Consider the following 58,572-nt stretch of genomic DNA (forward strand, 5'->3'; position numbering starts at 1 on the left):
AGAAAACAACATCTGATTCATGTCTCCACCCCCAGCAGACTGTATACCTGCACTTCTCGCCACAACCCTTGCATTCACCTCCTTTACCACTGATTAAACAAGCATGGTGTCATCACTCACCCCTGTCGCAGACCAACCTTCACCTAGAATCACTCACCTTACTCCCTTGGCAAAATCTATCTCCTTACTTCTAATAGCTTTCCTCCCACACCATACACTCCTTCCACATATTATCTCTATCAACCCTATCTTATGCTTTCTCTAGATCCATAAAATCCACAAACAAATCCTTCTGCTTCTCAAAGTATTTCTCAGTCATTCCTCAAAGCAAACACCTGATCCACACATTCTCTACCACTCTTGAAACCACATCATTCTTCCCCCATCAGATGCTCTGTGCATCCCACCACATTCTCAATCACCACTCTTCCATACCACGTACCAGATACACTCAACAAAACTTATACCTCTGTAATTCGAACACACACCTTTTTCCTGCTTGTCTTTCCACAATGGTACCATACAGGCATTCTACCAATCCTCAGGCACCTTATCATGATCAATACATACACTGAAAATCCTAACCAATCAACAACATGGTCACTCCCTACCTTAAGGAATTCAAATGCAACCCCATCCACTCCAGTGACCTTGATACATTTCATCTCATGCTTTGCCCTCAACACCTCTTCTCTTTTCACTTGCCATAACTAACTTTGCATATCTCCCCAACCCTACATCTTCTGCTCTGTCATCAAATATTCAACTGTTCTTCAAAGAACTCGCTCCATCTCCTCTTTGCCTGTTACCACTTTCTAATTTGCTCTCTTCACTGATGGTCTTATTCTCCCTGAAGTTTGTTGATACACCAACTCTCATTTGCTCTCTTTTTCAGCTCTTCCCTTTGATTTCCTGCCACTTTCTCTTGTACATCTCCCAGTCACACTTCTTCCCTGTAATAAACCCATGCATCTCTCGTTTCTCTTTCAGTAGCAACTTAACTTCATCATTCCACCACTCACTAACCTTTTTCACATGCCCACCTCCCACATACCACACATTCCTGTTGCACATGCTTCCTCAAACACTTCCCATTCCTCACCCACCCCGTTAGCATCATTTACTCTCACCTTTTGCCATTCTACACTCAATCTCCTTAATGATGTCTCATTATCTGTCCTTGTCCACCCCCATACATTTTCAAAAGCAAAACATGACTAATATTTATTGTGGGTACAAGTATATGAAGCTCTCAAAGTGAAATCATTATACATCTGGTCACTGAGGCTAGTGTTTCTAATGGTGTGAGCACCAGCTTCCTGCCTCAGTGTGCCTCAGGCTATCTTAAGCCTCCCCCCCCATATGGTAGCCAATCTAACTTATGAATTTCACTTCTGAGCACAGTGTTTCTTCCACCTGTGCTTTAAGATGGTTGCCTCTTCCCTTTCTGAGGAGGAGAAAACCTAAATTCTTACCTAGAAACAAGAAAATGTGGGTAAATGTGAATTTTCTAGGCACACTGGGAACTCAAAATGCACTATCAGGCGGCTGCTTGCCAGCACCCAGGGCCTCCCTAACAAAGTCATCCCACCTGCAAAACCTATCCTTGGTTGCCCAAGGAAGATTTACAGATCTATCCCCTGAGACGAGAAGTATTAAAGCAGCCCTAAATCATTGCCCCACAGATGGGTTTTGGGATTGCAATGACATTGTTAAGGAGGCCAAGGTGAATAAGGTCTTTTGCAGACACTGTGCATTTTTCATATGCATTTTCCTTAGCTGCCTTGGCAGTGCAGTGCAAAAATTATATACTATCCCCCTTGGCATTTTGATGGTTACTGGTTAGCCAAGTTGAAAATATATAGGCAAAGGATTGGGAAAAAATGTCAGAGTTGCCAGTAATTGTTTCCTGAACCCTCTATTTATTGTGCCTGGGATTTTTTAAAGCCCCATACTGCACATACACAGTCAACTGCCACAGGTATAACATACCATACAAAGAACAACAGCAGTCAACAAGATTGCCTTGTACAGAGTGGTTCCTATCAATATGACTAACCAAACACATGTAAATCTGCCCATGTTCAACTGACCTTCATTGGTGACCGAAGTGGTGATTTTGAAGACTTAAATGCGACTCCTCCAGAAATTGGTACCTGTCTGGGTCTCTTGATACCTGTAGGGTCATCTCCTTCCCACACTCTCTTCTTACTGGAGGCCTGTGGTCCAGGTGTTCTGATTTGTGGTGGTCCAGGTGTTCTGATTTGTGGAGTAGCTGCATTCATTCCACGATTGACATCAACTGCTGCTTTTGCTTGTTGCTAGTTAAAAAAAATAAAGAAAAATTACACCTAAACCCCACACAATTAGGATGGACAAACGCGGGAGACAGCGACAAAGTATAAAAAAAAAAAAAAAAAAAAAAAAAAAAAAAAAACATAACAGGAAACCTGATGGTCCATAATGTTGACAAGAAGAAGATGAGAATATATAATACAGTGATAAAATACTGCAGGGAATTTGTATAAGAAAGTGTGAGCTGGAAAGAGTTCCCTATCAATTTAATGATTTCTGCTCTTGGGCTGGATTCTTTTTTTTTTTTTTTGGGGGGGGGGTATAAAAAAGGACAAGTTAATAGTTATCTTGGTTTCTTACTAATAACAAATGTCAAACCTAGATCTGAAGGTATGTATAGTCTTTGCATTTACCACTTCGGAGGGAATTTATTCCCAAGCTTCACAACTCTATATATGAGACAACTTTTGCCCACATTGCTATTACATCTGTATCCTTTTATCTTTATACCATTATTTCTGGTCACTGAGTCTGTTTAAGGTGAAGAAATTTTTTTATGATAAAATATTCAATTTCTTTGGTAAAGTGTGTGGAAGAAGAAAGTTAAGAGTAAATGTGAATAAGAGCAAGGTTATTAGGTACAGTAGGGTTGAGGGTCAAGTCAATTGGGAGGTGAGTTTGAATGGAGAAAAACTGGAGGAAGTGAAGTGTTTTAGATATCTGGGAGTGGATCTGGCAGCGGATGGAACCATGGAAGCGGAAGTGGATCATAGGGTGGGGGAGGGGGCGAAAATTCTGGGGGCCTTGAAGAATGTGTGGAAGTCGAGAACATTATCTCGGAAAGCAAAAATGGGTATGTTTGAAGGAATAGTGGTTCCAACAATGTTGTATGGTTGCGAGGCGTGGGCTATGGATAGAGTTGTGCGCAGGAGGATGGATGTGCTGGAAATGAGATGTTTGAGGACAATGTGTGGTGTGAGGTGGTTTGATCGAGTGAGTAACGTAAGGGTAAGAGAGATGTGTGGAAATAAAAAGAGCGTGGTTGAGAGAGCAGAAGAGGGTGTTTTGAATTGGTTTGGGCACATGGAGAGAATGAGTGAGGAAAGATTGACCAAGAGGATATATGTGTCGGAGGTGGAGGGAACAAGGAGAAGAGGGAGACCAAATTGGAGGTGGAAAGATGGAGTGAAAAAGATTTTGTGTGATCGGGGCCTGAACATGCAGGAGGGTGAAAGGAGGGCAAGGAATAGAGTGAATTGGAGCGATGTGGTATACCGGGGTTGACGTGCTGTCAGTGGATTGAATCAAGGCATGTGAAGCGTCTGGGGTAAACCATGGAAAGCTGTGTAGGTATGTATATTTGCGTGTGTGGACGTATGTATATACATGTGTATGGGGGGGGTTGGGCCATTTCTTTTGTCTGTTTCCTTGCGCTACCTCGCAAACGCGGGAGACAGCGACAAAGTATTAAAAAAAAAAAAAAAAAAAAAAAAAAAAAAAAAAAAAAAAAATTGAACACTATCAATTTGGGATCTACACAATTTTAGAGAATATAATTCTAAATCTTTGTGTTTTCCTTAAAAGTCTCCTTTCTGAGTGAAGGGATTAGTCTGAATGCTAATTTTTTTAATATGCCAAAGGTTCTCTTCATCTTTATTCAGGTTTGGACCAAAACTGAACAGTGTACTCAATTTGAGGTCTACCCAGGGCATTGTGAAGGGTGAGCATCATATCTCTTGTTTTGCAGTTTACACTTCTAACAATGTAACCTAACATCATTATTGTATGCAGCATTTGCCTATACTTAAATCTGTCCAATTCACCTGTTTATCTAAATCACTCGTACATCTTCAAGCACTCTTCCTTTGAAATGACTGTTTCTTAATTTTGTTTTATTAGCAAATTTTTAGATGTTACGGGTGAAATCTCTCTCTAGGTTAGAGATATAAATGTGTGGATCCTAGGACTGAGCCTTGTGGAAATCCATTAGACACATGAAGCCAATCTGATGCTTTCTAATTTAATACTACTTTTTCCTTCTGTTATAGCAAATCTACTATCCAAGCACCGATTTTGATCTCCTAAGCTGTGAACTTTCATTTTATTTTGCAGTCTTTTATGTGATACTTTATCATAGGTTTTATAAAGTCCAAGTATAGATATTAGAGTTCAACCTGGATTCCCAGTTGCCGCATACATAATGAGAAAGGTTAATCAGATTCTTTAAATGCAATCTTTTATCCTGGAAACCAAAATGTGCAACTGAGGATAACAAGAGAATGAGTGCCATGAATCTTCACTAACAAAACAGACTGCAGAGCAATCACTGAAAGGATTTTAAACACAATTGGGAAAGAAATATTCAGGGAAAATAATACAAAACCATGAGAAATTAAGACAAATAACCTGTGGACTAATATCACACAAAAAGAAAATAGAGCAAAATGGAAAATACTAATAAAAAAGTGGATGAATAAAAGGGCACGGAAATGAAAACGGTTAGCAATGAGAGAAGTAAAATTCAAAGCTTGATGAGAAAACAAAGAATGCAGATTTGGATATCATTAAATTCCACATACGAGAACAGAAAAGGAATGTAGAGATTCAGAACATGGAGAGGAACCTGAAATTACTATTCACACACACAAACAAGGTAAAAAACAAGAAATCAAAGACTGGGCACTATAACATGGGAGAAAAGTGTAAAAATCATCCCAAAGACTATACAGGATGTTAACAGAACAATACACCAATTAATCTAATCACTTTTATAATGAAAAGATAAGCATTCATGTCTACTTCCTTTCAAGAGGCAAGGGGAAATGCTATCACCAATGCAGGAGAATGACCCCAAAGAATATGCAGCATTTTAACTGAACAATACACCATTTAATGTAATCACTTTTGAAGAAAAAAGATAAGCATTCATATGTCTTTTTCCTATCTAAGGGCAATGCCATCATTTACACATTCATTTTCAGAGTAGAATTTTTGTATCACACTAATTTTCATCTATTATGCTACCATTAACCAACTTCTATTTTACAATATGATAGTAGGACTCTTTACATATTTCTATTTTCTAAGAAAAAAGTCAAAAACAGATACCACTGATACTTACCCTCTTATTTTTTTCAGCCTCTTTCTTCATATCACGAGAGTCCCAAAGTTCTTCAATGTACTGAGCAATCTGTAAACCATGAACCATGAAAGGTCGACCCTCTTGTTTCTCCCATGCCAATGCTCTGCTCATCAGATGTTCTTGCACCCTAGGTATTTCCTAAGAAAGGGAATATACTATTAAGAAAATAGTGAAATTATTTTTTATCTAGATTATGATTGGGTTTCTCAAATTCATCAACTTTATCCCTGGGGATAGGGGAGAAAGACTACTTCCCACGTATTCCCTGCATGACGTAGGAGATGACTAAAAGAGGAGGGAGCGGGGGGCTGGAAATCCTACCCTCCAATCTTAAATTTTCCAAAAGAAGGAACACAGAAGGGAGCCAAGTGAGGATTTTCCCTCTAAGGCTCAGTCCTCATTTCTTAACACTACCTCGCTAATGCAGGAAATGGCGAATATGTATGTATGTATGTATGAAGATGAATTTTTTTTCCAAGATATAAGAAATAAGGTGTAATAAAATACATCAATACAGTGCAGAGATACTCCAGCTTGCAGCCGTCCTGTTCTGAATTCATACCTTCTCTTTTCTGCTGCTTGCTATGACTAACATAGGGATATAGTTTTAGAAATACAGATTAACCCCTTAACACTTCCATCTGGACATTTAAGTGAGCTGGGCAATGCCTCTAAATGGATATTATGCTTCAAGATTTGCACCTCAATCTCAAGGCCATGCAATGAACCTAGATGGTGGCTAAGCCATGCTGGTGAGAGCACATCTGCATGAGTTTTCTAAGAAGGGAAATGAGCAGCATTTCAGTACATTTAGAGGAACAGGCAGATCATCCTTAATTCTTTGATGATGATGATGATGTGTCTTCAGATTGTAAGAGAGCACTTTTATGGACAATGACTTTCTGCATCAGAAGTTGACTAAGATGAGGCAAGAAAAGGTTTCCCAGCAAATGGAGGCAATGTTGCCAGCAACCACCTGGCCTAGGCAATGCTGCTTCTGACTGATGTAGCTGGTAATTTTACATACTACAGTATTATAGTTTTGCTGTTTTGAGAAATTATCAATGATGAACACTGATTATAACAAGAGAACATTTATCATATAGGATAAAAAGTAGGCAGTAGTTGGCAGCCACTGACCAGGGAGGTATATTACCACGCCTGGGTATTTGGAGGGTTAGTGACGGCTACAAAGTGAGCCAGCACTTCGCTGGCTGTCAAGCTGCACTCCTTTGACCCAAGTGGCTGTCTTTTCTTTCTCCCTCACCCACATGTAAATTGCTGGTATTCTGTTCACAAACATACAATCTGTCCTTGTCACTCATAACAAATGACAACACTTTACTTACACAACTCATTCTTTTTAACTCTGGATTTTCTGGCACAGAGTACTATGCACAAACCCTGTTTTAGACAAAACGTAAGGAGCAACAGATACAAGTAGGAGGTGGGAACATTAGACAGGAGCATTTCATAGAAACAATAGGTAGAAGAAATGGGTAGGAGCATTAGCTGGGAACTTGAGGTAGAAGTAATGGGTTGGAACATTAGGGAAGAACACTGGGTAGACACATTAGTAATAGTTGGTAGGAACATTAGGTAGGAGCCTCTGCAAACACCGCACAAGAGTTGCTCTGTGCTAGTGGCTTATCAAGGGTCAGACAATAAAGGCTAAGAAGTGGTGCTGGAGTTCACTAGTTACGAAGACTATTGCTGTGGCTACCCCCTTGAGGGAGTTCCAGTTGGAAACAGGTGTCAGATATAAAGATGTATGTGGCATGAGAAAGGTGGGAGGTGGGCAGATTAGAAAGGGTAGTAAGTGGTGGGATGAAGAAGTGAAGTTGTCAATGAAAGAGAAAAGAGAGGCATTTAGACATTACTTACAAGGAAGGAGTGCAAATGACAGGGAGATGTATAATAAAAAAAAAAGCAGCAGGAGTTCAAGAGAAAGGTACAAGGGTTGAAAAGAGAGGACAAATGAGAGCTGGGGAGAACAAAAAGATGTTTTGGAAGGAGGTGACTACATTCCTTTAGACAAGAGAACTAATGGGAATATCAGTGAAGGGGGCAAGGAGGGAAGTAATAACAGGTAGTGATGGAGTGAGAAGGAGATGGAGTAAGTATTTGAAGGTTTGTTGAATGTGTGTGATAATAAGAGTGGCAGATGTAGGGTGTTTTGGTCGGGGTGGTGTGCCAAGTGAGAGGGGTCAGGGAGAATGGTTTGGTTAAGAGAGAAGACGTGGTGAAAACTTTGCCAGTTGATACGAAAGAAGACGTGGTGAAAACTTTACCGGTTGATAAGGTTTGGATAGTACTGCGGTAGAATCTATTAAGAAAGGGAGTGACTGTGTTGTTGATTGGTTGGTAAGGATATTCAATGTATGTATGTATGGATCATGGTGAAGTGCCCAAGGATTGGCGAAATGCATGCATAGTGCCATTGGACAAAGGCAAAGGGGATAAAGATGAGTGTTCAAACTACAGAGGCAGTTTGTTGAGTATTCCTGAGAAATTTTATGGGAGGGTGTTGATTGAGAGGGTGAAGCTATGTACAGAGCATCAGACTAGGGAGGAGCAGTGTGGTTTCAGAAGTGGTAGAGGATGTGTGGATCAGGTGTTTGCTTTAAGAATGTGTGTGAGAAATACTTAGAAAAACAGATGGATTTGTATGTAGCATTTATGGATCTGGAGAAGGCATATGATAAGGTTGATAGAGATGCTTTGTGGAAGGTCTTTGGAGTATATGGTGTGGGAGATAAGCTACTAGAAGAAGTGAAAAGTTTTTACCGAGGGTGTATGGAATGTGTACGAATAAGGAGAGAGGAGAGTGATTGGTTCCCAGTGAAGGATGGTCTAATGCAGGGGTGTGTGATGTCCCCATGGTTGTTTAATTTGTTGATGGATGGGGTGGTTAGAGAGGTGAATGCAAGAGTTTTGGAGAGAGGAGAGAGTATACAGTCTGCTGGAGGTGAGAGGACCTGGAAAGTGAGTCAGTTGTTGTTCGCTGATGATACAGCTCTGGCAGCTGATTCGAATAAGAAACTGTAGAAGCTGGTGACTGAGTTTGGTAAAGTGTGTGAAAGAAGAAAGTTAAGAGTAAATGTGAATAAGAGCAAGGTTATTAGGTACAGTAGGGTTGAGGGTCAAGTCAATTGGGAGGTAAGTTTGAATGGAGAAAAACTGGAGGAAGTAAAGTGTTTTAGATATCTGGGAGTGGATCTGGCAGCGGATGGAACCATGGAAGCGGAAGTGGATCATAGGGTGGGGGAGGGGGCGAAAATCCTGGGAGCCTTGAAGAATGTGTGGAAGTCGAGAACATTATCTCGGAAAGCAAAAATGGGTATGTTTGAAGGAATAGTGGTTCCAACAATGTTGTATGGTTGCGAGGCGTGGGCTATGGATAGAGTTGTGCGCAGGAGGATGGATGTGCTGGAAATGAGATGTTTGAGGACAATGTGTGGTGTGAGGTGGTTTGATCGAGTAAGTAACGTAAGGGTAAGACAGATGTGTGGAAATAAAAAGAGCGTGGTTGAGAGAGCAGAAGAGGGTGTTTTGAAATGGTTTGGGTACATGGAGAGAATGAGTGAGGAAAGATTGACCAAGAGGATATATGTGTCGGAGGTGGAGGGAACAAGGAGAAGTGGGAGACCAAATTGGAGGTGGAAAGATGGAGTGAAAAGATTTTGTGTGATCGGGGCCTGAACATGCAGGAGGGTGAAAGGAGGGCAAGGAATAGAGTGAATTGGATCGATGTGGTATACCGGGGTTGACGTGCTGTCAGTGGATTAAATCAGGGCATGTGAAGCGTCTGGGGTAAACCATGGAAAGCTGTGTAGGTATGTATATTTGCGAGTGTGGACGTATGTATATACATGTGTATGGGGGTGGGTTGGGCCATTTCTTTCGTCTGTTTCCTTGCGCTACCTCGCAAACACGGGAGACAGCGACAAAAAAAAAAAGTTTGAATGGAGAAAAATTGGAGGAAGTGGAGTGTTTCAGATATCTGGGAGTAGACTTAAAAGCAAATGGAACCATGGAAGCAGAAGTGAGTCACAAGGTGGGGGAGGGGGCAAAAGTTTTGGGAGTGATGAAGAACGTGTGGAAGGAGAGAAAAAAATGGATATGTTTGAAGGAATAGTAGTTCCAACAATATTACATGGTTGTGAGGCATGGGCTATAGATAGAGTTGTACGGAGGAGAGTGGATATGTTGGAAATGAAGTGTTTGAGGGCAACATGTGGTGTGAGGTCATTTGATCGAGTAAGTAATGAAAGGGTAAGAGAGATGTGTGGAAATAAAAAGAGTGTGGTCAAGAGAGCAGAAGAGGGTGTGTTGAATGAGGGCAACATGTGGTGTGAGGTAGTTTGATCAAGTAAGTAATGAATGGGTAAGAGAGATGTGTGGAAGTAAAAAGAGCGTGGTTGAGAGACCAGAAGAGGGTGTTGAATAAGGGCAATATGTGGTGTGAGGTTGTTTGATCAAGTAAGTAATGAAAGGGTAAGAGATGTGTGGAAATAAAAAGACAGTGGTTGAGAGAGCAGAAGAGGGTGTGTTGAAATGTTATGGACATATGGAGAGAATGAGTGAGGAAAGGTTGACAAAGAGGATATATGTGTCAGAGGTGGAGGGAACAAGAAGCAGGAGACCAAACTGGAGGTGGAAAGAAGGAGTGGAAAAGATTTTGAGTGATCAGGACTTGAACATACAGGAGGGTGAGAGGCGTGCTAGGAATAGAGTGAATTGGAACGATATGCTATACTGTGATTGACGTGCTATCAATGGACTGAACCAGGGCATGTGAAACATCTGGGGTAAACTATGGAAAGGTCTACGAGGCCTGGATGTGGATAAGCAGTGGTTTCAGTGCATTACACATGACAGCTAGAGACTAAGTGTGAATGAATGTGGCCTTTTTTGTCTGTTTTTTCTGGTGCCACCTCGCTGGTGTGTGTGTGTGTGGGGTGGGGGGAATGCTATTTCATGCGTGGCAGGGTGGCGATGGGAATGGATGAAGGCAGCAAGTATGAATATGTACATGTGTATATATATGTACAAGTTGGAAAGGATCACAATTTTGCACGTGATCAAGATATTCCTATGAGTCCATGGGGAAAATGAAACACGATAAGTTCCTAAGGGCACTTTCGTGTAATAATCACATCATCAGGGGAGACACGAGAGAAATATAAGTCAGTTGATAAACATCAAAAAGACAAAGCTCGGACGCCATCTGGTAAATAGGATTATCCAAAACAAGAATCAAATGCCTTGTTTAAGCATTTTAAAAACTATGATCATTGTACTGACTGGAGTAATGCCATCTCAGTTATTAACTCTAACTCTATTACCAAGAGAAATATCATTGAATCTTCTATCATTAAATACACAAAGAATTATAATGTTAATATTAGTGATGGTCTATGCAAATTAGATAACTTTATTGTTGATAAAATTTGTAAAATGACAAGTTCATGAACGCTCATTGTATGTTTTGGACAATCACGTTTACCAAATGGCGTCCCAGCTTCGTCTCTTTGATGTATATCAACTGACTTGTATTTCTCTCTTGTGTCTCCCCTGATGATGTGATTATTACACGAAAGTACACTTGGGAACTTATCGTGTTTCATTTTCCCCATGGACTCATAGGAATATGTACATGTCTGTGTATGTATATGTAGAAATGTATATGTATGTATATATGGAAGGTATTAAGAATATATGGTGTGGGAGGCAAGTTGTTAGAAGCAGTGAAAAGTTTTTATCGAGGATGTAAGGCATGTGTACGTGTAGGAAGAGAGGAAAGTGATTGGTTCTCAGTGAATGTAGGTTTGCGGCAGGGGTGTGTGATGTCTCCATGGTTGTTTAATTTGTTTATGGATGGGGTTGTTAGGGAGGTGAATGCAAGAGTTTTGGAAAGAGGGGCAAGTATGAAGTCTGTTGGGGATGAGAGAGCTTGGGAAGTGAGTCAGTTGTTGTTCGCTGATGATACAGCGCTGGTGGCTGATTCATGTGAGAAACTGCAGAAGCTGGTGACTGAGTTTGGTAAAGTGTGTGGAAGAAGAAAGTTAAGAGTAAATGTGAATAAGAGCAAGGTTATTAGGTACAGTAGGGTTGAGGGTCAAGTCAATTGGGAGGTGAGTTTGAATGGAGAAAAACTGGAGGAAGTGAAGTGTTTTAGATATCTGGGAGTGGATCTGGCAGCGGATGGAACCATGGAAGCGGAAGTGGATCATAGGGTGGGGGAGGGGGCGAAAATTCTGGGAGCCTTGAAGAATGTGTGGAAGTCGAGAACATTATCTCGGAAAGCAAAAATGGGTATGTTTGAAGGAATAGAGGTTCCAACAATGTTGTATGGTTGCGAGGCGTGGGCTATGGATAGAGTGGTGCGCAGGAGGATGGATGTGCTGGAAATGAGATGTTTGAGGACAATGTGTGTTGTGAGGTGGTTTGATCGAGTAAGTAACGTAAGGGTAAGAGAGATGTGTGGAAATAAAAAGAGCGTGGTTGAGAGAGCAGAAGAGGATGTTTTGAAATGGTTTGGGCACATGGAGAGAATGAGTGAGGAAAGATTGACCAAGAGGATATATGTGTCGGAGGTGGAGGGAACGAGGAGAGGAGGGAGACCAAATTGGAGGTGGAAAGATGGAGTGAAAAAGATTTTGTGTGATCGGGGCCTGAACATGCAGGAGGGTGAAAGGAGGGCAAGGAATAGAGTGAATTGGAGCGATGTGGTATACCGGGGTTGACGTGCTTTCAGTGGATTGAATCAGGGCATGTGAAGCGTCTGGGATAAACCATGGAAAGCTGTGTAGGTATGTATATTTGCGTGTGTGGACGTATGTATATACATGTGTATGGGGGTGGGTTGGGCCATTTCTTTCATCTGTTTCCTTGTGCTACCTCGCAAACGCGGGAGACAGCGAAAAAAAAAAAAAAAAAGATTGTATGGGCATTTATGTAGTACATACATGTGTGAGTGGGTGGGTTGGGCCATTCCTCATCTGTTTCCTTGTCCTACCTCGCTGATGAAGGAGACGGTGATTAAGTATAATAATAATAATTTTTTTCAAACACATTCACCATTGCCCACCTTTGCAAGGTAGCATTAAGGACAGAGGAGTGAGCCTTGGAGGGAATATCCTCACTTGTCCCCCTTCTTTGTTACTTCTTTTGGAAAATTGAAAATGAGAGGGGAGGGTTTCCATCCCCCTGCTCCCTCCCTTTTAAGTCACCTTATATAACACACAGGGAATATGTGGGAAGTATTCTTTCTCCCCCATATGTAGATAGATAGATATACACTTACATTTTTTAATTTTTTCTTGGCCTTCTCTTCTTGTAAAAGTGCTCCTCCTCTTGTGTTGAAAAGTCGGCTTGGGTCCTTGGCCCTCTCTTCTAATTCCAACACTTGATCAAATAAACTGAGAAAATTTGATACCAATCCAAACAGTTCACTGTTTTCCTTGTAATATTTCTTCCATTTCTGTACCTCTCTCTCACAGACTACTAAAACTTCCTCATTAGCTTCACCTGTTAAATTGTAATGCCAAAGAACAAGAATTACAGAATGCATCGCGCAAGAAGCAAGGTGTTAATAAAGTGGAAGGATGCAATTTTATAGCACAGGATCAACTGGGAAAAAGGAAAGCAAGCTCTTGAGAGACATTTATAAGTCTAAAACAATCTGAGAATCTTTGGGCTTATGGCTTTCACACTACACCCACCCTGGCATATCAGGTTGAATACACTCCTGAAAAGTTGGACATCATACAGAATTGTGGAAAGTTATAATATTATTCCTTTAACACTCCCTTTACATACTTGAAAATACATACCTACTGAAAAAAAATATGCCCCAAGAAATAATAAAAACAGACTTAAGAATACAAATGTTTTTGTTACTACAGTCTTTATGAGACATAATTTGATGCTTTAAAAAATATCAATAATAATAATACTAAAGATACTTAGCAATAAAAATGGTATCAATATATTCAGCAGATTAGAATGCTTGTAATGTATTTTAGCACCATATGCTGTATCTGGCCTTCAATCCGAACACTTCAGTCTTTCCAGGTTTTCCATTACATCTTTCATTGCATGAAAAGGTGGAGATGCCTGAGCACAGGCTTTTATTTTGTATTTCATGTTATCTACTGTCCCCACTGTCAATAAAGAAAGTCCCAACACATTTGAAATCTAAGCTTTTCTTCCTTTGTAAACCACCTTATCATATCCAATTCTATGCCTAAAGTAACTGATTTGGGGTTTTCCAGTCATCTTCACACTTATTATCCTGAAAAGCTTGTAAATGCAGTGCTGTGATCTTACTTTTTCCTTAACTTTTATGTTCAAATCTATCTTCTGGTTCACTTCCGCTCATTTGTAGCATCTTTCGATCAACTTCTAATCCTTTCTAATACTTCTAATGCTTTCTTATACTTCACTGCTGAAATACCTCTAGAGAAAACATTCTCCTCTAATCTATCCTCCTATAACACCCTCTGTGTTATGTTTATCTACTTTCTCAGTTAAGATTCTGCGGTAAATATAAAATCAAGGAAAATTGTGTCCATTCTGTTCTTGCATTATACCTTCACATGCCATTGTAATGGGTTAATAATAGGTATTGCATACTTCATAACAGAGAGAGAGAGAGAGAGAGAGAGAGAGAGAGAGAGAGAGAGAGAGAGAGAGAGAGAGAGAGAGAGAGAGAGACAGACAGAGATAGAGAGAGAGAGAGACAGAGAGAGAGAGAGAGAGAGAGAGAGAGAGAGAGAGAGAGAGAGAGACAGACAGACAGAGAGAATGGTATTGCAGCTTAAATTCTTAAAAAGGCATGACAGTACCACTGATTGGTTAGTCAGGATCTTCAATTTATGTCTAGTCCAAGGTGATGTGTTTGAGGAGTGGAAGAATGCCTATATACTACCATCATATAATGGCAAAAATTTAATGCTCAGAGTACAGAAGTATAAATCTCTAGAGTAAACCTGTTAAGACGTGTGGGAGAGTGGTGAACTGAGAGGATTGTTACATACACATAGTATCAGATTAATATGGAGCTATGTGGACTAAGGAGTGGAGGAGGATATGTGGATCATGTGTTTGCTCTGAAAAATTTATGAGAAATAATTGGAGAATGAAAGGAATTCTTATGCAGCATCTATAGATCTGGAGAAATCATTTATAGGCTTTCAAGAGATGCCTAATGAAATCTGCTGTGAATATATGTGGAAGGAAAGCTACTAGATGTAGTAAGCAGTTTTCATCAGGAGCACTGTGTAAGTACAAGCAGTATGGGAGGAGGGCAAGTCGTTCCAAGTGAATGTAGGCCTACATCAGGGTGTATACTGTCACCATGGCTGTTAAATCTCTACATGGATGGGGTGGTGAGAGAGGTAAATTCAAGGGTCTTGGGGAGGGTTGGGTCTACAGTATGCTGGGGGGTGAATCAACTGCTTTTTGCAGATGACAAGGTTCTAGTGGCAGACTCGAATGAGAAAATGAAGAAGCTGGTGCCTGAGTTTGAAAGAGTATAAGAAAGAAGGCAGCTGAGTTCATGTGAAAACAGTAAGATTAAGAGGATCAGCAGGGGTATGAGAAAGGTTGGTCTGAATGAATTTGAAAGGGGGAACCTTGAGGACATGGAGTGCTTTAGATACCTCGATATGGATGGGGCAGTGGATGGAGCAATGGGAGCTGAAATGAAGGAAAAGTCCTGGGTGGGAACAAAGTTAATGATAAATTATTATCAAACAACTCCAGGAATACTTTTATGGGACTCCTATCACTACACCCTATGCAGAAGCAGAAAAATGACAGATTCCTTTGAAGTAATATGGTCCAAAACATGACTGGCTATTGACAGTGATACACCCTCACTGAAAGTGATTTTTCCCTCAAGGCTAAGTTTGGTGACACAAAAGATGATATATATAGAATTCTACATAGACTGACCACTAGCTAGCTAAATATATAGACAGATTAGATCAACAGACACAGATAGATAGGCAGATATAAATATAAATAAACTGACATATAGACATGATTACATAGATACATACAGATTATGGTGGAAATGATTTTGCTGACCTCGTTTCCTTCACCCTAACTCAACAGGCATGTGCCCTAGCCTCTTTTGCCAGCTTACAAGGTCAGGATTACAGACCCTGCAAGCTGACAAAAAGCCTTGAATGTCTACTTGCTGAGTTGAGGTTAGGGATCCTGGTTCATCAAAACGAATTCTTAAAAATGGTCCTTGCACTGTACAAAATCTAAAGCATTCATGGAAATTTTAGTTAACCTAAGGATAAATCAAAGCTGTTATCTACAAGCGGTATGTCAACCATGTTCATGCCTGAAGCATGTTTCAAATTTAAACAAGGAGCATCAACCAACCTGAGCAAATTGCTTTAACTCTATCCCTCTCACTTTTATCAACATAGCACTTGTCCCACCAAACTGTTAGCTCTTCCTGAAGCTTCTCTATGAAAAAGGACATGTTCTGGAGACGCAACAACTTTAGTCTCTCATGCTCTTCTTCCAACTGCAAAATAATTAGGGCTTTACATTAAAAACAAAAATCTGTGATAGCATGGAATTAATGAAAAAATCCCACAAATTCTAACAAAAGGTACCCTACCTAAAGTGAAGAGTATGGGTTACCAAATCTGTATTTCAAAAGATAGGCACTTTTTCAAATCAAGTGAATACTGCATCACCACACATTCATAACCCGTAAGAGATGGTATTCCGGTCAGGTAAAAGAAAAAAAAAAGGATTTCCTTCATGTAAGGTCTGAGGTCTGTGAACAGGGTAACCCTTCTCACCAAGGTGGGTCCTCACATTATAGGCAGAGATGATGTGAGATTTAGCAAAAACAGTTCTGATGGGAAAAAGATTTTTCTTTATCCTAATCAATCAAACAATAAACATACAGCCTTGCAATAAACCAGTAAAGCTTTTTGATAATCATCGTATACTATTAAAACCTTTAAACATTAAAAAGATTACAAATGAATATGAACAAGCAAGCAACTCCACTGTACATGAACTATATGTACCACTGTCTTAACATTCCATTGTTCAGTGAAGACAACAGACAGCTTATGCAAGTTTTCATACCAGGAATTTCTCAGTATGACAAATAGCATAGGATAATGAAGAAAATATTTTTCTAAGTATAAATTTTTTCCTTAGCCTTTAACACCTTTCAGACCAAGACAATATGGCAGGGAGTTTATTTCAAGAATGGGTTGAAACCTCAAAGACAAGCACATGATGTTTTCACCATAAAAGAATAAATGAGGACACTTAGAGAACACTGTATCTATTCTCAACTGCTGCAGCTTAGTACTCATCTAAAACACGAAACAAATGCAAGGATTTTTCCAAATTATACCCTTAAGCCAAAATTAAGACCTAGTAGAATTAACCCTAATATTTTAACATGTGTATATGTCTGTGTATGTATATGTATGTATATGTTGAAATGTATAGGTATGTATGTATATGTGCATGTGAGAGCGTTTATGTATATACATGTGTATGTGGGTGGGTTGGGCCATTCTTTCGTCTGTTTCCTTGCGCTACCTCGCTAATGCGGGAGACAGTAACAAAAAATATCTATTTTGACAAAGATGTGCTGGTAATAAACCAGACTACCTTTTTGCTTATAATTTTATACATAATCTTATTTATAAATGTAACTAGTGTATTATTCAATATGTGATGAATAAACATACCTTTGCTATGTTTGATGGTGTATGCTTAGGAGCAGTAGCAAGAAAAGCTTGTTGTTCTTCATGATGAACCTGCAGTAGCCCCCAAAGAGTGGCAATTTTTTCACGCAATTCTAGTGACTTTGCCTGATATTCATGAACACGGAATTCAAGATCACTGTGGACTGTCTGCAAAGAAGTTAAAAAAACGTAGAAAGTCACTTTCTAGAAACATGTCAAAATTAAAGGATATAATATTCAGAATGAGTGCAATTTACATCAGTAAAGAAACAGTGTTCTACTATGTACAGTACATGGGAAGACTGTAACATAATTAGAATTGAAAACACAAGAAACAAAACATAATTCATCCATTCATAAAGTAATTCTATCAATAATAAATATAATGGCATACACACTCAAAACGAAGTGAAGAATGTGATAATCTGGTTCAGAAAGAAATGGTATTTATATTAGTGCAGAAAGAGACAGTACAGCTGTTTAACACATGATAAATCCAATATCCCAGTGGTATGGTGGCTGTGGAGTATGACTGAAAATAGTGACAAAACGAGCCAGGAAACGGCTGTATCAGAGGACAGAAAAGAACTGAAAGACCTATAAGCACAGGGTTATTCCTTGGGAACCTTACCGTTAAAAGAAACAATAAACAAGGCCATGCTGAACATTTTATTTCCATACATTTTGACACTTCCTCCAGTTTTTCTCCATTCAAACTTACCTCCCAATTGACTTGTCCCTCAACCCTACTGTACTTAATAACCTTGCTCTTATTCACATTTACTCTCAGCTTTCTTCTTTCACACATTTTACCAAACTCAGTCACCAGCTTCTGCAGTTTCTCACCCAAATCAGCCACCAGCGCTGTATCGTCAGCGAACAACAACTGACTCACTTCCCAAGCCCCCTCATCCACAAAAAACTGCATACTTGCCCCTCTCTCCAAAACTCTTGCATTCAACCAAACTCATGATATGATATATCTCACTTGTCTGTGCTCCAGAGAGTAGTAGAGCCTGTGATTTCAAGTCTTTCCTAGTAGTTCAGTTCACATCAGTGTGGACCACGTGCATTTGAGTACTAAAGCCCTGAAAGGCATCATCAATGATTTTTCTTTCTTGTCTTCAGGATCAGCAAGATCCAGCTTACCATATTTTGGGGAGGCAATTCACTATCTTTAATCATATGATGGTCTTTGTGTTCCACTGTTATTCTGTATTACTTTCTTCACTTCCTGTACCAGGGGAGTAGGAGCATATTCCAAAAAAGCATACTGTTTTCTGTGGCCTGGTGGAAGAATTTGTTTTCATCAGTTTCTAGTCTCTCAGGGTTTTCTGCTGATATGATTTTCATATCTATCCTTGTATCATCTGCAAAAGATGATACAAGTGGGCCTATTTACAACTTAGGATTATCTCCAATATCATAATAATGTGCAATGTCAGGGCAATGGTCAAAGTATTTTTGGGATTGCTCTGCTTCCTCATTTGTGAAGAGGGGAGATGTCAATCAGTTTCAAACTCTCAAGGATGATGTCAAAGGATATTTTGTACTCCAGCAAATGTTCATAAACATTTCTTTAAAGTTCCAAGTGTCTAGTGCTGAGTCAGAATGCAAGGACATGTTCTCAATGGCCCTTTTAGCCACTCAATGTCTTCAGAAGGATATCTATGCAAACCAAGAAATGCCTCTAGATGGATGTTTATGCACCAAGTTTCCTCAACTTCAAGGACACACCTATCCTGGGCAATGGCCAGGGAAGAAGTGCAAGATAATTTCTCTCCACAATCAGTCATTCGCAAGCCATGCTAATGTGAGCCCACTTTTGTGATTCTCCTACAAAGGATACTCAGTGGCTTTCAACTACATTTAGAGGACTAGGAAGATGATCCTGAATTATTTGAGGATGATATGTATTCATATTGCATGAAAATATTTTATGGTCAGTGACTCTTCCAGCACTGACAGTTAACCACAATGAGTCAGAAGGTTTTCTAGAAAAACTGGGTGAGTGTTGCCAATATCCAGGTAAGCCTGACAACAGTGCATCTGACTGATGCAGCTGTTTCTTTTACAACTTTTCTACTTTCACTGATGTGAAGACAGTATCAATTAATCACATTCATTATAACAAGAAAAGATTTATCATATTAGTATAATGTAATCAGTAATAAATTGTTCAATGTAAGTAAAATAAACAATAAAACATGCACAATTGCAACTCACTTCTGCACTTTTTATCAAGGGCTTAAGGTGTGTGTTTGAGCAGTAAGAGAGGAGAGTGAGTGGTTGTAAGTGAAGGTTGATCTGTGGAGGGTTGTGTAAAGTCACCAAAGCTGTTAATTTGTTTATGGATGGGGTTGTGTGGGAGGAAATGCAAGAGTCTTGGAGAGAGGAGCAAGTATCCAGTCTGCAGGAGATGAGGGAGCTTGGAAAACAGGTCAGTTGTTGTTTGCTGATGACTCAGCAACCAACAAGCAAATACCAATAATATAACTGTGTTTCTAAGATAACATACCCTCAGTTGCTGTAAGTAAGCTTTCCCAAGAGGAACATCCTCATCATCAGAGCATATAACTTCTTGTGAAAATGAGTCTTCAGGTGACTGTTCCAACTGTTCTAAGAACATCAGCAATCCTGCCTTCAGTTTTCTGAAGGTTTCTTCACGCTGCTCCTGTAAAACATAACACTAAAGTTTAATATAAAAATACCTCAAAATCTATTCCAGGAAACAAAAAAGTTATTACTCCTAATGAATAACTAATCAATATATAATCATACTGCACCAAGATTAAATCCATTTCCAAGGAGTACACAGGTGCATACAGCCTCCCAATTATCCTCAACAAACTACAATTGGAAAAATTCAAATATGATCCTATACATTATACTCCTAGATGTTCTTCAGATAACATCAATCACTATATATAAAAAAAAATTACAGATGGATCACAAACTTTTGCATGTTCTTTAAAACTGAGAGAATGAGATAGCCATTATCATTAAGAATAAAAAAGAATCACAAGCCCCTAAGCAAGGTGGCCTACAGTTAAATTCACAATGCAAAGTAATAATGATAATTCAGTGTTCAAAGGACTCTTACATGCGGTACTGCTAACAATAGAGAATGCCTATCAATAAAACTACTTTACCATATAAAATGAAATTAAATCAACATTCTACTAATACACTTCAACTTCCCCTGCATAAAAATAGAAGGCAGAAACAAAAATCCTTAACATCTAAAATTTTACTTTGCTTATGGAGTTATGTGATATGCAAAAAAGCAATTCCCTGAATATGTAAGCATGTTCAGTTGATGAAAAAATCCTGGCTACTTTAGATAACATAATCACACTGATACGGTGAATAAACATAATGGTTCATAGTCAGTCTGCTGCAAAAGCAGACTCCTTTCCATGAGCAAATCTATCTGCCAATTTACTCAGGCAATTATTAAAGATCTGCGGAATTTAAATTGCTGGCACAAAAGCATGGGTTGTAGATCTTCATGAGGCCCCTTTTCCCAGACAATACAGATTTATGTGAGGTCTGGTTAAGGGAATAAGTTAAATGAGAAGTCAGTTCCCCGCCAACATGAAAATTTTTCATACTTCAGTCAAGTTCTGACACTAATTACAAATGAGAACTGGAACTAATTGATTAATTGTACCTTCTCTTTCTCCATGCACTTGATATGTTCTTCCACTGCTTGCAAGTCTTCAGCTGATGGCACTAAGCCAGATGGAATGTAATATGGAGTCTCTGACAAAAGTTCACATAAGCCCTGAAAAAGGGTACTGAATAAGAACAAATCCATTGACATAATCATGAAGACTAATGATTATACATCTTAGAAATAAATAAAGATATGAAGATGGGGTGCTTATATAAACTATGAAAATGAAATGAGAATAGCCATGGGACACCTCAAAAATGCAGTGAAAAGAAATACTTAAAAATGTTTGCGAATCAAATGTAATTAGCCTTTGCAAATCTTGCACACTCTTCCTATGAGTGGATAGATATGATTTACAAATTATGTTAGGACTCCACAGTTTCCTGAAAAGCTGTAAGACATGATGGAATTCCCCAGTAAAACTAATGTATGCCAGAATAAATGGACATATGGGTAGCTTTGGGTTAAGGCTACGGTGAAACAAAGATGTTTTTTGGTAGATTGGTTGTTCTACTAGACAAAACAGTAATACTGAAATGGAGAATGCTGAAATGTTTAAAAGTCACTGATGTCCTTGTATGCAAATAACAGTTTTCAAGTAAAAAGAAAAGATTTTTGGATACAGAGAAGAATTTGAAAGTAAGACAAAGATGATTCTCAGCATGAGCAAATACATAGTAATTACAATATTGCCATAAGTGAAAATGGCCAGTAAAAAAACATGCATTCTATTGTACAGCTAGTTTTTTACCTGCTATTCAGGAAGAGATTTGAAAACTGAAAATTCTATGAAACCATCTTTTACAATATTTACCTAGGAAATCATTGAAGACAATTATTCTACGAAGTTGTTTAAAAGAATCAACACAAACACTCAAGTCCCACCATAAATTACAAAACTTTACCTTGAAAAACTAACTACCAGTCCACATAACCTCGTTCTTAAGCTAAGTGTTATACAATATACAGGAGTACTCAACCTACCTGGGATAAGTACAAAAACATTCTGATGAAGCCTACATGAATGGTTGTCAACAGTTCCAGACAAACTGTGCACTGACAATTATGTAATATGTATGGGGACAGCAAAACAGTGTTAACAACCACATGATGTGAGGCGAGCACATTGTGCTTACCTTGCAAAATCTCATTATGGATGCTTGTAGGTAGGCACTCCTTGCCATGTAAGTTACACTATAAGTAAGGAATAATGTACATTTTCATCATAGATATCCCTGGGAACAGGAGAAAGAATACTGCCCACATATCCCCTGCATGACAAAAAAGGCAATTAAGACAAGAGGGAGCAAATGGCTGAAAATCCTCCCTTTCTATATTACTTTCCAAAAGAAGGAACAAAGCAAGGAGCCAAGTGAGGAATTTTCTCTCTAAAACTCTTTCAGCTGTTCTTGATGCAACCTCACTCACACGGGAAATGGCGACCACGTATGAAAAAATGACATTCAGCATTACTGACATACCTCATCCTTCTCTTGTAAATGTCTTAGGTTCTCTAATCTCTCATTCTTTGTTTGTTGTAGTCTTTCTACTCTCTCCTGTAGCAGAGCATCTAACTCTAGCAAAGTAAGACCTTCTACAGACTCCTCTGGGTCAACACACAACTCCTAAATTAGAAAAAAGAGAATTATATGGAGTACCCTGGAATTTGGCAAATACAAGTTTGTTTGAATGACAAATTCTCAAACTCATGTATCTTAGGACTGAAGATAAAAATATATCAAGGCAAATCATTAAAATAAATATAGAATGTAACCTTATCATAAGTAAATAAAATACAAAACATGGAAATGCAAAAGTGGTAAATTTTTTTTTTCTTTTAAGGGTGTCAAAAAGGCACAATGTGAAATGTGCTAAAATAATTCAGCCTGTTATACCCTGCTGTTCCAGGGGAAACCTTAAACAAGACAAAATTATAACAACTAAGGATGATATTAAGTATGTATGCATCACACTTACTTCATAAAGTTTCAATATATCTCGGGTGTTTCGTTCAATCTTGTTGGTGATTCGTGTTTTCAAAGCTGTTTCATCATCAATAATTTTCTCACACAAATTCTGAAAAAGAAAACATGAATTTTCTGCATCATATGTGCATTCAGCAATCAACATAATGTGGGATTCTAAAGTCAGAAATATAAACACTATAAATATGTAGAACCATATTTCAAATTCATGTTACTATTGTAAAGACATGTCTGCTGTTTACATGTACAGAGAAGACAAAAGAAGTCATTTCTCCTTAGCAATCTGGGACCTCGTATATAGTTATGCTTCTATGTGACCACTGATATGGCTGCAGTATGGATGAGGCTCAAGATAGAGAATATAACCAGAAAAAAATAATCTCCCACTTGGTAAACTGGGACTCGCTCTTACAAAAGTACATTTACAATATGAAAGCCAGCCAATACATATTTTACAACCAACGCAAATCACTTCTTTGATGCAAATACTTCATAATTTCATCATTTAGTTCCTTTTTCATTCAAGAAGAGGTTTATCATACAGCATCTAACTAAAGAGAAAGCACTTAAATCCAAAATTTCCCACTTCTTCAAAAACAAATGCATATTGTAGAAACCAAAATTAATATTATTTCATCTGGTATGTTTTGGCCAGGTCTCAAAGCTTCTTGAAAGTCTGCACCACTAAAACAGTTCTGAATGTTGCCACTTCGCAGTTTACAGCTTTCCCTGTCAAGCTGCAGATGCTCACTGCTACTTCGCAGACCCACACTTATTGTGGGAAGACTTGCAATTACCACAATCCCCTGATTTACACTAGCTTACTTTGTGGTATTTTGCACTTAAAACAGATGAAAATTAGAGAACATGTTCAAATAATAAATGCAAGAATTGGCAGTTGCAAAAGATATGAAATATTCAATGGTTTTGCCCTTCATATTGTCTCAACATATAAAATCTTTGCTCTAAGGAACATAATGTCAGGACAATTTGTTTGTTCACTCATGCATTTTTCATTATAAAAACTAATGTTAGGACATTCTAAGGTAATTTTGTTCTCTCATGGCAAAATGCTGTTTAATTTATATCCTACCAAATGGCATGATACATTTCAGTTAAAATCACACTAGCTGGCTGCAGCTTGTAGACAATAAACATATGATACATGCCATGGTGTGTGTACCTGCTTCCAGTTACATGCTGCCTTCAAAATAAGTGTAGCCATTTCACTTAGTCTATAGAGATACAACTACTCTGGTAGCAAAGTTAAGAGGTGCTTTGGTGAGAAACTCATGGCTATAGCAAAGCCCATTGGTTTCATTCGCCCAACTGTGGCCACCATTTGGAAAAACAAGGAGAAAATTGGATGAAGCTCTTTCTCTCTGTCACCTGCCACTTCACTATGTCACAATCACAATGTCCTCAATTTATGACAGCTTAATCTGCAATGTTTTGCGAACAGAGCACTTGAAAAATGAGGCTGCAGGCTCTAGCCCCAAAGGCTCTTAGATGTTTTCTCTAAGTCTATTGGACAAAATGTTCCTGAAAAGAAGTAAAAGAAATACCATACCACAATGTGACCATAGAAGTGACGTCTTCGGTCTTCACGTTGATCTTCTGTAAGACCGATATCATCCCAAACAGTTTCTAGTCGGGCCAATGTGCCATCAAGCTCTCTCTCTGTTGTGGATCTCAGGCTGAAACAAATTACACATCAAATATCAAGAAACAAGTAAATGTAATGCATTAGAGAAAATGTATATTACTGCGGTAACTTGCTACTCCATGTTCATTACAAAATGGTCACACCATTCGACTGTTTGGAAGGTAATTTCCATTCATTTGCCATTCGTTCCTCAAAGGAAGTATAATTTTTTTTAAGATAATCGATGCATAGTATAGGCAATCGTTATTATGCTAACTAACAGCAAAATAGCCTTCATCTCAACCGGTAAGCTAACTGGGGAACCACTAGGTCAATTGAGTTTTACGGACGAGTCGGCAACTATAGGTCAAACGTTATTTTACCAATACATACATTACTGCTCTCATTACTCTGACTAAATGGTGAACTGAATATATGATATACATCAAGCTACCTCATCCAACCAACCGAATCTAACAATCTTATCTACACAATCTCCCTCTTTTACCCAACCAAATGTATCCTACCCAAGCAAATCGACTTTAACCTACGTAAATCTAATTTAAGGTTAAGATCAAAGAGTATCTACATTCATTGGTTAGGACACACAGACAGCGTTTGAACTACTGATATCAATGGGGCACCGGTGAGTCTAAGGCTATTTTGACAACTAATCGGCATAATAACCATTTCATGAAGTATACCATGCAGTCACTGTATACAGTATTTCACATTCATAACTTAAGTGCTGTACTGAAGTAGAGCGACGTGACATATTACCATATAGTAAAGACATGAGTTTTTTCATTTCCTTAATTCTAATCTGTGGTTTCTAATTTCTCCATGACATTACGGACCTCTGATGGTTAAACGGTCTGCAATTAACTAATTTACACCACCTGCTATAAATATTGCATTCACCTTTGGCCTTGTACAGTTGTCACACTGTATGATTATGGCAACATAAGGACATTACAACTTCTCACCTAGTATTTGCCATGATATATAATACCGTCACATCAGACAACAAAACAAATTTTGAATGGAGATCTCTTATGGCGGTGACGTCACTGACGTGCCAAAACTCATTAGAGCTTCTTTATTTCGTCATTTTACAAACAGTCATACGTGAAAATGGTAGTATCATTCTACTTTCATGAAATTTCTTTATTCACTGGCAAATATGTGAAATCTGCTGGCGTACAAGGAATGACTGCAACAAAAAACAGTGAAAAAAATATATATAAACATCGAGACGCAAGTACAGGAGGACAGGTGAAGGGATCATAAGTATAAATTTCCGACTCCCGGCCATTAGGGTTCATATAATGCTTTGCTTATGACACGATAGGAGAAATATATATATATATATATATATATATATATATATATATATATATATATATATATATATATATATATATCATATGAGCTGTACTTTGTGAAATAATAGAATCATAGTTCGCCATCAGTTGTTACTTCCAACCAACTACCGTCTATTTTCTGGTTATTCCAATAAATGCAAACGGAAAAAACTTTAACAAAGACGAAATGCTGGAAATGAAGGGGAGTAAAAAAGGAACCGTAGATAATACAGAGACTGATATGATAAGATGCACACCACGCAGTAAGAGAATGTGGAATAAAAAAAAACACAATAAAGAAAATATGGATATCTTTATATTGGCCTGAAAAAAACAGAACTAAAAGAAGTTAGAATATATGTCGAACAGGGTACAGAACTAAAAGAAAGGAGAGAGGAAGAGATAGTAAAATACTGGAGCCAGACATACCACAAGCACAAGAAAAAATGACACAAGTCAGTGGAGTTTCCATGATTGGAATGACGTGGAAAATAAATGATCATCAGGAAACACATGATGTGGAAAATACAATTGTCTTATATTTATTTTCTTCATGCCTTTCAATACTGTAAAAGCATTTATGATCAATCTCTACCCAAATGATTCAAGTAGGGAGCCACGAAATATTCTGAACTGTTTCAGAATAAATGTGGAGAAATTTTGTCTTTACGGACATAAAGGCTAACAAACATGTCATCTAAAACTAGGTCGAACAAAATCCGACACATTTTGCATCTAGAACTTGAAGGGAGGGAGAGAGTTGGAGATAATACATTTAGCATAACTGTCCTACTCTCTGAGAATTATGATAGCAACAATGAATTTGGAAGATGCAAGAATTAACATAGAACAATTAGTATATAAGTGAATATGGCCTGAAAGTAAATACAGAAAACATTACGATTCCACAACAATCAAATAAAATCAGTACCTGTGCATGAGATAGAATAAGTTGGAACTACATGGTATATGGGGGGGGCGAAGTGATTCCATTTGGCTGAACAAGGACTCATAAAATGATCAAGATAACTATAAACTAGCCTCCTGTCATTAATCACACAGACCTTAAGCACTGCCATTTGAATGTTGTGTTTACCGTCACTTGATTGGTTGAATGTACAGTATATGATTGCCATCACCAATGACCTTAAATGGTCCCCTGTTGTTTCTGCGACTCGCTACTTTCCTTTGCAAACATGCATTTCTTCAGTCTTGACTTAATTATGATAAAACACACGAAATTTGAATATGTCCACATCAAGTTACATCAACACCAGATGATCATGCAAGTGGATTTGTTTTGAGTCGAAATGTGTATTCTTACCAAATCCGGTAAAGAATCTGACCGGATACATTTACTTTGGCCTTCACCAAATTCTAGATAGTCCATAGTATTTGGCCGTGGATAGATGACTCCTAAGGTTTGGATGTATGCAGATGAGGCCATTGTTCGTTTGTTCCTGTTGCTACCACACTGAAGCGGGCAACCTCACATTTCCATATTCCTATGACACACCGTTCAACTGAACTCCTCAATTATCTTGTGTTCACCCCACAGAAAAACGTACCCATAACACCTATTTAAATTTTCATGCTTCAAAAGTACGAATCAAAGACTTTACGAGCTATACAAATGCAAATTCTTCTACGTCACAGTGCAGACATACTCGTCTTATAGAAACGTAAACAAGATCTTGTGGTTGAAGACCCCGAAGTATTTTATATCCTGTTGAACTCAGGTGAACCATGTCTATTGAGGAGGAAGAAGATGCAAGTCTGAAAGAGCTTGTCACTAAAACCTTGCAGAGTAATGGTGTGTTGGGTAAAATTCAGGTTAGTGTAAAGGATGACATTTATGGTCATATTCTAAATACGAGACGTGTAACGCTTGTGATTATTTTGCCGACATGGCGGCACCGATGGGTCCAACGATGTTTTGCTTCCTTGAAAATTACTTATTATCTTAATGCATTACATTTGAAGCCAAGTTAAGAGGAAATTATTGAGGAAACAGTGATGATGTGACAAAATATAAGGTGAAAATGAGGTATATACTTCTAGATATCAACAGAATCTATGAAAAACATACCAAACATTCTTTAGCAACCTCGATTTATAATATTTCTGATAGTTACTGAATAAAATGTGAGTGTTTTGATGTTATTTGTATTGTCTCTGGGGATTTTGTTGCCAAATTGTCATGTATTCACTGAATGTGTTTACCTTTTACAGCTGCAGGCTAACATGGCAGGAGGATGCCTACAGTATCTATGGTATATTTCAAGTATGACACTAAATATATATGTTAATCTTGGCCTCTGCGTTAGGTTAGGTTAGGTTTTCATAGGTTCTGTTGATTTACACTCACTGTTTAACTTAGTTTTATTGAATTATGCTTCCCTGGTCAAAATCAAATTTACTAAGGATATAGAGTATATTGATTTGGTCTTCATTTAAATATATAATTTTTGTATGGAGGCCATAAATTGGTGAATTATCGTGAATATCATTTATAAAGTTGGTGGCTTATGGGAAAACCTGGATGAGCTACTGCCCTAGAAGTATTTATGGGTGATTAACAATTAGTCATACAGCAAGTTTACTCTAGATAAAGTACCTGATTAGCCTCACCAATGCATTACTTTGAGAGTATGACTGACATGGGTTTTCAGTGGTACTGTAGTTTGAAGAGTGATGGATTGTGATTAAATCTTAGAGCGTGTCCAAAACCAACACTCGGAGCTAGTTGATCTGAGTTCACATGAGATTCTGCTGCACTTTTAATTCCTGTGTTAGGTCATCTGTAGAGGCTGGTATAGTTTCAGATTAGGTCTTCCACACATTTTTTTTACTGATTTAGACAAACTGGTATCATTACATTTCTTAAACGTATTAGGGGCCACCACAGCAGTAAGTTATAGATTTTGAAGAAACACAGATAAAGTAGTCATGGGCACTTATAGCTGTGAATATTTAGTGTAATTTCCCATGTATATTTTACTGAAAGGGAGTTTTACACTTGTGGGGCTCCATCCCTCAAACATTCTCTGCTATCATACAACTTTTAAGATTTCTGTATGCCATTAATATTTACACTGTATTCTTGCTTATCTATTGCAGTTATCCACCACTCTTATAGTGTAAAATCACTTCTTTTTTTTTATCTTCTCTGACAAATGTCTTGCTTAATTTCATGTAACATTCTCTAGTTAATCTATCCATACATCCTCTGGCGTACATGTTTGACAGTTATATGAAGGAGCAAAGTGAATGAAAGGAAGCCAAAAGAGAGGAAATTAGAGATGAGACCCCAATGCCACAACTTGTCAAAAGCTATAGATATGTCAAGGGCAACTACGTATGACTCCATATCTTTCAGGGATGACAACAAAACTTTAGTAAGATAGGAAAGAATGTCACCAGTGGATCTCACCTTACGGAAGCCATACTGGTGATCAGAGAGAAGACTGTGATTTTCAAGGTGTTTCAGGATATGGGAGATGAGGAGGGATTCAAAGACTTTGGAAATGGGAGATGTCAGAGCAATAGAATGATAGTTAGAGGGGTCAGAATGGTCAGCTTTCTTAGGGATGGGATGTATCAATGCATGCTTCTGAGGAGAAGGAAAAGTTTTGGTTTTTAAAGAGAAACAGAACAGATGAGCAACCATAGGTGCAAGTTCAGAGGCACACTCTTTCAGTACATGGGGATGGATGCCATCAGGACCATAAGCCTTACATGTGTCCAGAGAGAGAAGCGCTTTTAGGATAGTCTGAAAAGATTATGGGAAGGGTTATAGGATTAGTAAGAGGAGCATCAGGAGGTGAAGAAATGTTAAAGTCATCCAAGATGGAATTAGAGGAGAAATGGGAATGGGAACAGGAACCTTGTGTTAGTGAATTTTTAGAACATGAGTATTTTGTCTGTGGGAAATATTGAGTACCTTCTGATTTTCTTCGATAATTTGGGGCGAGGTTATCAGGGCCTACTGATTTAGTTTGAGTTGACTTCATGTATGCACTGTATTTCAGTACTTCATAACTTGATTTCCATCAACTTAAATTTTTCAACATTATGCCTTTGAGTCATTTTTTGTGGTTGAGTTATGCATAATTCTTCTTCATTTGTGTATGGAGAGTTGAAGGATTTTTTAGTATAAAGACCATTTCCTTGTTTTCAGTTACTTAACCAAGTTCATTCTATTATTATTTATCCTATCTTGTCTTTATCTTCTTTCTTTGTCTTACTTATTTGAAGAATTACTTGAGGTTATTTTTAACATTTATGGAATGTAGATACGGCATTCAACTGATCCTGGAAAGTAATAGGGTAATGGGGCTGAAATGATATTTCATATTAGGTTTGGTATTGTAGGTAAGTTTTATATTGGGATCTAGGATGAGTCATACATTGTCCTTTATTGTCCATTAGTGATGCTCATGGTTAGGTTAAGTATGATTTTTAGGTTAAGTTGTATGGGTTTGTCCTAATTTAGGTCCTTAGATTAGGCTCAAGATTAATTCCTTAGGTTAGATGTCTAGGTTGAATCCATAAGGTTAGATGTTTAGGTTCAATCCATAAAGTTAGATTTTAGGGGTATCTCAGAATCTACTTGTGAATTTGGAAGAAAGAATGGCACTGCATGATGTGGTTCCTAGGTCATATCTTGCAGTGTATTTCTGCAGAAGTCTTGTCAGATAGAGTAGATTTTGAAACTTGGAAAATTTCTCAAATACTTTAAGAGGACAGTATAAAATTGTTTTTCTCATCATTTATTTGTTTAGCTCTGTTTAGTCTGCCACACAGTACCATATTGTGCTATTGTTCTTTACATGTTTTTCTCTATATCATTTTCTTACATTTCTTCCCTCTTTCCTTAGTTACCTCTTTTCTTCCCCCACATGCTAAGGAAATGACACTTCTTCCACTTGAAGTTGTGGAAATTGTTGATGAACAAAATGCTTAAGACTACTGTATTTCTACTGTAGTAATACATAAAGATAGTTATTATTCTTGTGTTGATTAGTATCATTTTCTTTGCAGGCACAGTTACGGGCAAGTGTATTCCTAGCTCTGGAAGATGAACTGAAGGAAGTAAGTATGAATGTGTTATTAAACCCTTTACTGTTACACATGTGATATTGTCCATGCAGAGATTGTCTCTTACAGCATTGCTTAATGCATCATATGCTACTTTGTGCACCCTGTTGTTGTCCTAGACCTCATAGCAAGCTACTGGGGCTTAAAAGTGTCATTCTTTGGTTGCCTTTGTGAGTCCCACTGCATCTTAACCGTGCTAAACTTGATCTCTACAGATTCATACCAAGAGAACCTGGAGAAACTTCAAATTTGATTGGATAAGTATGAGATTCAGTCCAAGTAAGTGCAAGGTGCAGTAATGAGGATGGAACCGAGTAGAAAAAGGCCTGTTTAATTATTACTTTGTAAGAAGTAAATTGCTATCCAGGAATATGTGTGTGAAAGGGTTTTAGGGATCAGCATTATGTCTACTTTGTCAGCAAACAAACTGTGTCCTGGCAGATACAAGAACTGCATTCAAGTATATCGATAAGGACATGTTCAGTAAATCATTCACTACATATATCATACCAAAGCTGGATTATGTCTCTCAATGGCTATCACTGCTTGTAAAGAAACACATTGATGTAATTGAGAGGGTACAGAGAAGAGCAACTAAGCTTCTACCTGAATTAAGTGGACTGAAGTACATTGAGAAGTTCAGGATTGCAAAGCTGTCTACCATGGAGGTTAGGAGCAGGGGGGGGGGGGGGGGGGGGGGGGGGGGGGGAGTAGGATTCATAACAGCCTTTGAGTTTTCAATTCAGCTGGATGATATTGACAGTGAATGCTTAAAGAGATGCAGAAATGAGTTACCAAAAGCCATGGCAGAAATCTCGGGAAAAAGTTAATTAGAAAGGATGGTAAGAGATATTTGTTTAGTGTTAGGGTGGTGGCAGTTTACAAAAGTCTAAAAGGCTTCTTGATGGGACAGAAAGTTCAGGAAACTTATGGGTGTAGAACTCTCTCCTAATACCATACAAATGGGTGATTAAACACTAGAAGAAGTATTGGTTTTGAGAGTGTAGAGAAGTTGAGGTCGTAGTGAAGATGGCCTTTGGCCTGACCCATTATGGCCAGGCCAAAGCCTGCTATTGGTCAAACACATCATTACTAAAGGCTGGTATAGGTCACACCCTGATATAATGAAGATGCATCTTCACAGTAATATCATCAGCCTTTGACCTGACCTGTGAGGACCAGATCATATTGTTGTAATGTTGAGGGTGTAGTGAAGGTGATTGTGTTGTGAATATGGGGTTGTAGTAAAGATAAGGAAAAACTAAAGATGGCCTTTGACCAGATTTATAAGAGTATAATGAAGATAAGGGTGTAGGGATGATGAGCTTTAGTGATATGAGTGCATAGGGAAGTTGGTCTTAGACTTCAGAAGTGTGTTTGTTTATTACGGATGCACTGAAGGTGAGTTTGGTGGCATTTCTTTCCATATTGTCAATCTCACTGAGTTATGTGGAGAGAGGTATGCTACATTCATTCATGAAAACTGGCATTTCCAGTTAAAAGAGTAGGTCTTTTCTTATGCTGAATTTTCACTTTAATTGGTAAGAGATATTTGTTTAGTGTTAGGGTGGTGGCAGTTTACAAAAGTCTAAAAGGCTTCTTGATGGGACAGAAAGTTCAGGAAACTTATGGGTGTAGAACTCTCTCCTAATACCATACAAATGGGTGATTAAACACTAGAAGAAGTATTGGTTTTGAGAGTGTAGAGAAGTTGAGGTTGTAGTGAAGATGGCCTTTGGTCTGACCCATTATGGCCAGGCCAAAGCCTGCTATTGGTCAAACACATCGTTACTAAAGGCTGGTATAGGTCACACCCTGATATAATGAAGATGCATCTTCACAGTAATATCATCAGCCTTTGACCTGACCTGTGGGGACCAGATCATATTGTTGTAATGTTGAGGGTGTAGTGAAGGTGATTGTGTTGTGAATATGGGTTGTAGTAAAGATAAGGAAAAACTAAAGATGGCCTTTGACCAGATTTATAAGAGTATAATGAAGATAAGGGTGTAGGGATGATGAGCTTTAGTGATATGAGTGCATAGGGAAGTTGGTCTTAGACTTCAGAAGTGTGTTTGTTTATTACGGATGCGCTGAAGGTGAGTTTGGTGGCATTTGTTTCCATATTGTCAATCTCACTGAGTTATGTGGAGAGAGGTATGCTACATTTATTCATGAAAACTGGCATTTCCAGTTAAAAGAGTAGGTCTTTTCTTATGCTGAATTTTCACTTTAATTGGTTTCTTTACACTTTTTTTTTCAGAAAAATATTCCGTTGGTGAGTGAATCAGTCAAGAAGCTGTTGGGCACTTCTGAGGGTGCAACAGCAGCTGCCCTTGTCCATGATTTTCTACAGTGCCTTGGCTTAGAGTTCTCTTTGGCTGTTTTTGCTCCAGAGTCTGGACACTCAACCTTCTGGAGTTTTCCTGGTGCTGAAGCTCTTTCTAGTGATCTCAGCCTAAATACAGACAAAGGTTAGTGGATACTTTTACTTTGTTACTGATCTGAAAACCCTTACTATGTAGTCTTGTTCTCTGTGTCCTCATAGTAGTTATTATAGTACCACAGTCTTTAGGATAATAATTATTCAAAGTTTTTTTTTCTCTGCATTTAGTAATGAACTAGATGTAAATTTGTATGGTCTTTTTAGACAGTTGACCACATAGATCCTAAAAGTGATAAGTCTTCTTAGTTTTTTTTATGGAGGCTCCAGTCACGGTCAAAAGCCTACACAGAAGCCAGGCCTTAATTGAAATACAGAGTGGGTTATGAAAGGGAAAAAGAGGAGACTAGGAAAAGTATTTATGAACTTTGGAGAAATTGAAAACCGTATTTTTAAAATGTGCCAGATCATAGTTATTGGGAAAGACAACAGAGGGTAGAGTTCCAAAACTCTGAGGTGTAGAGAAAGAAACAGCTATCAAATTGGCCCATCCTTGAGTTGCCAGTTGTCACACAGTGATCACATGATGCAGCAGCTTGCAAAGTATTGCTTGGTCTAGCTAGTGGGGGCACACAAGCAGCCAGCTCTCAGGAACAAAAGCCAAAGTAATATCCATGGAAGGAAAGTAAACCAACATTCCGGCATTGAGCATGCAGATCAACTTTGAAAGTTAGCTTCAGAGAGTTTATAAGTTAGACCACTTTCGACTATTCTGTCAAGGAAGGATGCAGAGGAAGAACAACCTCAGGTGTGGGAGCAGTACTCTGTACAAGGTTTGAATTTTCTTTATTCTGATTATCTTTTTTCCCTCAGTAAAGCTCCCTAATGTATAACCATTAAACTTTAGGATATGTCAGTAGATATGTGTACATATTTGTGGTGTATGTCAAGATATACCCATTTTTCCCACTACTGTTTGAATTGCCCACCTCTGGGGAGCACATGTAAGGCAATCAGGTGATGCTGCTGGCCACAACTGGAGAACTATCATGCATGTCACCTACAAATCCATATAGAGAGTGTACATATGTCATCTTGGCAAGTAGATTTACATGCCTACTATTATAGCTCTGCCAGAGCTCATGATGTGGTATACTTTATGAGTATTGCATGCACATTCGAACTTTTATCTAATTTTTTTGACACAAGTTTTTTTTTTCGTATTGTCTACAGTTACAGAGTCCGACAGTGTTTAGACTACCTTTTGCACTGTACCATTTATGTCTGAACTACTTCATGTCTGTTGGGGGCTTTTGCTTTCTTGTTAGTAAAAACATTGACCTACCCATTTTAAAAGGCAAGTTTCTCATTTCCTCAAGACTCAGAGATTCTTCTCCTTTTCCTCTTTTCTAAGTTTTTCTTTTACCCTTAAATTCAAGTTCTAACCTCACTGAAGACCTCTGTCTGTGGCTTTATGTATGAAAAAGTAATAAGTATAATGGAATACTTTTTGACTCAGACATTTAGAGATTTTGCAAGGGCTATCCTTTTTTTTTCTTTGGATATTATCTATCACATGAAAATGACACGGAGAACATGTAAGTTGAAAAGTTCAGTTAAAGTTGCTAGATAGGTTGAATCCAGCCTTCACTCTCTGATTTGGATGACTAGTTGTTTGATTGAATTGTGATGTGTATATTGATTTTATAATTAATTTCAAAAATTCCAGGTTATAAAACTCCATTGCTAATTGAACTTCTCAGGGAAAGGCAATCATCATCCACGTCTCATTTAGAGGTGAGGATTTTTATATCTTTTGAAGTAAAAATAAATGTCTCATGTTGATTTCCTTTACACATATTCTTATATACTGTATAATGAAATTAGAGCTATGATTTGTGAAATATTTGCTTTGTGCCATATATTATCTCTGGGATCATCTCTTTTAGAACCATTCTTGTGATGTTTTCAGAACATTACTGACAACAGAGGGCATCATTCTCAGACACATTTTCTCAATGGTGCACCATCTCATTCACTTCCATCAGACAGCAATGAGTTTTATAAGATTCAGCCAGAATCTGTTTTTTCAAATCTTGCTGTAAATAAGGAGAGCACGAATATCTCTATGGTGTCTACTAATACTGGAGAAAAATCAGGGGAACTGAGTAAACATGATATACACTTACTGACAGAGGAAGAACAGAGAGCAAGAGAAGGAAAAAATAATGACTGGGAGTCTTTCAAAGGATTAGAGAAACACCAAGAAAGACAGATGGCCTCTGCAGAGAATGGTGCTATATCAGGGTAGGTATTATTATATGCTCGTTACTTTATCCTCTTATTGCCATTATCTGTATATAATTACTAAATTTCCTTTCTCTTTCACATCTCTTCAGTAATACTTCACCCCTATTTTTGGCTATAATATTTCATTTCACCCTAACTGATGATATAAAGTAACCTTATTGATATGATGCAGCCTTGCTGTACTCATATTTTAGTATTTGGTCAATTGTCTTTATTATCATTAGTAACTTTTTTATGTGATAAGGTGATTCAAGTGCATACATCATCAATTCATAATTTCTCAGTATGTGTTGAATATGGCATATGCAATAAAATCTTATTTCTGGATAAGATGGAGTATACCTATCCCTTGATTTGTGGAATACAGTATTACATTCCTGAAAAGCTGTTGTCCATATTCTGAAATTCCCAAAACAATCATGAGACTAATTTTTCCGTAGATACCCAGTCTGTGCAGTAATCAGATAGGTTTTCTTATAAAATAGACACAAAAATGTAATACAAACACTCTTTAGAATGTAGAAAACCTTTTTTTTTAACATATTTTAGATCACCTGAAGATCTCCTGCAACTTTGTAGTAAAAACACTCGTTAGAATGCCAAAAACTTTTTTTTTAATATTTTAGATCTGAAAATTCCCTCCAACCTTCTAGACTAGGGTAGATTGGGTTAGGTTTATATCGTCACTAACTTAACCTAACCTGACCTAGCCTAGAAAAATGTAAACATATTGGGCCCAAAACTGCTTAATGTATTGCATACCTATATTTGAAACATTATTGCATATTCCAGGGAAAACTCTAAAAAGGGCTTGGAGAGGTACATATAAATAATGCCAGACCAAGAAGGATGTGTAAGCTTATGGGTGATGATGTCAGAGAGGTTAACAGAACAAAGGAACAACTGTAATGTTTAATAGCAGGCTGACATGTGGGATAGAAAAATCTCTAAACCTAACAGGTGTACAAAAAGTAAGGTGAATAAATAACATTTAGGAATAGGATATTGTTCATGTGATGTTGATTTATGTTTTTCTTCTCAGCCTGGCAGTTCTTTAAATTTTCAAATATCATCAAATCAGATGCATGGTTCTCCTGAGAGATGTCTTCCTTGTTTTCTTTGAAAATAATTTGCCAATATTTGCAATAAATTTGATAATAGAAATAATGGATGTTATTCAAGCACTGTTTATAATCAGCTGTAAATGTAAAGTTGTTATTCATAACAGTACAGAGAATCATTTCTTTGATTTTTGTAGTAAAATTCATCAGTAATAGTTATATACTATTATTTAGATGACAAAAATATAGAAACCAAATAATGTTTTAACTATTAATTCCTTGGTTGTTATACATATGGGTAGAAAACAAGAATCATCACGTCTTTCCTATTTCAGTAATTGCTTTAGCTTCCCTCAGAGCACTTTATATTTTAGTATAACAAGAAAACATGGATCTACTTACAGTACTGTCTAACAACTCCAACTTCAGTCTGATTTGTTAGATGATATTCTGAGACAGCTGTGATGTCTAGTATTGAATTTTCTGTTTTAAGTGAGAGAATCATCAGAGTCTTATTATACTCATGTGTCATTTTTGTTGGTCCATATCACTAAACATCTGGTGAGGCTGACAGTTCTTACTAATTCACAGAAATACAGCAGCACTGAAAAACCCTGTCATGATGCCCGTCGAAGAGAATGATCAAGTTTCTAACAACTCAATTACTGGTAATGCTAGTTTTCAAATCTTTATTGTAGCAGTTAATTATTTATTGGATAAGTAGTAAGCAAGAATATGTATCTTTTTGTTTTTTGTCTGTGTTAGAATTATACATTCATAAACATGAATGGTATATCTTGATATCTCAACAGCACTGACAGTTGATGGTGCAGTACATGGAAATTACAAAATGGGCATTGCCAGGCAATGTATCTGTCTATACCTGATGTTCATTCCCTTCTGGAACTCCCTCAAGGTGGTGGCCATGGCAAAAGTCTCCATAACTAATGAACTCCCTTCCCACTTCGTACCCATTTAATGCATCATACTTAACAGGCCAGTGGCAGAGAGCAACTCTAGTGCAGTGTTTCTTGAGGCTTCTACCTAATGTTCCTGCTGACTACTTCATCTTTATGTTTAAACCTACTACTTGTGCCTACTACTTTTACCGAATACTCCAGTGTAATGTTCCTACCTACTACTTCTGTCTATTGCTCCTACCATTTTTCCAGAGGGCAGGGCTAGCACATACTGCTCACCACAGAAAAATCTTGATTGATGAAGAAAGAGTTTGAGTTAAGTGTTGTCAGGTGTTATGTGTGACAAGGAGAGATTGTATGTTTAAGGACAGGATGCCAGCAGTCCAGGTGTGTGTGGGGCAGAAAGGAAAGGCAGCCACCAGGATCAGAGGATTGCAATGTGACAATAACTGAAGTGCTGCCTTTATGTGGCCATTGTTAATCTTCCTGATACCCAGGCAGGTAGTACCAGTAACATGCCTCCCTGGTTGGTGGCTGCCTAGCAACTGCTTCCTGTATACATTGTCAGGCCATTGGTAAAATTTTAAAATAATCTGTATGAGAGGATAAGTGAGCAGACTTACAAAGGTCTGTATTGCAGAAGCGGAGGGAATAAGGTTCACAGGACAGACTAAGATGATTGAAGGATGGAGTGACAGAGGCATTGCATTGCCAGGGCATGAACATTCAAGAGGGTGAAAGATTGATTGATTTTGTGCCACATTATTTGTAATGTTCTTGAACCTAATGGTTATTTGGGACATATTAGCATGAAAAATGAATATAAACAAAAATTAAAACTTCTCATGAAATTATATATTTTGGCTTCTTTTAAAAGGTTCAATCTATTTTCTCCTTTATCCCTAAACTATGCCTCATATCCTTGATCAACCATCCAGTCAAAAGTAAATATAACAAACTTTCAAACCACACAAAAGGTACTCAAAACAATCACCAGTTGCCTAGCAATGAACACTATACAACTACACATTGAAACAAATTCTCCCTGTATAATTGCATTTAGTGTGCTCTGTTCTTTGCAGCAATAACAAATACAACACTGATGTAACATGTACAAGCTGATGTGACCTAACTAACAGTAAGCATTCACCCTCCCAACTCAGTCGTGAACACAACTTAATCAGTCCTACATACACCTGAAACCATACTCCCCTGATATGTAAAAATTACACTTTCTTATATGCATTTTGACATCACCCATCCCTTCAATTTCACAAATATTGATTCATCATATTTCATGACCCTTCTTGCTCATGATGCAGCTACCATGATGAAGACAACACATACAGCCCAATAGCCCTGAATTTTCCCTGTATAGATATATACAGAGAATCAGTGCACTTTATGACCTGTGGTTCTGTTGTGTGGATATGGCTGGCTTGTGCTTTCGGGTCACTATAGAAGAAGGGGCTACCATGGTAGGAAAGCAGGTATGTATGAGAGAAGTGTGTGGCATACAGGTGAGAGAAAGGGTATGCAACTTATGTGTACATTCACCCTTCAAGGATTTACATTCCTGCATGATGCACAGAAAATTAAGATGTATTAGTACTGCATTAGGATTATCTGTCTTTGCCACACAAGTTCTTCATTACATCATACATTGGTTCGACCTCTGCAGTCTCACTTCTACAAGTTTTACGGTCATTTTTTCTGAAAGCTTCTAATAAGAATTATTTAATAATGTTGTGACAGCTAGGAGGTTAAAAGATGCATGTGCTTTCCACCCAGTAACTATAAAACATGTTATTGGTGGTCCTATAACATTGTAGGTTACATGCTGTTTAAGACTATGGTGAAGGAATGACAACCTAATAATAGTTTAATCATTTTTGGGAGTCATTACTGATATGCAATGGGCAGTTGTTAGGGGGTATTAATAGATAAGAGTCAAGTTGCCTTGACTGGAGAGAACTGCTTGGTCATTGTTTTGTTTTTCCAATGAATTTTAGAAATAGGTCTTTACGCAAGGTTGATTTAATATTTTTTCTCTTAATTATTAGGTGAAGAGAAGCAGTATGAAGATGATTTTTCATCAATGAGTGAAAAGGAAGGTCAAGATGATGGGGAAGAAGAGGAAGATGAAATAGAAGAGGAAGATGATGACATTGAGGAAGCAGAAGATATTGATGAGGATATTTCACTTGATGATCTCATCAATTCTAGTGCCTCAATAGTGAGTTATTTGACTTTACATTAATACAGTTTTTCTGTGGATATCATTATGTATACTTACATTTCAATGACATACATATTTATGGGATACAGCAAAATTGCAAGTTCTCAGTTGATCTTCATTGTGATGTTAAAACACTTTCTAATCTTTTACTCTCATCCTTGTTTTGTGAAGGATAGAAAGAGCAAACAAGGAAGTTTTGATAAGTGATTTTTTCAAAAGTTTTTGTTGGCAGTGTAGAAGCAAACAAGTAAATTAGTTATCAGACTTTCTTCTTCAAAGACTCTCATTTGGTATTGCAAATTGGCAAAAGTAGCAGAGTGTGAACTGGCTATGCTATTCACAAAATTGGTTACTGTCAAATTAGGGTTAGATTATTTTAAGGAATGTACAGTTTGGAAGACTCATAAATAGGTAAATTAAGGTTATGTAGACAGTAATGATTCTGGAACTTTGAATGATTGTTAATTTCGGTGACTTTATTTGAATGAAATGACTGGATTGAATATGTTAGGAAGAACAAAAACTTAATAAGAATTAGGCAAATAGAGGAAGATTTAATGGAAGACCAAAAGTTGGAGAGCACAAGGTGAGAATGTGTGTATGTATGTCTCTGGGTACAGAACAAGTATGAAAGATTAAGATTTGCTGCAGTCATAGTGGATGCAAAGTACTGAGCTAGAAACCATGTTGGAATGCAAGAAATTATGCATTTTTATGTAATTTAAATGTTCATTCTTCTGTGCTTTCAGATGGGAAGCCTCATTTAGTAAATTATTATTTCTTTCTCTTCAGGGCTCAGATCAAACCAAGGATCAGTCACTGTCTCATGCAAGTGATATTCCAAACTACCAGGAAGACCTCTGACGCCTAAGTTTGTTTTCATTATTTCACAATACTTATTACTACAGATGATGAAATTTCAGAGTGTATGGAATTATTATAGTAAATTTGTAATTATACAGACAATATAATGAATGTTTAATATATTATGTACCTTTAAAACCCCCTCATATGGGGTTCCTGAAGCCTCAAGGATTCATTCCATGTGGGAGCAGGGTAAGTTAGGTTCCTCTGGGGTGAGAGGGTTCTCAGCGATGCTGTACTCTTCCGTCCACTAATGTTACAGCCTCAGCAGAGGTGACTTCTTGCTCGTGATGTTACCACTTGTACGTGGAGTCCACTAACACTTACAGATAAGTTACTCCAAAGGATTAAACTTAGTGTTGATAGGTTTTCATGTTTTGCTTTATATTCATGAATTAATTATATAAAAGCAGTAAATATAAAGTTCGCTGTTTGATTAACCCTTTTATCATGACTAGATTTCAAGGGAGTACCTCAGAATAACCCATCACCACTGAAAAATGAAAGTCCATATTTGGTATTTTATCAAAATTAACATGAAAAGTGTAGTTTTTAGAGAAAAAAATATAAATGTTTCCCCAAATTAATTTCCATTATACTCAACTAAAACTGATGAGAATGATTAAATATCACCAGGTTAGATAAGGAACAGACCAAGAAAGGTAGCATTTGCTCACATTCATTCTCTAGCTATCATGTGCAATGCATCAAAACCACAGCCTCCTATCCACAACCAATCCCCACAGTCCTTTCTATTGTTTTCCACGACTGCTTCACATACCCTGGTTCAATCCATCGACAGCACATCACCCCCTGCAAACCACATCATTCCAATTCACTGTATCCCATGAACACCTTTTGCCCTCCTGCATATTTTTTACTCCATCCTTTTAACTTCCTTTTGGTTTCATCCTTTTCCTTGTCCCCTCCACTTCTGACACATATATTCACTTTGTCATCCTCTCCATATGTCCAAACCATTTCAGCACTCTCTCTTCAGCTCTCTCAACCTCACACTTCTCATTACCACACATCCCTTTTACCCTTTCATTACTTACCTCTTCAAACCACCTCACACTACATATTGTCCTTAAACATATTATTTCTGCACCTGCACATACTCACCTATAGCCCATGCGTTACATCCATACATCGATGGGACTATTTTCACCCTCGCAAATAACAACCTCTCTCTCCTGACAACCCACATTACTCCCAGAACCTTTTATCTCCTTCACCCAACCTGTTACTCACTTCCTCTTCCATGGTTTCATTTGCTGCCATATCCACTACCAGGTTTCTAAAACACTTCACTTCTTCCAAATTTTCTCCATTCAAACTCATACCCCAACTAATATGTTCTTCTGCCTTGCTAAAACTAATAACCTTGCTTTAATTCATATTTACCCTCAACTTGCTCTTTTCATACACTTTCAAACTCAGTTACCAACATCTGAAATATCTCACACAAATCTGCCACCAGTGCTGTCTCATTAGCAAACAAGAACACATTCACTGTGTACATGCCTTCACCTTCTCAATTACCACTCTCCCATACAACTTACCAAGCACATTCAACAAACTTATATCCCTGTAGTTTAAACATCACCTTTGTCTTTATACAAAGGTACTATACATGCATTCTGCCAATCCTCAGGCACCTAACCATGATCCATACATACATTGAAAATCCTAGCAAGCCAGTCAACAACACAGCCATCCTCTTTCTTAAGATATTAAGCTGTAATACCATCCACTCTATACATATATCTTTGGTGATAGTATGTTCATTTGACATTTGTGCCTCTAAGGTTGGTCTAGAGAAGTTCATCAACCAGATGTATGGTTGTTTGCCTTTTTAAGCAGACTCTTCAACAAATGTTTGATCACTTATGAACACAATCTTGTATATACCAATGTAAATATATATAAGATACTAAAAAAAACACAAAGCAATGTTATGTTCATGTATTTTTAGTAATATGAAAAAAAAAATCATAAAAATTCTATTAATTATATTGCACTTATAACAAGTTTAGCAATAAATTATTTCATCCTAGATAACTGGTGGAGGAACTTTGGCTTCTTTGCAACTCCAATTGAATAGTTTGTGAAAGCAGTTCAAGATGAAAACCAGAGCTTGGGTCATGTGTAGCATGAACTGTAGTGGGATCATGGCCACTTTCTGTTGCAATCTCTGTTGTAGGATCTCTTGAATCTGCACTAAGGCTAAGTTCTGACCTATGACTGTCATCCAGGCCAGTTTCTTCTGCAAGAATAAAATACACAATATGTATAAGTAATTATGTATATACATGAGTATGTGGGTGGGTTGGGCCACTCTTTCGTCTGTTTCCTTGCGCTACCTTGCTGACGCGGGAGACAGCGACAAAGTATGAAAATAAAATAATTACTGAGTTACAGTATTACTCCATTGTCTTGGTAAAGGCTACATACAAAGCCTTCTCTTTTTCTAAGTATTTCTGACACATATTCTTCAGAACAAACACTTAATTCATACATCCTCTATCACTCCTGAAATCACATCATTCCAGGCCAATCTAATGCTACGTCCTTCTTAAGCACTACTTAATCATACAACTTACCATGTACAAGCAACAAAACTTATGCCTCTGTAATCAGAACATTCACCTTTGTCCCTCTTCCCTTTATACAGTGGCACTATGCAAACATTCCACCAATCCTCAGTTACCTTTCCATGATCCATACATAGACCAAAAACCCTTATAACCAATCAACAACACATTTAACCCCTTATGAAATTCAACCATAATCCCATCCACTCCACTGCTGTACCAGACTTCATCTTATGGAAGGCTTTCACCACCTCCTCTTTTTTCACCAAACCACTTGCTATGACTCCCTCACTCTGAATTCCTTCCTAACTCAAACATTTCTACATCTGCCACCCTATCCCCAAACACATTCATCAGTCCTTCAAAGTACTGTCTCCATTTCCTTTTCACTTCATCTCTGCCAGTTACCACTTCCCCAATTTCCCCCTTCAATGGTGGTCCCATTTGTTCCCTTCTTTTTCTTACACTATCAACCTCCTTCCAAAACTTTTTTTTTTTATTCTCCCTGAAGTTTACCAAGACTCACCCCAATTCTCATTTGCCATTTTTCAGTCCTTGAACCTCACCTCCTGCTACTTCCTCTTGAAAATATCCCAATCACTCACACCCCTTACCTGCAAGTAACATCCATACACCTCTCTTTTTGTTTTCCACTGGCAACTAAACATCATCATCCAAGCACTTTCTACCCTTTCTTTTGTGCCCATCTTCCACATGCAACAAACTTCTTCCATTCTTCACCCATTCCTGTAACTTAATCTACTCTCAGTTTTTACCATTCTACATTCAATCTCTCCTGGTATCTCCTCACACACTTCTTTTACCTTTCATATATGTTTGCTATTTCCTGCATGAATGAGATGGCATTACGAACAGATGACTAAGCCCTGGATGGCTCCTTCCTTTATTTCTTCTTTCAGAAAGTAACAAACACATTACCTACGACACAGAGCCAAGGTGAACAGAATATATACACAACTAGACCTCACTCCAACTGAGGAATGGTTGAGCATACAGGGGGGGTCAATGAGGTGGAGGTGACCTTTTCCCCAACTTAAACACATCTAATAAACGCTCTATGTTTGAAATGTGTTTCTGGGAAATGTAATTTGTCAGAATCACTGCATAATGAAAGCTATTTCACCATATATTCAATGGGTTTAAGTGGTTGTACTGCTGGGAGAAATCTATGAGCCTAATTTTCAGTCAAGAATATGAATAAAATGCCAAGAAACATACATTACAGTACAGATATATCATTAATTTTTTTCATTCATATTTGCCATTTCATGCATTAGCGTAGTGTTAAGAACAGAGGACTGAGCCTTAGAGGGGATATCCTCACTTGGCACCTCTGTTCCTTCTTTTGGAAAAATTAAAACAGGAAGGGAGGATTTCCAGCCCCCCGCTCCCTCCCCTTTTAATCGCCTTCTACAACACGCAGAGAATACGTGGGTAGTATTCTTCTTCCCCTTTCCCTAGGGATAATATTATGAATATCAATGTTAATGTTAATTTTCATAATTTTTTTTTTTTTTTTTTTTTTTTTTTTTATACTTTGTCGCTGTCTCCCGCGTATTGCGAGGTAGCGCAAGGAAACAGACGAAAGAAAATGGCCCAACCCCCCCCATACACATGTACATACACACGTCCACACACACAAATATACATACCTACACAGCTTTCCATGGTTTACCCCGGACGCTTCACATGCCTTGATTCAATCCACTGACAGCACGTCAACCCCTGTATACCACATCGCTCCAATTCACTCTATTCCTTGCCCTCCTTTCACCCTCCTGCATGTTCAGGCCCCGATCACACAAAATCTTTTTCACTCCATCTTTCCACCTCCAATTTGGTCTCCCTCTTCTCCTCGTTCCCTCCACCTCCGACACATATATCCTCTTGGTCAATCTTTCCTCACTCATTCTCTCCATGTGCCCAAACCATTTTAAAACACTCTCTTCTGCTCTCTCAACCACGCTCTTTTTATTTCCACACCTCTCTCTTACCCTTACGTTACTTACTCGATCAAACCACCTCACACCACACATTGTCCTCAAACATCTCATTTCCAGCACATCCATCCTCCTGCGCACAACTCTATCCATAGCCCACGCCTCGCAACCATACAACATTGTTGGAACTACTATTCCTTCAAACATACCCATTTTTGCTTTCCGGGATAATGTTCTCGACTTCCACACATTTTTCAAGGCTCCCAAAATTTTCGCCCCCTCCCCCACCCTATGATCCACTTCCACTTCCATGGTTCCATCCGCTGACAGATCCACTCCCAGATATCTAAAACACTTCACTTCCTCCAGTTTTTCACCATTCAAACTCACCTCCCAATTGACTTGACCCTCAGCCCTACTGTACCTAATAACCTTGCTCTTATTCACATTTACTCTTAACTTTCTTCTTCCACACACTTTACCAAACTCCGTCATAAAAAATACAGCTTAAAAATATTTTATATAAAAATACAGTACAACATCTACATGTGATTCAGATCTTTGATCAAGGCACAGGATTTGCTCAATTTTCTCCATAATGTTACTATTCCTCTGGTAAAAGTAATCTTCACTGCAAATAAAAGTGTCATGTTGAAGGCATACTGCATCTGCATGCTCACAGATTGTTCTTAATGATATAATGGGAATGCCAAGAGTCTACCTCAATGATGAAGCTCTTTTTGCTTTTATTTATCTTACAAGCACCAAACTCACTTGGGAACTTCCCATTCACACTATACAATAATTTTTACAACATGAGAATGCAGTTGTATGGATCTTGTTTAACGTTACCTGCTGAAAGAATTTTCATTCCCTTTTTTTCTAGTGTGCATTCTTTACTATATTTTTTCAAGGACATCTTATAAGCAAAACAATGTACAGTAAGGCAGCAGACAGCAGAGATTAGCTGTACACGTTAAGGCTACTAAATCTTTCACTCCATAGCTTTGACGCATTCTTGATATTAACATCTATAAACATTTATTCAAAATATCTAATTTGCAAAAAACCTCATAATAATTCATAGCACTACTAACTTTAATATGAAATAATGCTGCAATAAGTCCTTCTGTAAGAGGGATACAAGAGTACACAAATCATAAGTGTTCCTAATGTACCATGTGGGAATCATTTTTCATATCTGAAAATTGCATCTGTGGGAACAATTTTCTGTTTGAAAATTGCAGCTGGTTTTGAGGCTATTCATACAAAACATGTATCTTCTCCTTTAACTAATTACCAGCTTGTACAATATTCACCTTATCACAGTTTTTACAGGGAAGTGAGAGGGAGCCTCCTAATTTTCAGCAGATGAGGACTTGCTTTTATCAAAGAATATTATACAACACTTTTGTTAAAGGACATATGCAGATTCACAGAATTAGTAAATGATGAAAATTCCATTAATACAATAGACCTAAAGAGTTTTTGTTGATGGGTTTTTCTTCTTTGATGTCACAAAGTAAGTTTTACTTGCTCTTTGTATGGCTTTCTCAAAAACTTTCTCTAGTAAACAAAGTACTCTTGTAATAGCAAATTTATTAAATTTCTTCTCTTACAATTTCAGGAACATACTAGAAACATACCAGCAAAGGTAGAGATTTTTTGCCAAGTCATGGTGAGAAGAATAGTGAATATAAGCATCACCTTGGGTTGGTTTTCCCGTTAAATCGAATGAGGACAATTATCCATGTTAGAACAAGAGAAGCCGGTAAACCAAAACTGGCTATCTTTGTGTCCTAGAAATATGAGGAACATCTTGCCTGTACCTGATGACATCATCACCAAGTGAAGGCTGTTGGCTTATCAGAGGGTAGATCCGGGCCGAGCCATGCTGTTAACTACTTAATACGTGATTACTGAATGACGAGAGGCACATGCCTCTACAGTAAGATATTGATTAAGAGGTTTCTGACACCCAGAGGTTTGAGATTGTTTAATGTCTTGCAGTAAAATCAACCCCGCAGAGAAAAATCATACAACACTTGCTACTAAATTCTTTTTAGAAAAATGATTATGTGTCTTTGCTCTGGTGCAAATTACTCCCCTCATTCCTAACTAATGGCCTTAGCTAAAACTATACTACAAGCCTTCATGTGTGCACTTACCTGTGGTTATAGTTGGTGCATCTTGACCCTGATGCTGACCATCGAGGTGCTGGTGTAAGCCAGAATCATGTAGCCGGCCATCACTACTCACCAGGGATGGCCCCACTGAGGATGATAAGTGTTGCATGTCATCCAGGTGACTCCCATCAATGTCACTAACCTAAAAGGATAAATACAACAATTTCAAACAGTGGCACTGAAAAAGAGTTTGCACCTGGGAAAAATGAAAAGGTCTGTGGGGCCTGGTTGTAGTGGGCTGTGGTTTCAGTACATTGCACATGACAGCAAGAGAATGGATGTGATAGCTCTTTCTCATGGCAAAATCTCATTACGAGCAGTCACAGGTAAGAAGGTACCATCTCTCATAGCTATAAAAGTTAATATTGTGTAAAGTAATGCACTTTATCTTTCCTATCCCTTAGTCAATTTCAACAATGAGTTCTTCTCCATGAATATAATTTTTTTTTTTCTTCTTTGACGCTGTCTTCCACGTTTGCAAGGTAGTGCAAGGAAACAGACAAAAGAAATGGCCCAACCCACCCCCATACACATGTATATACATACGTCCACACACGCAAATATACATACCTACACAGCTTTCCATGGTTTACCCCAGACGCTTCACATGCCCTGATTCAATCCACTGACAGCACGTCAACCCCGGTATACCACATTGATCCAATTCACTCTATTCCTTGCCCTCCTTTCACCCTCCTGCATGTTCAGGCCACGATCACACAAAATCTTTTTCACTCCATCTTTCCACCTCCAATTTGTTTTCCCACTTCTCCTCGTTCCCTCCACCTCTGACACATATATCCTCTTGGTCAATCTTTCCTCACTCATTCTCTCCATGTGCCCAAACCATTTCAAAACACCCTCTTCTGCTCTCTCAACCACGCTCTCTTTATTTCCACACATCTCTCTTACCCTTACGTTACTTACTCGATCAAACCACCTCACACCACACATTGTCCTCAAACATCTCATTTCCAGCACATCCATCCTCCTGCGCACAACTCTATCCATAGCCCACGCCTCGCAACCATACAACATTGTTGGAACCACTATTCCTTCAAACATACCCATTTTTCCTTTCCGAGATAATGTTCTCGACTTCCACACATTCTTCAAGGCTCCCAGGATTTTCGCCCCCTCCCCCACCCTATGATCCACTTCTGCTTCCATGGTTCCATCCGCTGCCAGATCCACTCCCAGATATCTAAAACACTTTACTTCCTCCAGTTTTTCTCCATTCAAACTTACCTCCCAATTGACTTGACCCTCAACCCTACTGTACCTAATTACCTTGCTCTTATTCACATTTACTCTTAACTTTCTTCTTTCACACACTTTACCAAACTCAGTCACCAGCTTCTGCAGTTTCTCACATGAATCAGCCACCAGCGCTGTATCATCAGCGAACAACAACTGACTCACTTCCCAAGCTCTCTCATCCCCAACAGACTTCATACTTGCCCCTCTTTCTAAAACTCTTGCATTCACCTCCCTAACAACCCCATCCATAAACAAATTAAACAACCATGGAGACATCACACACCCCTGCCGCAAACCTACATTCACTGAGAACCAATCACTTTCCTCTCTTCCTACACGTACACATGCCTTACATCCTCGATAAAAACTTTTCACTGCTTCTAACAACTTTCCTCCCACACCATATATTCTTAATACCTTCCACAGAGCATCTCTATCAACTCTATCATATAATGAATATAATAAATCCTATAAGACTTGAAATATGTATATATTCTACAGTACAAGTAACTTTAAAGAATGTAATCAAAAAAATCCAAAAACTTATTACAATCTACTTTTCTGAACGTGCAACAAGGAGAGAGGCTGGCAAAGAGCCACATACAATTCCTTGAATGGGAAGAGTGCATGAGATCAAGAGGGTAATAAGAATGAATGAATAATGGGCAAATGTGGTGCCATCAAAGTAATCACATTTCGATCAACACAAGGGCCTTACTGAGTTGCAACCAAAATAGTAACAAATCAAATATCTTACTAGCTTGTTATTCTTACAACCTAAATCATGATGTACTGCCAAAACAAAAAGATGACTTCTCATTTTCAAAATGAAAAACAAATGACTGCTCGTGCTAATAGATGTGAATGGAACATGAACCTATGGGTACTTAATACTACATAACATACAAATTTCTGCCTACTTCTTTTTCATTAAACATCACAGTACTAGCTACCACAGAATTGAAAATCAATTTGGATCGAACACAAAAAGAAAAGAAAGAATTCATTAGAAATTTTCACACTTCGAAGGTATTTCAAAAAAAAAATCACAAAAAAGATAAAGATGCATAATCATTACATTAACAATACTTTATGCTGAATTCCTACTTCATAACTTATACTGCATAAATATAATACATAGAAAAACAATATGATAATGTTTAAATATCAAGTTACAAGAACCAAATCTGGGCAGAAAGTGTACAAATGTTTATGGATGTGGTAGAAGTGAACAAAAGCTTACCACCATTCCTAGCAAAGGCTATGGGTGTCCTTCACATGAAGATATTTAGGGAATGACATGATCGTGTGAAGTAAAAACATTTTTAATGCATAAATGCAACTGTAAATGAATTCGTGAATTTCACCTGATAACTCGGTATGAGTTAAACAATCAAATAGAGCTAAGACTTTGTTCATTTTAATACACCAAGAGTTATGGACATGTGTGAATGACCTGAGAAGAGTGGAGGGAAAGAATGAGGGAAGCATGTATGAAAAAAGTGTCCTGAAAAGAGGAATGAGAAAATATCAATATAATAATGTATGGAAGAAGTTCCCATTGAGCTAGCCGGGTGTATACTTGGAGAAAATGACTTAACTACAAACAGCACATAAGATATCAATACATACACAGATTGAAAACAATTCACTGTCAAACAAACATAGAAATGCCATTTTATTTGAAAGAGCTGTAACTACCACCTGAAAATTCACAATGAATATAACAAAAATGAGAACTATCAACATATTCATATTCTTACCTGCTGTGTTGATGCTGGAGCAGCATACATGATGTTTAAGCCATCAGCTGAAGGTACCGTGTGAGGAGCAACCTCCTCATCAGCATTGTTGATCATGATGTATGTTGCATGATCACCAACTGAAGATACCACCCCTGGACCTCCAGCAGATGTTGTTAAGGCCACACCATAGGAACAATTCACTCCATTTTCTCCTGAGCCACTTATTGGAATAATTGAAGGTACTGTTAAAGGATCACTACTGATGAAAATGCCATCCTTTGTAGAGACAGAACTGCTGAGGTTTGCAGAATCCAAGTCAGATGGCAATAACTGTTCTGGTATGAGATGTGATGGTGTCCCTCCTGGTAAGAGAAATTCTGTTAGATCCTTTGATTTTGCCTGATGACTTTCTTGATCTTGCTGCTGGTGTTCTGGAGCTTGTGACTGTTGCTGCTGATCATGCAGATGTTTTACTGACTGAGACTTCTTATCACTGCGGTGAACTTTGCGAATGTGAGAGGTGAGATCTGCTTTCACAGCAAATGATTTGAAACATAATGCACAAGTAAATTTTTTCTCCTTTTCATGTCGTTTTTTATGTCTTGAAACACATCTTGCGGTTCTAAACAATTTACCACATATATCACATGAAAATGGTCTTTCTGGTCTATGAAATACCATGTGTTCTGACAAATAATAGCTGTCCACATAACCTTTACCACAAACTTCACAAATGTTAGGCCGCTCATTTGTGTGATGTTGTAGTCGGTGGTGTTCACTGTCACGCTTAGCATTAAAGCCTATGTTGCACAGATCACATACCCATGGTTTGTTCTCCTTATGTAATACTATATGCTTGGCTAGATTTCCCCTGGAACTTAGAACTTTGTTACAAATATAGCAGGTGTGTGGATCTCGACTCCCTTGCCCTGCAGGAGGTATTTTATATTCACGCTGGCGAAGAGGTTTGCCATCTTCCCCTAACTTTTTAACATACTTTCGTTTCTCAGTTTTCTCTCGTGGCTTTGCTTTGGGACCAGGCTTCTTCTTCGTCTTTTTTATAATTTGTTCCTGGGGAGGAGTTTGAGGGGGTGTGTCTCCTGGATCATCAACCATTACCTCTTCTATTTTTGGTATTGCTGTATCTGTTTGGTCTTTATTCCATCTATATTCTGAACTTGTGTTTTGTAAGTTCTGAATAGCAGTTGCAGGGGCAATAAGTGAACTTGGTGGAGTAGTGTTAATACTTTTTTTGATTTTCTGAAGAGGTGCTGTAAACTTGAACAAAGCTGATGAAAGTTCCTGGAGTGAGTGAGTCATATGATGTTTATTAAGGTCTTCTGGTTGAGAGAATTCACTTCCACATACAGCACAATTCCATGTGGTCTCACAGTCTGCAGTATCTTCCATATCTCCATCATGAATGTTGTGCCCATCAGCAATATCAGGTATATCATCACTTCTTTGAGCATCTCTTTCTATCTTAAGCTCGTATGTAGGCTCTTCTGGCTGCCTCAGTGGAGACATTAAAGCATCTACAGTAGACTGGGATGTTGTAGTTGTTAGAGATAAACTGTTTGGATTTTCTGAACAGTCCTTTTCTTGGTGGCAGCCTACAGCTTCAATGCTAGTAAATGCCAAATTGCAAAGAGCACAAGTCCACACAACACTACATGGTGTGTTTTCCTCACTATCAGCTCTAATGTTGGGTCTGAGTACTTCTGTTTGCCGGTACTGGTTAGACCCAACACTATTCATGATACTATTCTCTGACAGTTTGGTATGTACAAGTGTGCCAGTTCTCGTTAGCATACTAAAGCCATGTGTGTGGTGAGACGTGTTTTCTACCTCCTGTTCTGCAATAATACGAACCATATCTAGACCAAGCGTGTCATCACTCAAGAGTTTTACCATTACCTGTGGTGGTAATTTCCGCCCATTTCCAGTCACATTTTGACAATCTGAGGAAGCTACCATGGAAGTCACTACAGCATCTATAGAAGATGAAGTGACAAGGTTACCATCTATAACCCCTTCACCAGATGTACTAACAATCTGATTCATTTCCATGTGGGATGCTCTGCTTGTTGCTGCTGAACCCACTGTTGACACTGTAGCACCATGAAGGTTTTCATCACTAGATATAGTAGTACCTACAAAATTATCAGTTGTTATGGTAGAAGAAGGGATGGTACTTGCAGTTGTCAGTGAAGACCCATTTACAGGGTTTGCTCCAGCATCAGATGTAACTGCAAGAGTCCCAGCAACTGAGAGAGGTGCTGCTGAAAGTGGCACAGTCCCTGTGAGGGATGTGGTTGTGAGTGCAGTGGTTCCAGAAAGAACATTATTAACCAGAGTTGATGATACTAATGCCTCTCCACCTGATAATGAGACGGTGGTAAGAGAATCTGTATCAGCAACAGTTGTGGGTTCTTCATGTACCACAGCTGTCAACTTGAGGGTGGCAGTTGGATCTTGAGGTAGCTTAATATGATCATAATGATCATACATAATATGGTACTCTGCATCCTCTACACCACCAGAATCTTGATACCTGTTGACAATTAATAACTGTATAAGAAAGGCCTTAATAATGTACAGTCTAAAAAAGAATACAGCAATGTAATATCCATCCAGCTTCATTGTTCATTTCTTTATGGGAAAAAAATAAGAGTACTAAAGAATATAATACAATATTTCATGGTAAATGTTCATAATCTTTCATTCTAGGATAAATATCCTATCATCAGAACCTCTTATAAAAAGACCAAACACAACCCTCTTTTACACACACAATGTTCAGTCATGTTCCTCAACAGTCATTGTATTCTTAAAATACTTCACCATTTCTACAAAATAAAATAATTTAGTATCCAATGCTAACAGCAATGGAGAGTTAAAGCAGGCTTTTAATGGACATTCTAGTTGAAAAGACCAGACACATCAACTGCTAAGAAATGTTAACAAACTGAAAAAAAAAAGGGCAATGATGTGATCCCCTGTGACAGGCCAATTGAATGTTTGTGTACTTTTATTGTACATTTTATCTGCTAACTGAGATTAGATAAGGTTTTACAAGGTGACTGTCATATTTCGACAAAAATATTGAAATCTACAATAAATCTTGACTGCTACAGAGGACTGAAGCTTTTGAATTATCTGTTGATTTTTACAAGGGTAATATCTCCTTGCCTATAATCAATCCAGATTTTCAAGGATACACAATTACCTTATTCAATGTGGTTTATCAAGAAATAGTATAAGCTCTAAAGCAAAACTAGCTACATAAGGCACCTATAATATAGGAGCCATTTCCCAAGGCTATTTTCAATGCAAAGTTGAACAGACTTTCATATTTATATATTTTCACACTGTTTACCTAATTAGACATTAATCAACCCTGTTTTTCCTGATATACATATCCCTCACCACTAACATCTAATTCAATATCATTCAATAAAGCACACTACTCCACAGGTATTATTGAACTCTTTAAATGCTAAACTAGCATTGCAGGAAGAATATACGGTAAATCATCAGTTTTGCTCTACACTAAAAGAAGCTTTGGGAAATAACATAATTAGGTGCTTTATACAGATCACTGATTACAAAAATAATTGCAGAGCATGATCTAGAGCATTATACGTTCTTGAACATTAGTGAATAATGTTACAGTATTATATCCCAGAAAACAGAAAGTAATTCAAAGTAAAAGTATGAAAAACTTAAACAATATTAAGATAACCTATGAAATCCTCACCAAAACCTCCCTAGCAATCATGATCTCTCTTAACTTTTAATAATCTCATCAAAAGTACCAGTGACACTCACAAAAATCTACCACTAACATTGCACTAAATATCAAGAAATAGACAACACAGCACAATACCCCACAGGAGATGCATATAACATAAGTGCATTTTAGAGTCATTAAGCTACCAGTTCCAGGTGAGGTGTTCTCTTGATATGTTATCATCTTATCTAATACCATTTGATTAATATGCTCCAATGATACTTCTATCATTACGAACTACATAATGCACTTAAAACATAAGAAGCCATTTCCCACAGCTATTTGCGATGAGGAGGTGAACTAATAAATGACTAATCATTCAATAATCAAAGCTAATTGCGATGCGGACCTAAACTAGACTTTCACCCACGAACCACCTCATTCAGGTATAATCATCTGCGTCGATTATCCAGGTTTTACCCATATATCTTAATAAATTTCATCCCCTCATCATTCACAAAAGAAGACTATTTCCAAAAGAACCTTAATAAAAAAAAAAAGATATCCTGACGTAAAACCTGACAAATAACCAGTTCCTTCCCAAGTGAACACCAAACACAAATTACACAGTTATGTCTACATTAATCCATTTCCTGGTTCGAATGGTCATTTAAAGATAAGGCTGAACAGTCCACTACTGCCATACCTTTAACGCTCTACAACTCAAATCCTTATCACCTCTTTCACATTTGACACTAAATTATTGCCATGAAAAATCATATAATTGTAATCTAACTTACATGACTGGTTACTTTAGGTCAGATGTTAGGGTTTCCTGGTATATACACGAACGTTCATAAGCCTCTGACACAAGTGTTCATTGCCGATGTAAATATTGACACACAAGAGCCTAGTGTGGAGGCGGGAGCATCAGATGTGTCATCTGTTGGTGGATGGACGACGACCACTTACAGAATCTAAATATCTTTTTTTTTTTTGTGTATGTGGATTGCCATCCCGTTCTTCAAGACGAACAATAGTTGTGTGAACGTTCTCAAGCATCCGACATGCTTTTACTTATATATATATATATATATATATATATATATATATATATATATATATATATATATATATATATATATATATATATATATATATATATATATATATATATATATATATGTCGAGGATGTAAGGCATGTGTATGGGTAGGAAGAGAGGAAAGTGATTGGTTCTCAGTGAATGTAAGTTTGCGGCAGGGGTGTGTGATGTCTCCATGGTTGTTTAATTTGTTTATGGATGGGGTTGTTAGGGAGGTGAATGCAAGAGTTTTGGAAAGAGGGGCAAGTATGCAGTCTGTTGGGGATGAGATAGCTTGGGAAGTGAGTCAGTTGTTGTTCGCTGATGATACAGCGCTGGTGGCTGATTCATGTGAGAAACTGCAGAAGCTGGTGACTGAGTTTGGTAAAGTGTGTGAAAGAAGAAAGTTAAGAGTAAATGTGAATAAGAGCAAGGTCATTGGGTACAGTAGGTTTGAGGGTCAAGTCAATTGGGAGGTAAGTTTGAATGGAGAAAAACTGGAGGAAGTAAAGTGTTTTAGATATCTGGGAGTGGATCTGGCAGCGGATGGAACCATGGAAGCGAAAGTGAATCATAGGGTGGGGGAGGGGGGCGAAAATCCCGGGAGCCTTGAAGAATGTGTGGAAGTCGAGAACATTATCTCGGAAAGCAAAAATGGGTATGTTTGAAGGAATAGTGGTTCCAACAATGTTGTATGGATGCGAAGCGTGGGCTATGGATAGAGTTGTGCGCAGGAGGGTGGATGTGCTGGAAATGAGATGTTTGAGGACAATATGTGGTGTGAGGTGGTTTGATCGAGTAAGGTAAGGGTAAGAGAGAAGTGTGGAAATAAAAAGAGCGTGGTTGAGAGAGCAGAAGAGGGTGTTTTGAAATGGTTTGGGCACATGGAGAGAATGAGTGAGGAAAGATTGACCAAGAGGATATATGTGTCGGAGGTGGAGGGAACGAGGAGAAATGGGAGACCAAATTGGAGGTGGAAAGATGGAGTGAAAAAGATTTTGAGTGATCGGGGCCTGAACATGCAGGAGGGTGAAAGGTGGGCAAGGAATAGAGTGAATTGGATCGATGTGGTATACCGGGGTCGACGTGCTCTCAATGGATTGAATCAGGGCATATGAAGCGTCTGGGGTAAACCATGGAAAGTTGTGTGGGGCCTGGATGTGGAAAGGGAGCTGTGGTTTCGGGCATTATTGCATGACAGATAGAGACTGAGTGTGAACGAATGGGGCCTTTGTTGTCTTTTCCTAGCGCTACCTCGCACACATGATGGGGAGGGGGATGTTATTCCATGTGTGGCGAGGTGGCGATGGGAATGAATAAAGGCAGACAGTATGAATTATGTACATGTGTATATATGTATATGTCTGTGTGTGTATATATATGTGTATATTGAGATGTATGGGTATGTATATTTGTGTGTGTGTGGACGTGTATGTATATACATATGTATGTGGGTGGGTTGGGCCACTTCTTTCGTCTGTTTCCTTGCGCTACCTCGCAAACGCCGGAGACAGCGACATAGCAAAATAAGAAAAAAATAAATAAATTGGAGGTGGAAAGATGGAATGAAAAAGATTTTGTGTGATCGGGGCCTGAACATGCAGGAGAGTGAAAGGCGGGCAAGGAATAGAGTGCATTGGATTGATGTGGTATACCGGGGTTGACGTGCTGTCAGTGGATTGAATCAGGGCATGTGAAGCGACTGGGGTAAACCATGGAAAGCTGTGTAGGTATGTATATTTGCGTGTGTGGACGTATGTATATACATGTGTATGGGGGTGGGTTGGGCCATTTCTTTCGTCTGTTTCCTTGCGCTACCTCGCAAACGCGGGAAACAGCGACAAAAAAAAAAAAAAAAAAATATATATATATATATATATATATATATATATATATATATATATATATATATATATATATATGTGTGTGTGTGTGTGTGTGTGTGTGTGTGCGTGTGTGTGTTTTGTTTCCCCTTTTAGAAAGTTGAAATACAATATATATATATATATATATATATATATATATATATATATATATATATATATATATATATATATATATATATATATATATAAAGTGTGTGAAAGAAGAAAGTTAAGAGTAAATGTGAATAAGAGCAAGGTTATTAGGTACAGTAGGATTGAGGGTCAAGTCAATTGGGAGGTGAGTTTGAATGGAGAAAAACTGGAGGAAGTGAAGTGTTTTAGATATCTGGGAGTGGATCTGGCAGCGGATGGAACCATGGAAGCGGAAGTGGATCATAGGGTGGGGGAGGGGGCGAAAATTCTGGGAGTCTTGAAGAATGTGTGGAAGTCGAGAACATTATCTCGGAAAGCAAAAATGAGTATGTTTGAAGGAATAGTGGTTCCAACAATGTTGTATGGTTGCGAGGCGTGGGCTATGGATAGAGTTGTGCGCAGGAGGATGGATGTGCTGGAAATGAGATGTTTGAGGACAATGTGTGGTGTGAGGTGGTTTGATCGAGTAAGTAACGTAAGGGTAAGAGAGATGTGTGGAAATAAAAAGAGCGTGGTTGAGAGAGCAGAAGAGGGTGTTTTGAAATGGTTTGGGCACATGGAGAGAATGAGTGAGGAAAGATTGACCAAGAGGATATATGTGTCGGAGGTGGAGGGAACGAGGAGAAGAGGGAGACCAAATTGGAGGTGGAAAGATGGAGTGAAAAAGATTTTGTGTGATCGGGGCCTGAACATGCAGGAGGGTGAAAGGAGGGCAAGGAATAGAGTGAATTGGAGCGATGTGGTATACCGGGGTTGACGTGCTGACAGTGGATTAAATCGGGGCATGTGAAGCGTCTGGGGTAAACCATGGAAAGCTGTGTAGGTATGTATATTTTGCGTGTGTGGACGTATGTATATACATGTGTATGGGGGTGGGTTGGGCCATTTCTTTCGTGTTTCCTTGCGCTACCTCGCAAACGCGGGAGACAGCGACAAAGCAAAAAAAAAAAAAAAAAAAAATATATATATATATATATATATATATATATATATATATATATATATATATATATATATATATATTCCTATGAGTCCACGGGGAAAATGAAGCACGAAAAGTTCCCAAGTGCACTTTCGTGTAATAATCACATCATCAGTGGAGACACAAGAGAGAAATATAACAGGCAGTTGATATACATGGACTCATAGGAATATCTTGATCACGCGCAAAAGTGTGATCCTTTCCAATATATATATATATATATATATATATATATATATATATATATATATATATATATATATATATTCATGT

General features: G+C 38.1%; 3 protein-coding genes across 4 annotated transcripts; 1 reads left to right on the forward strand and 2 right to left on the reverse strand.

Annotated features, from left to right (window-relative positions):
- Positions 1 to 2,069: 2,069 nt before the first annotated feature.
- Positions 2,070 to 26,865, reverse strand: LOC139766139 (protein regulator of cytokinesis 1-like). 2 transcript variants are annotated; one of them, XM_071694385.1, is made up of 11 exons: positions 26,789 to 26,865; positions 24,419 to 24,545; positions 22,841 to 22,939; positions 22,345 to 22,488; positions 20,858 to 20,971; positions 19,703 to 19,858; positions 17,188 to 17,352; positions 15,842 to 15,989; positions 12,747 to 12,970; positions 5,417 to 5,575; positions 2,070 to 2,321 (listed from the first exon to the last, which is right to left on the reverse strand). In XM_071694385.1, the coding sequence occupies exons 1-11, from the start codon at positions 26,848 to 26,850 to the stop codon at positions 2,085 to 2,087; spliced, it is 1,635 nt and encodes a 544-aa protein (XP_071550486.1). In that variant the 5' UTR covers positions 26,851 to 26,865; the 3' UTR covers positions 2,070 to 2,084. The 2 variants fall into 2 exon arrangements, with proteins under 2 accessions (XP_071550486.1, XP_071550487.1); XM_071694386.1 differs by lacking the exon at positions 26,789 to 26,865 and adding an exon at positions 25,480 to 25,589.
- Positions 26,866 to 27,247: 382 nt separating this feature from the next.
- Positions 27,248 to 41,157, forward strand: LOC139766140 (uncharacterized). Its single transcript, XM_071694387.1, has 8 exons — positions 27,248 to 27,690; positions 30,901 to 30,951; positions 33,221 to 33,431; positions 35,070 to 35,137; positions 35,313 to 35,647; positions 37,303 to 37,379; positions 39,695 to 39,867; positions 40,663 to 41,157. Exons 1-8 carry the CDS (start codon positions 27,604 to 27,606, stop codon positions 40,732 to 40,734), a joined length of 1,074 nt encoding a protein of 357 aa, XP_071550488.1. The 5' UTR covers positions 27,248 to 27,603; the 3' UTR covers positions 40,735 to 41,157.
- A 1,530-nt stretch (positions 41,158 to 42,687) lies between these two features.
- On the reverse strand, positions 42,688 to 55,203 carry LOC139766137 (uncharacterized). The gene is made up of 4 exons (XM_071694378.1): positions 55,017 to 55,203; positions 50,502 to 53,037; positions 47,461 to 47,620; positions 42,688 to 43,003 (listed from the first exon to the last, which is right to left on the reverse strand). Coding segments are annotated over exons 1-4 (2,916 nt in total). The 5' UTR covers positions 55,019 to 55,203; the 3' UTR covers positions 42,688 to 42,785.
- Between the last annotated feature and the right edge of the window lie 3,369 nt (positions 55,204 to 58,572).

The sequence above is a fragment of the Panulirus ornatus genome, chromosome 57 (genome assembly GCF_036320965.1).
Source record: "Panulirus ornatus isolate Po-2019 chromosome 57, ASM3632096v1, whole genome shotgun sequence".
In the NCBI taxonomy this organism is placed as follows: domain Eukaryota; kingdom Metazoa; phylum Arthropoda; class Malacostraca; order Decapoda; family Palinuridae; genus Panulirus; species Panulirus ornatus.

Bases quoted from the DNA above. Each gene is read 5' to 3' on its own strand.
- LOC139766140 (XM_071694387.1), top strand. From the start codon at position 27,604: ATGTCTATTGAGGAGGAAGAAGATGCAAGTCTGAAAGAGCTTGTCACT. The intron at 35,138-35,312 runs GTGAGGATTTTT...TGATGTTTTCAG, and splicing joins CATCCACGTCTCATTTAGAG to AACATTACTGACAACAGAGG. The intron at 35,648-37,302 runs GTAGGTATTATT...ACTAATTCACAG, and splicing joins GAGAATGGTGCTATATCAGG to AAATACAGCAGCACTGAAAA.
- LOC139766139 (XM_071694385.1), bottom strand. From the start codon at position 26,850: ATGGAATCACTTCGCCCCCCCCATATACCATGTAGTTCCAACTTATTC. The intron at 15,990-17,187 runs GTATGTTTATTC...ATTATTTTGCAG, and splicing joins CACCATCAAACATAGCAAAG to TTGGAAGAAGAGCATGAGAG. The intron at 5,576-12,746 runs GTAAGTGTATAT...TCCCTTTCTTAG, and splicing joins CCAAGAAAAAATTAAAAAAT to GAAATACCTAGGGTGCAAGA.
- LOC139766137 (XM_071694378.1), bottom strand. The intron at 47,621-50,501 runs GTAAGAATATGA...TTATCCTTTTAG, and splicing joins CTCCAGCATCAACACAGCAG to GTTAGTGACATTGATGGGAG. The intron at 43,004-47,460 runs GTAAGTGCACAC...TTATTCTTGCAG, and splicing joins TGCACCAACTATAACCACAG to AAGAAACTGGCCTGGATGAC.